The 72089-nt window shown below is 40.6% G+C and overlaps 1 protein-coding gene across 1 annotated transcript; it reads right to left on the bottom strand.

Moving 5' to 3' along the window:
• Positions 1-10536: 10536 nt before the first annotated feature.
• Positions 10537-31305, bottom strand: ccnd2a (cyclin D2, a). The gene is made up of 5 exons (XM_053505639.1): positions 30887-31305; positions 29251-29466; positions 25851-26010; positions 20073-20221; positions 10537-14616 (listed from the first exon to the last, which is right to left on the bottom strand). Exons 1-5 carry the CDS (start codon positions 31076-31078, stop codon positions 14440-14442), a joined length of 894 nt encoding a protein of 297 aa, XP_053361614.1. The 5' UTR covers positions 31079-31305; the 3' UTR covers positions 10537-14439.
• Between the last annotated feature and the right edge of the window lie 40784 nt (positions 31306-72089).

Genomic DNA, 72089 nt, shown 5'->3' on the forward strand with positions numbered 1-72089 from the left:
ACTTAGGTGGTAGGACGGAAAAGAGTCTAGATGCACATTTTCCTTGATTTCTGAGAGATGGTGGGCCCAGCCAAACACTGTTGGAGGATTGGAGAGAACGTATTGCGATGCAAGGTGTGATTAGAGCAGAGATGTATGTGGGTGCTGGGCCGTTTTTGGCTTTGTAGGCGAGCATCACTATGAATTGGAAGCAGAGGAGTGGGGTGGTGTGGGAGAACTTGGGAAGGTTGAAAACGAGACATTCAGCTGCGTCCTGGATCATCTGCAGAGGACGAATGGTGGACAGAGGCAGACCTGCCAGGGGTCCAGTCTTGAAGTAACAAGGGACTGAAGAAGCACCTGGGTAACCTGTGAAGAAAGAAATGGACAAATTCGTCTGATGTTGTAAAGAAGAAATTACCAGGAGCAAGTTAGGTTAGCAATGTGTGGAGAAATTGACAGTTTGGAGTAATCCAGATTTAACCCAAGACTGTGGGCAGTTGCTGAAGGAGCCACGGTCTTGACTGATGGATGAGTCGCCAGGGAAGAACAGCAGATTAATGGCTGGATTAATAGCTTGGAACTTTTTTCCTCCAGTCTGAAAACGTCATAAACCTAGAATGCAGTTGGCGTGAGAATTAGAACAGGTATAACACAGAGTACAGGTTCTCTGTTTTTCCATTGAGAGTAGATATAGTGCTTGCTTGTCTCTGGAAAAAAAAGAGAGGAAAATTTGCTTTATTTAAAGCCCCATTAACCAGTAACAACAAAGGCTGTGCATCATTAGCTTTATGACTTCCTTCATGCACTCAGTGTCAGGAGCCGTGGCTCTGCTTTTCCTTCTGTTCACGATGAACCAGCTTTTACCACTGCCACACTTCATTATATTCATTTATATCATCTGGTAAATTAATTACACGCAAGTCTTCACTTTACTTGGCCTCAGGCCTGAAATGATCTCAGCGGTTTACAAACAAACGCTTAACGCCAGACAGCTCATCTCTTGCATGACAACCTTTTGAAGTCACTATGAATTGGCACATTCCTGTGCATGAGCAGGCTGAGAACTCCCGAGCCACGTTTGACCCAGAGGCACAGCGCGGGGAAAGTGAAATGGCACAATGCCAGATGCACATAGGCAACATGGCAAAGGAAAAAACATCTTCTAAACGCCATCCTCTGGATCTGGATCTTCACTCAAGAGTATGATTGAGTTGTAGTGGTTAGCACTCCGCTTTGCACCTCCATGGTTTTGGGTTTGATTCCCGGTCAGGCTCGATTCCCCTCTCTCTGTGTGCATGGGCTTTGCATGTTCTCCCTGTGCTTGGTGGGTTCCCTCCGGGTACTTCGGTTTCCTTTCACAGTCCGAAGACATGATGATTAGGCTAATTGGTGTTCCCAAATTGTTGTGCCCTGCGGTGGATTGGCACCCTGTCCAAGGTGTACCCTGTCTTTTGCCCCAAGTCTCCTGGGATAGGCTCAGGCCCCCTGAATACAGTTCCCCTTCTACCACTCACAACATGATATTTTGCATTTAATCACAATTGCGTTTAATTTTATAGAATGCCTGGAAAACAAGTCCAATTTTTATTTCAACTCTTTGTTTTTCTTTATATTTCACATTACGCAATGTCTGAGAGACAGGTTCCTGTTATCACGTGTCACAGAACTTACAAACAGTCATTAGCTCACTCGTTTTCCCTCCAGTAGCCAATACGATAAACAGAATGTACTAGGAAATTGGGAAGCCTTCCATCCTGAATACTTTCCAATGCCTGAAAATAAACAAAATGATCGATCCATTTCAGAACCATTGTCCAAGTATATCTGTAAGTAGAACATTAATGAATAGGAACACAGTACAAACCAATCAGATTTCTAAATTCAAAAGCACTGTGATAAAATAAATACCGCTAGTGAACACCGTTGCCAAGAAGGGATGTACAGGTACTTGGTGTTAAGGTAAGTGGTACTGTACATGTCAAAGTAACGTCAGTATAAATGCCAGGATCCAAGTTTTCCCAGCAGAACATTGCCCAGAGCATAACGCAAATTGCCTTCGTCTACCTTCTTGATGGAAGAAATGCACACACACCCGGCTGTCCACATGATGTAAATGAAAACATGATCAAGCCATCTTCTTATATCGGCCACTGATCTCCTTTAGTTCGGATGTCACACGCCCATTGTAGGTGCTTTCGTTGGCGCACACGGGTCAGCTTGGGCACCCTGACCGATCTGCAGCTACACGGCCATGCTTTACAGTTTGTGTTCCAATACCTTTCCATTACAGCCAGCATTCACTTTTTTTCAGCAATTCGTGCTACAGTAGCTCTTCTGTGGGTTCAGCCCAGAGAGGCTCCACACACACATCAATGAACCTTGTGTGCCCATGACCCTGAAGCTAGTTTACTGGTTTTCCATCCACGGAACATTTTAAGTAGGTGGTAACCACTGCATACAGGGGACATGCTCTGACCCGGCCGTCTAGCACTTGTCCAAGTCACTCGGTTCTGTTCGGTTTCTCATTTTTTGCCCCTACTTCAATACAACATCTTTGAGAAGTAACTGTTTACTTGCTGTCTAATGTCAATATTAGGCAGCAATATTATATATAAATATATTATATAAATATCATTATATAATGCACATTTCAAATAATCAGGAAAAACTGAAACATAACAGTTTATTATTATTATTTTTTATCTTAAATGATTAACTGAGATTAGACAATCCCGGCCGTGGAGTAAAACCTTCAACACAAGGACTTCCTGTTGTGATAAGATATTTCATTCATTTTTTCAAAGCTACATTACGCTGTTCACTAAGAAAACCTATTTGCGATGTATATATGTGAGCTAACAAGACAAAACGAAAGGATCCATCCTGAGGAAAAAACGGAAGCGTGTACTGTGGGATTTTCTGACCTTCTGCTTATTAGTGTTGTTATTGTTATGTAGGTGATATTGTTATTACAGTATTATTTTTGTAATAAACAATAATTATTTTGTTATATTTCTTCGCTATTGTTCCTTTTATTGAACTGAACCTTAGTTTATTTTAAACAACTATACAAACATGACTAAGCAAATAAAAATTAAAATGGGTCACACAGGAAAAGAAATAGCATTCACATGATAACATGGTTTTAACATTATTCTCAGTTGTTTCTATGAACAAATAATAATAATAATGATAATAACAATAATAAATATAGTTGCAAGCAACAATGATTTTTGAGCATGTTAAGATCCCCCAAAGGCCCGGATGCTGGGGAAAAAAGATGACTTAGAGGGGCTCTTCACACGCAATAGGGCTGATGTCATAGTGCTTTGGCCCAAATAATAATCATAATAATATAAATAAGCTCGTTTTGATAGTTCTGCATTTTTTATCCTACCTGACATATCCGAAAACACAAATACACAGTTGACCTGTGTTGCTGGCACGGATCTGTCACACTTGAATTTTTAAGGGGTTAAGAGATCAGGCTGTCACAATGTCTAGGTTGCTGCATGTATTATTATTCTTATGATGATTTCGACAGCCTGAGATGTAAATCTTCACTTGGGTCCTGAGACTTTGTCCTTTTGATGTGGGCATCAAACTGAATATTTAGAGTTACTTATTCACCATATTGTTTATTTGAAGAGAAGATTTTAGACTGAGGAAACCTTGGAGGAAGCGGCGATGATCTTTATACCTCAAGGGCACAACGATAGCAGACGAAGGAAGGGGGTAGTGGGGACAGGGGACGGGGGACGGGGGGGCAGACGGTTGTGGCTGCTTCGGGACACAGCAAACTTTCAGCGCAGATATATTTAAGTTGATGCTGGTTGATAAAGATTTTAAGAATATGACTTCTTATTAGCTGACAAATGATAATTTATTAGGTACTCATGCATTACTCCTTATATTCCAAACCAATTCTCATTCAACTTGTTTACCAGCCATCGATGGAAAAGGGTCACCATATTGGCTACTCAGTGTATTAATAACCCTGTGACACATTAGAGGACATACGGTACAATCCCAGCAGCCAGGTCTGTCACCATAAGTCTTGATATCTAGTTAAACAGCACCCCCTGCCTGTTGTAAGTCTGTCCTGCAACCAACAGCTCACCTGCTTGGCATGCTTTATATCACTGGCATCATCTGTAAAGTGAGCATCTTGCAGGTTCATACTTCATTAGGTATACCTGCTCAACTGAGTGATTAATGCAATTTTCCAACCAGCCAATCACATGGCAGCAGCTCTAGGCATTTGGGCAATTAGACCTGGTCAAGATGATCTGGTGAAGTTCAAACCGAGCATCAGAATGGGGCTTGTTGACACATTAAACTTGGAGGCAGATGTGCTACAGCAGCAGAAGACAATTGGCTACAATTGGCATCAGCTCACCAAAAAATCAGACAACACAAGCTTAAATAATTCTTCTGACTATGTAAAGCTGCTTTGCGGCAATGAAAATTGCTAAAAGCGCTATACAAATAAAATTGAATTGAATTGAATTGAACAAGCCTAATCTGATAGGCCTCGATTTCATTGCGACATTTGGATGGTTCGGTCATAATTTGGGTTAAACAGCATGAAAGCCTGGATCCATCCTGCCTTGCATCAATGTTTCAGGCTGCTGCTGGTGGTGTTAGGGTGTGGAGGAGATTTTCTTGGCACACTTCGGGCCATTAAGTACCAATTGAGCATCAGTTAAATGCCACAGCCTACCTGAGTATTGTTGCTGACCATGTCAATCTCCTTATGACCACAAGATACCACAAAGTTAAAAAGTGGCTTTACTTGTTTTTTTTTCTTTTTTTCTAAGTTATATTCATAAATACTGTAACAATAAGACATACAGTGACAATACTTATCAATGCATGTTTAATTTTTGAGAAAGCAAGCTTTAGATATTAATCCTGCCCTGAGGAACATCTGGCCCAGGCCATGTCCAAGTTTTACTCTTTAATTTCTATTAAATTATAATTCTGGATTTTAAGATTCCTAGCTATTTTCCCCTCAGACTGAGAAAAATAAGAAATCTCTTTGGAAATTTCAGTTCTGTGCATGCTTAAAGATCTAAAGGTCGAGTCTAATCTAAAAAGAAAGAAACAAATAATAGTCACTATAATAACTGTATCAAGGTTTAGTGTAAACATTTTCCCCTAGGGTTAGGATTAGGGTTAGGGCTAACTATGGGCTGTCTTGCATGTCTCTGTATGCTGAAGGACCTGTGGAAACAAATATCCAGGGATTAGATTAAACCCAGATAACAGTCACTAATTACACTTTTCCAAACCAAAAAAAGAAGAACATTTGGTTTTCCTTTTCAGGAATCTCCACCACCCTTTAAAGCTTTAAACGTCACTAAACTCTGACTAACTGGACTCGCCAGTAAATAAATGCTTAGTGGTAGGAAACTGGATACAGTTTTAGCAACTCACATATCTACATGCATATTCAAAACGTATATATTTAACTACTGAAATTGTTTTAATCAAAAGAAATTGTTTAAAAACTGAGAAAAATCTGGTTACTTGGTTACCTTCCGAGTAACATATCTGTGTTAGAAATTTTTTATCTTTTGGTCTTAATTAATATTTAGATTTTCTGTAATACTGAATTTTGGGATTTCATTAGCTGTAAGACATAATCATTAAAATGCAAAGATATAAATACCTGCAAAATATCATCATATCTGTGTGTAATAAATCTATATTATATAGTATGTAATTCACTTTTTTAAAAATAATTACTGAAATAAATCAATATCATTTTCGATGACATTTTAATTGATCAAGAAGCACCTATATATACTGCGATGGATCGGCACCCTGTGCAGGGTGTACCCTAGGGCTCCTGGGATAGGCTCCAGGCCCCCCGCAGGCCTGAATACAGAATAAAGCAGTATAGACGATGAGTGAGTGAGTGAGTGTGTAAGATAACCCTCTGAAAAACACCAATACCAAGTCTAGATTGCTGTCCTAAGCCTAGTGCTGGAATATACACTTTATTTCATCATCTAGGAGTGATAACACTTTAATTCAGATATTTTCTCATTTTTTCTCAAAAATATTTTTTTTCAACATATCCAGGAAGCAGATATGGAGGTGGCAGAGCGATTTGCTTTTGGGAGTGACAAGAAAGGACAGGATAAGGACTGAGTACACTAGAGGGACAGTGCGGGTAGGACGGTTTGGGGACCAAGTTAGAGAGTCCAGATGGTTTGGAGATGTGCCGAGGAGGGATGAGGGGTATATCGGGAGGAGAATGTTAGAGATGGAGCTGCCAGGCAGGAGGAGAAGAGAAAGGATCAAGATGAGGTTCATGGTTGTGGTGAGGTTAGAAAGACTAAGCAACATGTGGTAGACAGAGTTAGATGGACACAAATGGTCTGCTGTATCGACCCCTAACAGGAGCAGCCAAAAGAAGATGAAAAAGAAATGTGCAGAATGGGGTTAAAGTTAGGAGCAGGACAAACCCACCATGCCCTGGTCCTGAATATAAAAAGCCTTTAAACATAATTTTATATTATTCATGTTTTTAAACTTCAGTTCAACTATTTACAGTGTCTCACTAACCTGCATAAGAAATACAGAACAGTTTACTGATATTCATTCTGTATTTGTTTAATGTGAGCTACGGAGAGACTTTTTAACATTTTGCTGACCCTAAAATCCTCCATGTGCCAGGATATAAAAAAGCATCCTTCACTATGTCTTGTATCTTACAAACATCATCATTATTATTATTATTATTATTATTTTTTAAAAGAGAGCTTAACAACGCATGGACCACCATAACTTAAAATGTGTTGTACCAGTTGTGTCCTTTGGGAGCGCTCATGGTTTCTTCTCATCGCCTCATTGAACAAAGAAATAAATTTAACAAAGCAGAATTAAATTATTGATTTCAGTATTATTATGTATTTTATATATTATTAGTATTATTGTGTTATTTTTAAAAGCCCAAAAACTTTATCGATTAATGCAGGTAGTACCAGTGAACACTTTACTTTCCTAAAATATCAAGGAACACAGCGGGAACATGGTAAAAATGTCTATTTATCAACATCATATAATTTCCTATCCATGTCCCTGTTCTAGTTTTCAAGCTTTTCAACATCAATCATGCGGTGCTCACCAGGTCTGAAGGGACCAAACTGAGTCATTACCATGTCCGAACAGTTCGCTCCGCACTCTTACCAGGCGCTTATCACATTGTCATTGTGTTGGCGGGTCAGTATAAAAATTGTGACACATGCTTTTCATCACAGAAAGGAATTGGATCCAGTATTTATACTACATTCTCTGAAGATGACTCGGTCTTCTACAAGGTGGCATGGATGTACCATGGTCATAGCCCAAGTCTAAAGAGGGCGTTTCGAGAACTTCATCAATGTAGCAACACATCCCAGTGACGACTCGTTCAGCCGCGCCATTTCACCACACTTTACAATTTCTACAGGAACTGTATCTAGTTCCTTTTATTATTATGTAACTAAACATACATGGTTGTTAATGCTTCAAATAATAAAGAAAAACATAGATTGTGTTAAATAGGGAAAAGGTTTTTGGGTTGTTGTTTTTTTTTTTCTTTCGCCAAGACATTTCAAAATGAAACATTTTAGAGCTGTAATCACTAAACGGTTTTGTCTCAGCAATTCAGAAGTAATAAACATGTATAAGGAAATTCAAACTAAAAAGTACCTAACTGTACCTAAATATGATGATTTAGTGTTTAGCATCACCTCCTTGAACCTCCGGGGTCGCTGCTGGACACATTCCTTCACCCAGATCCTCTTTACGTTAACCCTCCATGCTCACTTGAATCTTTGGGTTTTTTTATTCCTCAGCTAACCTTAACACACGTCTCAATGCTATCCTCTTCACCTCCTCGCATCTTTCTTCAGAACAGCAACAGAAGCAGAATCTGTCTCACCAGCCTGCTTAAAATCACATGACATGCAATTAACAATTACCTGGATTCAGTTGTCAAGCCTGATGGCACTTTTCGACACTCCCAGGACAATCAGAGACCCAGTGTCATCGTAGCTTTCTCTGTTTCTGTCTTGATATCCAACAAAAGGAGAATGCAGATGTTTGTCCCCACCCTCAGTAAATCTACAAAGGTAGCGCTGAAGAATACTGAATTTCTTACCCAGAACTGTATCATACCGTATTACTAAAAACTTCATTTTAGGTTTTTAACTGAAACCTGCTTAGAACTTAGCAGCAATGGACCAGTTCTTATTAAGTGCACGTGATTTCCGGGTATAAGCAAGGGTGCTGGTACTGAATGTTGTTGTTGGTTTAAGAGCTGTGCGATTTAATCTGTTTCGTTGGTCAGTGTGTGATGCAGAATCCATTCAGATAAAATGATTTAGGTAAACTTGGAATTGTTATTGTGTTAAAACTGCAGAACAGATTTGCTGGAGTTTATGAGCAGTTTGCGCAATGTCGCCACCTCCTGGTCTGGATTGTGAAGATATGAAGAAGCGGTGTTTAACCAATCAAGACAAGTTAGACAGATATTATTAGATTATTTAAGAAGTTTGCACTACTTCCAAATCTGTTTCAGACAAATCAGATAATGAACTGTAAAGTGAGTGCAGGAAAGCGGAGTGCAAGGACAAAACATATACTTATTTATACGTATTTATTATGAAATCTTTGAAATAAATAAAGGTAGAAAAACAGTCATTCTTTACCAGGAATATCAATATTTCTTGACTTTTGTTCGCTGCTGTTGAGAATCTGACAAAATCCCCAAGATGGTCAGCCCCAGACTTCCAACATTCGAAGCTATCAGTGCTAAAACCCTGGAGGATCTACAAACGATGGATGGATGGATGGATGGATGGATGGATAGATAGATAGATAGATAGATAGATAGATAGATAGATAGATAGATAGATAGATAGAATGTTGAATACTCTTGTGGTTTATATGATTGGAAGAAGTTGTTGAACTTGGGAGAAAATGTCACCATACATTTTGTATTTGTCACTATACTAAAAATGATTTCAATTAGTTTAAGGTTAATTGAAGTGATGTGGAAAGAGTGCCACACTTGGAGCACCCACTCAATAGGAACCCTAACATCCACAGTGGGGAAATTTCTTTGTTACAGCAGCAAAGAAAAAAGTGTGGAAATAAAAAATAGGGACAGTACAGTATATAAATGTAAGAGAAAAAGAAAAAAAACATTACCATAGTGGCACTTTGAAACAAATTGCACAAAGGTAATATTGCACAGTTTAAAATGTTGTTATTGCACACTTGCTATTGCACACAAATTTAGAATACTGTATTCTAACTGTATTGTAATGTATGCTTTCATTGTAATTGATATTATTATATTTACGATATTGTAGCTATTGTAAATTTTAGACATTATATAACAGTATAAAACAGTTTGAACTAAGGAGACTGGTGCACAAAACTGGGAGAATAAAACTAATTGATAAAAACTCCATAAGATCCTATTTCCTTTGACTATTATTTCTAACAATCCACACTAGAAAAGATCTGATATATGAAGTGATCATTACAAAGCTACCCGCGGCTTCCATTCTGATTCATGCATATGTCCATTTTATCTGTCTGGTCTCTCTGTATAACTTGTGTTTGATGCCAACTGATCAAAGGGCACCACACATACACATTACACAAGGACCAATTAAGCAACGTAAATTCCTGAAGAGGCAGGAGGGAGGAAACACATTCTGACGGAGGTGGTGGAGAATTTTGCTTATGTGTTAAGTCTTTATTTTATAAGTAAATTAGTTTTTTTTCGATTTCTTAAAAATTTAAACTGCTATACAACTATAATTCTGATATACCCACGCAACATATTTCTACACTTTTATATTCTTACATTTATATACCTCAGAGTTTAATTTCTTTCTATTACAGTCTGTAAATTCTGCAGTTCTTCTATTTTATATGCAATTCTATTTTAATTAAATTTTTCATAAATTCTTTTGTAAATATTTAAAATCACAGCCTTTTTTGAATAAATTTAAATTATTTGTTACTAATTTACTTTTATTAAAAATTAAACTATCCAATTTTTAATAAAGTAAATACATAAATTTATATACAAAGATATCAATCTCGCTTTATCTCAGCCCTTAGACCCTTAGTTGAAGCATTGGTGAGATTTATTCCCCCCTCCGTCCACTATGGTTGGTTAAGGTCCAGGTGGGAGCCTTAAGCTGTTCATTTTAATTGAATTCAATATTTGTAACTTTTGTAAATATTTAAAATCCCAGCCTTTTTAAATTATTATTATTATTATTATTTTAATTTACTTTTATTACAAATTGAACTTTTTATTTAATTGTACTCTCTGGTGTCTTATTTTACCATAATGAAATGTTTTCTTTTAGGCTATTTTTTATTTTATTTTATTGAAACTAAAACCGTATACAGTATGATTGTATATGTGACAAAAAAATCTTTCAATTATTACACATATTAAATTATCTATATAAATTAATTTTCACAATTTTTTTTTTTTTTTAAAGAACAGTATTGGACAGATATGGCACTAGACTCGTTGAAGCAGATATTTATTGGAGATAGGTTGTGCAACAGACATTATTGAGGTACATGACAAGGTCATAGTGGAGGGAGGAGACAGAATCCATGTGAATCTTACAAATTAACATTCATATGATTAATCTGTAACACAGAGACAGTTACGTGGTGGTGGTGGTGGTGAGGGCTGTCCTATCGGCAGGGTGTTACAGTTCATACTACACCAGTTGATGAAAATACCTTCTACACACCTGAAAAATGTTTTATTAAGGCCAAGTCAAAGTGCAACTCAATAACACGAGAAAGTCCATCAATATACTGTATATGCCACTTTGTGTTAGGACATTTCCTGTGTGTTAAGATGTGTTTGGAGAGCGTTTCCAAAAAAAAAAAAAAAAGGTATACACAAATTTATATACACAGATATCAATCTCGCTTTATCTCAGCCCTTAGACCCTTAGTTGGTGAGATTTGTTTCCCCCCTCCGTCCACTATGGTTGGTTGAAGTCCAGGTGGGAGCCTTAAGCTGTTCATGCTTCAATTAATGAAGACTATTAAAAAGTCCCCCCTATCAGAATCTCCACCGTACGCGGTCTTTCAGCGGCTCCCGGAAAAACTGTGGTGAGTTATGAGGTACTGAGAGACTTGTTTTCTTTTGTCCAGTAAACCTGAGGTATAGACATACCATACTTACAGACTGTGAGAGGAAATGGTAACAGAGCTGGAAAACAAAGATTGAGAGAGAAAAAAAAAGAACAAAAGAAAGAAAGGAATCATGCTTTCAGAGTATACTGTACAAAGAGCATTTCCAGTCGAATACTCGTTACATTTCTTGATCTTCTATTTACCATCTACTTCTGCATTCTCAAAGTATTCTGTAAGCAGTAAAATAATTATAATACAATTGTTTATAAAATAGCAGCACACTCAAGTGACATCACAACTATGTTATTTTTGTGTATAAGATGGAACAAAAATCATAGCTTTTTAGCAGCGGAGAAAAAAAAACAAAAAAAAAAAACAAATACAAAACAAATAAACAAAAAAAACAACAACAATATCTCGATAAAAAATATTGACACTTGATTGATGTCTTCACAACCACGTCTACCTCCCTCTTCACTTTGGAAAAGTACAGTATCAAACCGTAAGAAGCAATATTTCGGTCCATATCCAAGCTCAAACCCACTCAAAACAAAAACAAAAAAAAAAAAAACAATAACAACAACCTAGAATTCATTTTCAGCGCACTGGGGTGAGTGATGAAACACAACAGAATTAATTGCTTGATAATCTGCTGTTTGAATAAATGAATGAAGGAGTGGGAGAAACCTGAACCACCGAACCCAATTGCCTTTAGGAAACATGCTATCCATTTAAAATAAAACATGAAAAAGAAAATAATTTAAAAAATGAAGTTCTCCTTTACCCACAGAAAAAGCATCGATTACGCTTATCGAAACAAAAAACTAAACCGCCCCTAACCGCGCACGCCCTCTGTTCAACGCAAGCTAAGCGACTTGTGCACAAGTGTTCGCGTCGTGCTGCTGACGCGCGCTGCCCGGATCGCAGCCGGAATCTCACATCGGCCGGTTCGTAAAAGATAGTGGACGCTGTTAGCTACTTGACTTCAGCGGTCTGATCGAGGCACAGCGGTACAGCGCGACACTCCCTAGAGTAAGGAATTAAGGCACCATATGAAAAAAAGGCATTTTTTTCTCCGATACAGCAGCTTCACCAGTTCACTTTGTATAAATTAAAGGAAAGCCCCGGAGAGGGCAAGTTACCGATGGGTTTATTTTACAACTGTATAAAAAAAAAAAACCAATTAACATTTCAATCAACAGCAAACAAAATTTCAAGTAAAGAAGAGAGAGGCCTTGGGGATGGGGTGTCGGGACGGGACATGCCTTTTCCTTAATTTGAGAATTTGGACACGTTAATATGGAATGTTGGAATTGTTTAAACATTGGTCTAACAATAACTTCTTTTTCTTTTTCGACAGGGTTAAACACGGCATGTAAGCAATGGCCAGAATGTTCTCTGTGACTTAAGGGAAGTACGTGCTCAAAGTGCTTAAGGAACTAAAGACAAATCGATTAAGCTTCCCTGTGTATTACGTTCCCCACCAATTAGCCGGCAGTGTCAATCAAACTGGTTTAGATACTGGTCTGTAATCCAAAAAAAAAATTTAAAAAATAGAACGACACACTTACTTAACAGTCAAAACAAGCAAAATAATATCAAAGAAATTAAATTATCACGTGATCTCCGGAACCACATCCGATCCTCTCCTTTGGCCTCCTCTCCTGTATGCCAATGGATGTCCATCTCAGCAGCAGCATACATCTCTCCTTAGACTCATACAGCTTAATTACCGCCGCGCTCCTCGTCGCGCACGAATCTCACGTCACACTTTCATGTGCACGCGTTTCATGTGTCTAGACTCCGCGCTCTCCTCGTGAAGTTCCGTTCTAGCACCTCTTTAACCAACGCTCAGATTAGCCCTCCGACTGGTAACGTCGCCAAGGCTGAACCGACGTGTGAAAAAGCAAAACCCAACCGTAAAAACGATACCTTCTCTATCACACCCTTCTTTCTTTTTTTTTTTTTCGTCTAGAACAAAAACCGTAAGAACGTCTTAAAGAAGGTAGTCTTCTGTCTCCCCCCCCCCTGTGTCTCGCCTCCTCGCGATCCCGTGCACTGAACCGGGATCAAGCTCTTTGTCCCAGGCCGGAAAATAAAAGCGCATGAATAGAAGGCTGTGATACAGGTAGCCCGTGACCCTTCAAAGCAAAAACAAAAGCACTGTAGACTTCTGAATTCTCTGTCCCCCTGTCTTGTCCTCTGACTGTGTGGTGTCTTGAACCACGCTAAGCGCACACACACACATCTGACTTCATGTCTCTCTCTTTCTGAAATCCACAAACGCACATGTAGATGTACGCACATTCAGAAAAACATATGCATACACACACACACACACAAGCAGCCTGACAAAAGCTTATTGACGTCTCTATGCTTTGAGAATCGAGAGACAATAAGTTGCTGATTGAATAATAATAATCATAATAATAATAATAATAGACTGATCTCAAGACACGGCCCTTGCCTGGGCGAACTATTATGACATTCGCATTATGAAATATTCAACTCGCTCATTTCGTTCGACGCGAGCAATTCTAAACCGTTCTCAACATCCGTGCCATAAATGCTTTTTTTTTTTTTTTGGCTAACTGATTTAACCAAATTTTACCCAGAGGACCTTTTTTGTCAAAACAGAAATCAATCACATTCTTGCTGTAAGGCTCTTTTTTTTTTTTTTTTCTTTTTCCAACCAAACTTGTTCCACCAAACATTCCTGGGCCTTCTCTCTCCATCCTCACCACACAGCCAAACGGGGACTCCACTAACCAGTTTCATGACACCCCTGTGTGTTATTCACGCTCGGGCCTTTCCGAATGTGAACCGAAACACAACAAAACAGGAAAAAAAAACAAAGCCCCATTTGTGTACCTTTACAAGCCAGTCTTATAAACTTAAGTTTTTTTTTTCTTTCGAACAACAACAACAAAAAAAAAAACTGAATATAACTGAATATTCATTTAAACAGAATATATTTTTTTTAAGTTTATACAATGAAAAATAGTTTGCAAAATACTATCGGCTTCCCTTCTATGAATCTGAGGCACCATAGAATTTTTTGCATCTGTATCAATCCATTTAAAAAATACCTATTTTGTATCTAAAATATCTTTGATTTCTTTTGAAATGTATTTTTTTTTCTTCCTTTGAAAATAGAATAAAAACCTACAAAGACTAGCAAGCACTTTTTGATGGGCTGTTTTTTTTTTTTGTCATTTTTGTTTTTTTGTAGTTTTTTTTTTTTCTTTCGATCCAAGCGCCGCTCCTGCGAGCTCACAAGTTGATGTCTCGTACATCGGTCGGGGTGCTGGACTGGTCCTGGTCGTCCAAGGCTTTGTTGCGTGGGTTGTTCTGGTCCTGCTGCTGCTGCTTGTGCTGCTGCCGGCGTCCCTCCCTTAGGCTGTTCATCAGAACGCGCTCGATCTGCTCCTGGCACGCCTTCAACAGGTCCTGCGATCGCAGCAACAGACAGATTATGGGTTAACAGACCAACACATTAAAAAAAAAAAAAAAAAAAGAAAGAAAGCATAAGGAGACTACAGAATAGGATGTGCTTGTTTTTATGTCCTGTTACAGCATGGAAAATTCACCATAATTTTGCACACAAAGCATTTTTGGTATACAAGCAAAGGTGGAAGGTAACCGAGTACATTTACTTAATTACTGTAATTTAGTACATATTTCACAAATCTATACTTTACTGTGGTTTTACTAGAAGATACTTTTTCACTTTTCTCAAAAGAATCTCAAATATATGTACTTTTACTTAACATTTCTGCATGGCGTTGCGTTTGCTATTGACAATGGCGAGTAGCATTGAAAGTGTGAATGTCGCCACCTGCTGACTATGATGTGTAATTGCAGGACTTGCTATTCATTCTAACGGCTGCTTTACAATCGGGGAGCAGAAAAAGAGAAAGAAAGAGAGAGAGAGAGAAAGGAGTTTTACTGTGAAAAAAGCTACTGTGAGCTAATACAAGCGCTCTGCATTTGATACTTGAATAAATCTGAAGGTGAATATGTGAACGCCGGCTAAGTTGCGCGTACGTCCGGAAGCCGTTTAAAACCTGGTCATGTCAGTGGAAACCTAAGCTAAGTAAGTTCCCTTTTTTTCTTTTTTTTTTTTTTGCATTTTGTGCAAGATTTAGTAAAGGTATAACACCATAGGTCCCAAAAATGTTAGCAAGGACGGTAGCAAGAAGAAAACAAAGCCGCTTTCAGGTTCATTTTTAAAGCAGCTGGTGATGAGAGGAATGATGAATTAAGGTTAAGTAAGGTTAAATGTCTATTTCTATAATTTTTTTATTCATTTACATGTCTTTTCAAAATGTTTTGTTTTTCTATGCAAAAATATGATTACAGTTTTATAAACTGATCATATTGGTAATATTTTAGATAGCAGCGGTTTTGAATCAGTGACGATGCTAGATGTTCTGCCGAACCAAAAAAGGTTATAAAGTGTACCGTTTAAAGTGATCTCTATAAGCATTAAGAACGTTACAAGCTATAAGCAGTACAAAATGAACCCCAACTACGCCGGTGCACCCAGACGGAGAGCCGTACACGTGCACCCACTCAACACACTGACATACCAACAGCACCGGTTGCCACAACAACAGTGAAAACAAAGGCATGTACGCAAAGCTATGTTAATTGCATCCATGTCCTTTGGAAAGACACTGCGTCTTTTCTTCTTTTCTTTCTTTAACGAGAGCCCGAGGGGGTCCCCATCGAGCCCACCTTGCAGCTTCAAAGAGCAAAGGCGCAGCTACACATTCACAAGGCCCGTAGAGAGGAAAAACGTTGCACACGACTCTGAAGATGCGCGAGATACGCTCACACATGCTACAAAAAAATTATACTTTTTTTTAAAAGGGAAAAATTCACACTTATATTGAAAAAAATTAAATAAAATCTACAAAATGTCTAGGAGCTCAATAAAACTGAATTACAACTAAACCCTAATGGCATTTTCCTAAAGATGAAAACCAGCACCCTCTACTGGCCACAAAAGAAACTGCACTGGCGTTCACAGCCCTGTTCTGCTTCTCTGTGGGTCTGAGGCACACCAGGCGTCTGTGGGAGTTCTTGTGTGAGAAGCCCCGCGGGCAGGGCCTGTGGAGAATGTCTTGGTTGTAAAGAGACTGCATTCTTTTGACACTGACTGTTAATTAAAAACTGATGGACTGAAAGGTGTAAGGTGTGTATGGACTGAAACAGTGTAAGCTACGACTCCCTGACAAGGTAAGCGCGTACTCGTAGATGTACACAGGATTTTACATGCAAAGCACATTTAACTAAGCATCATCATCATCATCATCCTGATTTAATAAGACAGATCAAAACGCAACTATATGCTATTGTAACCTTTTTTTCTTAGCGATACCAACATTAGCGATGGGAAAAAACTAGCTGTCAGAAGGTGAACGTGTCAGATTTATTTATTTATTTATTTATTTGAATTTTCTTTGGGAGAGGGGAGTTTTTGTGTGCATCACTCCGAAGGAAAACAACCTCCGTCTTCCTGATGAGGTCTCTCCGGCGTCCCGCTGTCACACACTGCTATTCGTCATAAGAAATAAATTCCACTGAGAAAATTAACTAAAGCATTAAACATGCAAAGGAGCTGCCTGCATCTAACCGCAAAAATGCCAGGCCCGAATTCTTGAAAGAAATTCCCCTCTGTGCCGCTGCTCTTTATAGAGACACGGGCGAACCTCGGCCAAGTCCCACAGGCTAAATTCAAGCAACGTATAATGATTTCAGTCTGACTACTGGTAGGGCTGCGTCTAAGTAGATGTAGCGTCCTCTAGAGAGCCCTGGTCTACAGCGTAGGCGCTGAGGTGGATCCTGGCGTTGGCAGTTTGGACGCCTGTGGAGGTTTTTAGGGGATCTGGGGCTTGTTTTAGATTTTTTTATTTTATTGTATTGTATCTCGGTTTATTCTTTAGAATAAAAGTATTTAGAATAAATCACAATCCAAATGTATTGCAAATGCAACACGAAAAGTCCTAACCAGATGAAACCTATTAAAGAATTTGTTTTTACTTTACTTAATATTTACACACGTTCTCTCTTCTCGCTTTATTCTTTTTTTGGAGTGTGGAATTCTTCCTCTGACACATTTTTAACAAGCCAGTTCCACATTAAAGGAGCTCCTGGGAGGCCAGCGTTTCAGCCCGAGCATGGCTCCCGCGTACTCAGGAAACGTTCTACCTTAATGGTGTCCAAGCACTAGTGAAACACTGGCATTAAAGTGCATCAGTGTGGCAGGGGATTATATAGAGAAATGAAGCGAGGTCTCACTCTCATAACGTTGTTCTTTTACTCCGCTATGGATAACATGAAGTACCGGGATAGCTTAAGAGAATGGTGCCTGTTTTTAGGGAATAACGAAAAGTTTGCTGGGTTCAAAACAGGGCCAGCGGAGGATTGGGAAATGAAGGGGATTAATATGTTGTCCCAGACATTTGGTGCAACAGGTCAAGGGTCCTAACACATGATTGTACGCAATGAAAATATCTTAAAAATGAGCAGTTATTCCCCCCCTCCCCCCCTCAAAAAAAAAAAAAAAAAAACTTTTACTCACATTAGCATCATTTACCATTATGATTTCAAGCAGATGTGTGTTTCACGACTTGCCAAACTTCAACTTGACTGACATTTCACCTACTTTTACAGTTGTGTATTTTGAAGGGCTGCGAGGAAAAAAACACTCTCAGTGCTACAGAGGAGAAATGCAAACGAACGTCCTGATATAAAAGTTCCCCACTGACCCCTTCTTGTCTATGCCAAGTTTCAGAACAGGCGAAGGAGCCGAGTGTGGGGGGCCATGCCCCTGACCCAAGCCGAACAGGAAACGCCACTAATTCATATCTGAATTGCGAACTCTAATTCAATTCCAGTGGAATCAACATTACCGGTCAGATGAAAAACTCCCAGTGAGTCTCTGGAGGAACACAACAAGCCCAAAAGCACCATTTACAGTATACATTAGCTGTAATAACAACATTTTACTGTAAACACCAAATGCCAGCTGGATTATTCAAAGCTTTAACTTCTTTCCGAGAGCCCATAAGTTCGCACGAGTCGCCAAAGCCAAAATTTTCATCCATCCTGGTTTGGCCTGCCGCAGTGGAGCCCACTGCTGTACACATCGTACCAGATGTGTTTCTGGTCGGCACACAGACACAAACACCACAGTTGCGACTAGACGAGGCTAGCTGGCCGTGTTACGTGTCTGGTGAAAGCCACAGGCGTTGGATACCGCAAGACGCCGGACATGTAGGGTCGTAGAGCTGTTCAGCATCCACAGCCTCGTGCTTATCCTCCTCACCAAACATCACTCTGCAGACCATTTAACAACATCAGGTCCTGAAGGAAATGTCGGGCAAAAACGCTAAAGTGAGGCCAAAAAGCGAAAAGCATTATTGCTCAGACGTTTAAATGGAGTGGAATCTGCTATCACATGTGGGAACTTGTCCCCCGTCAGGGGTCTTCATGCTGACTGAACGACCATAAAGGAAAAGGAAGACAGCAGACACCCTACAGGTTGTATCCGCGATGGTGATGCCTCCAAACACCAGCAGATCCTGACGCCTTTCTCCCCCACGCCGGCATGTTTTCCTAAGGCATGGCTTGTTGGCATCTGGGGATGTGAAGACTTGATGATGGTCTGGGCAGGTCGTTTCTGCTGGCTGAGACCTCACACTCTTCATACACTGCGAACGTTCAACTGCTCAGGAGGACTGTTTGTTTTTCCTCCGCTGTGGTGAGTGTCTTGACACACCGGCGCGGGAGCCATTTGCCAACCAGTGGTGAACTTTGTGGAGGAAGGCTGACCCCTTCAGGTCGCACTGGAAGTACACATCTGGGTGGTGATCAACTCTCTGCCCTTTTCTTTAGCTCACTACTTGAAACCCCATTTCCTACGCTACTCCTGTCTCCTGAAAAAACGGATATCATTTAGCTTTATTCTTTATAGGCCAATAGAAGTGTGAGGCTTGATTAGACATTTGCATAAAGCCACATAAGCCCCAGCACTGCACCCCGGCTCTCTGGAGTCTTTCCTCAGAGTCTCTCGGTTGGGGTCAATCCCATTTCACTTCCAGTAATTCAGTGCCTGAATGTCAGATTGAATTGAAGTTGGAGGCGAGCCCATTAAGGAGAAAAGCGGAATCTTCTCGTTCAGAGTCACGGTCAAAAACTTACCCCCCCACACACACACACATACTCCACAGTACCGCATTGATGTTTTTCAGAGATGGTGCCCGCAAACAAAAGAGGGACCTTCTCATCTTAGAGCTCTCGGTTTTAAATAACGCCTCTGTTACAGGCATTGCGATCACCCTTCCCAAACGCCTCGCTCCCTGCTTTGAAGCAGGCTACCACCCTGACAAAAGCCAGCCCACCCCTGTACCCCCTCCCTACCTGTTGTCTGAGTTTGGACCGTATCATGTCTCAGCGCATGGAACAACCTTAGAAACACAAAACAAACCTGATGCCCTTATTTCAATGTACGTTCAACTATACTTACAGAGCCTTACACACATATACACACAAACACACGTTGCACGTGACCTCTTAGGGGCGAATAAGGGAGTGCCAGAGGCAGAAAGGATTAGGGGACAGCCGTGAAAAACAGAAGAGAAAACCGTTTGATGCTTTGCCAATGGCTTAATTTTCACCCAACACAAATATGTCGCTCTGGGTGATCATGGATTAGATTTTTTTTTCTGCTTCTCACTAACATGTCCTTAAAGTCTTTTTAACTTCATGGTATAGATTTGCTACATATCCCATTAAATGAGGCAAATCGCCCGCCTTGCAAGCACAGCCTTGTAGATTTTGTTGTTTGATCACCGCTTTCTCCGAACACACGCTCAGTTAAAAGCTGTAATACTCACCACTTCTGTGTTTGTGATCTTAGCGAGCAGTTCTGTAAGGTTGTCCCCCCACAGTGCATGGTTCGTGTTGTTGAGCTGCAGTCCACAGATTGCTGCTCCCACGCTTCCTGTGGCAATCATGGATGGGGGATATATGGCGAAGTCGAATTCTGTGAAGGTGTTAAAAAAAAATATAAACAAACACGGGAGCGTTAGACCTTTATAATGGTACTTATTATGGTAAACTATAGTACGTTTATATTTACGCCATTTGGCAGACACCCTTATCCAGAGCTTAAGTTTTTAATCTCATTGCGGGCTCATCTCTGAGCGACTGAGGGTTAATAGCCATGGCCGAGGGTTCAACGGTCGCACCTCAGCATACGAATCCGTAAGCGAGTTCTTACGACGGAAATTCGTTTTTCAAAACGCATTTTTCCATAGGAAATAATGTAAATGCGGATAATCCGCTCCAGCCCACAAAAACTATTACCAATATTGAAGTAAAATATAATATAAATAAACATTAGACCTCACTTAACCCTAATTTATGATTCCTCTTGGCACCAGCTGCTTTAAAAACAAATTTGAAAGTGGCTCCTTGCTACCACTCTTGCTAACATTCTTGGGACCCATAGTGCGGTGTCTTTGTGTCTCTGGGGTATACATGCAACGTAGGTCAGAGTTCGGTTCAGTCGCTCGTATGCCGGGCCAATGTCTTGCAAAATTTCACTTCTTAAGGCAGAAATTCGTGAGTTCCTATACCGAGGGACCACTGTATAACTGCGAAGGTGGATAATGTTTCATTTGGACTTAAGCAACCTCTTCCCCCTGCGCTCTAGCTTTCCCATCCGCCAATCCAGGGTTTTTTTTTCAGCTTCTAAATAAGTAAATGGTTTACTTCCTTAAAGAGACATTTAAAAGAGCCCCAGAGCCCTTAGAAAGGACGAAATAAAGAGCTAACACTGCTCTGCAAATGCTCTCAGCTGTAGATCCTTCTGTAGATCCACATGTGGTTAAAGGCGTGCGCGACAGAGATCAATACCCTTGTTAGCTCCCTCGCGGCCATACACAAAGCAAATAAGTGAGCCCGTTGTGAGCGATAAGCGAGAGAGAACGAGAGAGGACGAAATGTAAAACGAGTCCCCGCTCTCCTTAATTGATTTATGTCAGTCCGTCTTTTCTACCACTCTCTTTTCTCTGGTCCTACTCTTTTATCCTCCGTTTTAATTAGTCAGCCCTCATGCTTTACCAGACTCCGTGGCACACATGCTTAACATTTGTTGCTACAACACAGCCAAGGAGTTTACTTGGGGTTTGTTTGTTTTGTAAGGCTTCTATCTTCAAGCGTATTAAACGAGTTAAGTTTGATACGCCAACGAAACGTTGACTCGCTGCCCACCGTGTTGTCACCTCATCCCGTCCCACTGAGAGACGCAAGTGGGAATTCGGCCCTCTCTTCAAAATGACAGCCGGCACAAAGGTTGGATGGTGAGAAGAAGAGGTGAGGTTGGGTGGGAGGGGAAGGGGTGACAGATTTGAGCCACTAGAATTGACTGGAGAAGTGTGTATGTGTGTGTGTGGAGGGGGGATGGATGGATTGGTGCATTCCTCTAAACGTCATTCTTTAGTCTGTTTCCAGACCCTCATGAAGTTTTGGCAGGAGAAAAGACCCTACCCCCCCTCTCTCCTGCTGCCATTCCTCTGATGCTGGGCCACCACTGGGCTCGTAGAGTGGACTCCAGCAGCCATCGCATTACTGTGTTACCGTATTCAAAGCAAACCCCAATATGGCCCTGATGGTGATTTTTTTTGTTTTTTTCTTCTTCTCGCAATTCTTTTTCGGAGAATTCAATGAGGTGAGGCCTTTGATGGCTGATGAACTATCCCTTTATTGCCTTTTTAACATTCAGAACCAGACACTGGTCTTGTGGATCTTGTGTATTGACTAATAAATGCGCTTGTCTTTCTGAGAGCAGAGAGTGATTTTCAGCTCCAGCCAAGAAGGAAATATGAATTACATTACATCACTTTCTTTGGGTCTTGTTCCTCCTTTCGCAAAAAAGGGACGAGAAGAAAAAAAAGAAAAGAAAAAAAAAAGACGACTATATACAGTATGCGTGGTTGCAAAATTATGTGAAAGGTGATGCGCAATTTTAGCAACAAAACAGGCTTGCTGAGGAACGAAGAGCACTCCTTGGTTCATCTGGAACGAGGACGGATAAAGAATGATCACAACCTTTTACACATGTATGGCTATGCATTTTGGAGAAAAAGAAATAAAAACACTGTACGTAGCAATGACGCTTGCTATGGCTGGCTCTTTGTAAGCTCTGACTGGCTCGCTCTGCCAGGCTCCTTCAATGAGCCATTTTCATGCCCTGCCCACACACACTGGATCCAGTATCATACCAGCACAGCCAACTCCTGGGTGGGTGCTCTGCACTGCATATGCATTTAAATTGTAAATTAATTAAACACCCAGGAAAGTTGAGAAACAGCCAGGGAGCGTCAATTTTTTTTTAAAGGGCAATAAATCATCTGCCAGGATTACATTCGACTGCATACCTTATTAGCCGTTCCGTTTACAGAAAGTCCTGTGAGCAGCCAGGCTGCCCTGATTGATAAAGGTCAAATGTAAACAGTTTTTTTTGGGGGGGATTTGGCATCACGGTTCCTTTACCCACCGCAGTGGAATGGAATAAGCCACTTATGTGTGTAGGTGAAGGAGGCAGTAACAGACAGTAAATTCTTGGACCCTTGTGGGTTTGTAAAATGTGGTAGGCGCTAAAGCTGCTACTGTATGTCCGTCTCTTAAGATTCACTGACGGACCTTTAACGTGAACGATTCTTCAACGTTTGCCCTTCAAAGCCCGGCTTTTTGAGACGCTACCGCCATCTGTATCAGTTAACGTGCATGCCTACTGCAAAGCCTGCCCCGACGTCCGCGGAAGAGTTTAAAACACCACCATCGATACGATTTGGACAGATCTCAAAACCGTCCTCCGGTTGTTTGCATCTTGGGCAACGTCTGCGCTTTTATCGGCAGCCAAGACACCGTAACTCAAACAAAATGAAAACAGGGTTCCTCCTCGACTGTCGAAATCCTGTAATAACTTGCTTCAGTCTTGCACCATTGCTGAGATGCTTGAGCAACAGTACACAGGCAAGGGAGGCAGCAGGGCCTCTTAAAACAGGAATGACAGAGTCGTCAGAATCACGTTTTAACCATGATGACCTTTCCCCATACATACAGCACACACACACACGAACAATCCAAGACAGTGCTACTTACTACACCAGCCACTATTTATTAAGTCCTAGGGGACATCTCAGATAAGACAAGACGAGTACACGGATTAGGCAAAGAAAAGAGAATCTGTAACCACAAAACCACCAGGTTACAGACTCTCCTCTACGGTTAAACCAATGCCAGCGAGGATGGAGCATTCGGAATTCTCTCGTCTTAGTACAACAGTTAGCATTAAAGCCGTTACTCAGGCAGGATACTGTGGTTTCTACGGGCATCAGAAATTCATTAAATATGTGAGAACTTGTATGACGCAGAGAAAAAAGGAAATTCTTAAGCGAAGACTCGGTTTGTAGCCCCTCCTGCTGTATGGATGCAGGGAATTATTCAGAGGAAGAAGACTCATCGGGAGACATGACTAACCGGTCAACGAGCATCTTCGTACTTTCATTCATTTTCCCAAACAGACTGACCGACTGTAGTTCAAATGACTAATCGGTGGAGAGTGAGATTCATGATGTCTTCTTTGCTCACGTCCTCAGGAGATCCGAACGGGGTAGAAATGTTAAGGAGTCATCCATATACCTTGTTCTTGTTCCCAACCATATCTCTCACTTACTTATTCTCTGTACCGCTTATCCTGGGGAGGCACGAGATGGGAAACAGCTTAGACAGGAAGCCAATCCATCGCAGGGCAACATCAATTAGCATGTTTTTAAACTATGGGAGGTCTAAACCGAGGACCCAGAGGGAAGCTATCAAGCACATGGAGAACAAGCAAACTCCATACACAAAGCCGGAGCGGGAATTGAACCCTTGACCCTGGAGGTGCGAGGTCACAGTGCTAACCGCTACGCCAACTCGAAATTGCTGTGTATTTCTGGCCCATACTAACCGAATGTCCCACAACTGGAAAATTTATACATATTCTAACATGAAACTGCGCAAACCTTTATGCGTCTGTTTTTCCAACTTTCCTCATCTTGTGGGATCTTGGTACCAAAGCACACACCTACAGCACCATCGAATAACTAGCGCATCGCCCAGACCGAGCTAATCGCCCGAGTCTGAGTGTCTGTGCTGTGACGCGCCGGCACTTAAATTAAAAGCACCCGAGGCTTCCTGCTTGGCATGTGCAATGACAGGTCGACGTTATTCTAGAATTAAAGTGTGATTCATAGAAATGGTTTGATTTTATTTTATTTTAATGATACTTAATATGAGGCTTGTTGAAATTTTCAACATGCTTGTTCTTGTTATTATAAATAGTAAGGTACGATTTATGTGTAGGTGTGTGTTTGTAATATAAATAGGCTGAATCTTCTTAAACGAAGATTAAGATCAAAAGCGTATTCGTGTGCTCCACATGTATTGGACAATTACAGATGTGCATAACTGGGAAATCGAATTAAAATCGACATTGACATCTTAAGTGTCTCTGGGGGGGGGGAAAACAGTGAGATGTTGATGGATGACGACGGCAATGTGTTTAATAGGGTTCAAGCCAGTTCCCATAGATATCATCGATGCCTCCTGTCAAAGTCGTTTCACAACATACCTACGATATCTATTGCACAATGCGCAAAACGGGATCCCACATCAAACGTGCCATGTTTAAAGAGCTGTCATGTCGCCCTGATGGGGTGGGGGGGGGGGGGCTTTTCTCCTGTCAAGAAGAGCAACACCAGGGAGGGACGTGGGAGCTCAGGAGAAATACGAGTACATCCCATTACCTCTTGTGGCAGCGCGAGCGGGAGAACCAGCCTCACAAAGACTCCTGAACATGGGAAAGCACTCATGCCCCGGAGCAGCTAGGAGGCGTGAGAAGCTGGGGATGAGATATGAAAACATGACATGCTTCGCTGTTTAGGATCCGCAGGGACAATGCTCTCCCACTAATGCTCTCTCTCACTCTCCGTCTCTTCTCTGTTTGATCTTTGCCAAGAACAGACACTCTCGGTCGTCGCTTCGTCCAGCGTACGGAAACGGCTTGAACCCGATCCTTCGGTCCTTTGAAATGCCATTCGCTTTAATAGGTTTTGCATGTGCATATTTCCACGTGAGGGTGTTTCGCAATGCCACGCCTGCCACAGTGGCATGAATTCGGGTATGCATCATCATAGCTACTGTTCCAATGAAATGCCACTTCAGGTTTCGGAGATTAGCGGATAAGCGTATTTTTCAACACTCATCAACGTGTCGGCGCAGGCGTTCAGCAACTTATCGCTCTTCCTTACAACATAAACAAATACAAAACATTTGCCAAATGCCACATCATTGCCCATTGGTTTTAAAGATCGATTTTACACTTATTTTACTTGTCACATCTGGAGAACCTTGAAATTAAAGCACAAACTACCTAAGGAATGAAATTGAAAGAAAAAAAATGCTATGATTTATGGGTGCACATACTCAAAAGACATAGAACATGTCGAAACAGAGAAAAAAATGCTGACCAATGGAGATCGACTTTAATAACTAGGAACGGTATGAACTGTTGAACTATGCAACCTGTCGGAGTCTAGCGAGCGGCGCTCCGAGGCCTTTACCTGTAGCGCACAGGGCGATGAAGGTCTGTGCGTGCTTGCGGATCAGGTCCAGCTTATCCTCAGGCAGGGGCAGCCTCTTCAAGATGTGTTCAATAAAATCATTAGGAGTCACAGCAGCCAGGTTCCACTTCAATTTCCCAAGAACCACCAGCTCCCATTCCTGAAAGGACACAAAGACGCAGCGGATAGGAACACTCGTCACTTAAGGAACACAAACGGGAGAGACAGGGATAGAAAGAGAGGGAGAGAGATGGTTTTAGAAACTGACGTACCGTTTTAAGTAAAAATTAGTTAAGCAGAACGCATGTCATAACAGTGTCATGCGGATTATCGGGCATCCAGTTAAAGTATCTCTGGTATTTAGAATTGAATTGATGAAATGTTCGTTGGCCCGAGGGACCATGGATATGTCAAAGTTGGATCATATTTCATTTTTTGCTATTTTCTTTTCCACACTGAGTGAATGTGAACAACCTTTAATATTATTCCCAGATAGGGCACAGGGGACAGAACCATCCTTTAAAAATTTGTCTAAAATTTGTCTATAAAAAAAAAAAAAACTCAGATAAATATGACATTAGTCATTCTATGGCTTCTTAAAAAAAAAAAAAAAAAAGTTTGAGTGTTTACATAAAGACAGAGAAGCATTGTGTTGTACTGTTGCTTGAGCTTTCTAGCAAAGAAAACAATCTCCTGGTTGATCCTCTTCATGTTTTCCCCAATCATGGCTTGCGATTAGAGCTACATTACTGACCTGGGCTAATCATAAATCTCTTCATCTCTATAAGAAAACACTAAGACACCAGCAACCTCGCAGTGTCTGTTCAGCATCAGGTACTACTGAAATCTGCCCTCCGTTTTCTTCCTAATTGTGGATGAGTGCAAATAATTAATAAAAAAAACTAACAAAAAAAAAAAGACTCGGATCCTTAGACCGAACTACTAAACTGAAATTTATTGCATTTATTGCTACACATAATTTTACTTCTTTTCACGGTTTTTATTAGACGGCGTACGTGTAAACTCCATTCCTGCCTTCAGGAAACAAGAACAAATTAAGTCAGAACTTCAGGGCGATAACTGTCAGAAAAGATCAATTTTGCATCAACAGACTTAAGCAAATGGCAAACAGGTGCTACCACTAATGCATCATGAAATAAGATCTTATTATCCCTCCCGAGACTGCCTCTCTGAGATAATGGCGACGGTGCCATTTCTTTCCTCGGCAATGAAACCTGAAAGTGAGTTTCTTGTCTAAAGTAGGAAGAGAGTAAATGACTAACCGAGTTGAAAACTACGTTTTCAGGAACAGCCTTCGTGACTGTGCGCTTATTCCGACGGAGATGGTTTTCTCCATCAGTGAACCACATGCACTTAGTCATGAGGAGGCTCACTGTGTTAGCCATTTAATCCCCTGACCTCAAAGCACCGATGACGTTTCTGTGCAGTTGACCAAAAAAAAAATAAAAAAAACTGCCCTCCCGACTACACCTCTGTAACAGAACTGTCGCTGGCTTGTGAACGAGCGATGCATGATTTCCTTTCCGCCTCTGCATACTTGGTTGACTTACCCACAAATATAAACAGATCAGATCTTTAATGGGTGACAACCAGCTAGAAAGTGTTTACAAAGTGAACACTATGGAAGGGTGCTCAATATGTCTTAACTGCTTGAGCAAAAGAAATATCAGCTGTCTATGCACTGATCCATTTTAGTGCATGATATCTACACGTCTGCAGCTGGTCATGCTGTGGTTTTGATGAGCTCAGGACTCCTGATATAAAAGGAAGAAACTGATGACATACAGCACAAGATGGGGAAGACCTAAACTGTGAGTGTGGGTGTCACTCTGAAGGGGAAGAGGGGAGAGAGAGAGAAAAAAATAAAAAACCTTAGGCTGCCTTGAAGCCTTTAATTCTCTGACCAAATCAGAATAAACAATAATATTGTAATAAAAATAAATTGAGAATGTTATTCATGTGGCATTGCAATGTAATATGCATGGTAAATGCACTTACCGACCTGTAAGATAAAATCGACATGCAACTTCAACAAAATATAATGTATAATGAATAATTATATGTGCAACTAAAACTTCTTATGCTACTGTACTGAGGCAAAACAGAGCACTGACTAGTTATGTTTGCAACACACTTTAGATACCCACTTCCTTTTTTTTGGGGGGGCTGCTACCACAAACAAGATTTAATTTACAGGACGTTTGTACAAATCAGCAGAGACAAAAACTTAAAGGTGATATTTGTAGAACTGATCCCCAGTCTCCTCCATCTTTGTAGTGCACTCCAGGAAAAAGGAAAAAAGAAAAAGAAGAAAGAAAAAGGGGAAAAAGGGGGGGCCTTATTTCTATAATTGTTTTGCTGACAGCAGCATAATTGTGTTATCCTTGAGAAGAATCAACACAGTTCTGTCGAATTTCCACCGCAAAGAAAGAAACTGATAAGTCTGTGGTGAGAACCGCGCGTGCACACACGCATCTTCAACATTTCGAGTTCCCATTCCCGGCCTGGACTTCTGATGACACAGCGAACACACTTGAAAGTCTTCCAGCAGAAACAGAAAGACGCTGTCTTGTTTGGATCTTAGATGCTTTTTTTTTTTTTTTTCCTTTTACCACACTGTGGGAGAATGGCACATCGCTCTGGAATGTTTCTGGAATTATGAAATTTGGATTTAGCCGGCTTGTGTTGCTCAAGTTGCCATAGTTGCTCTCGAATGCTTGGCTTCTCCTGAAAGGTTGTTGACTTGTACAGACATATATATATATATATATATATATATACATACAGCAGAAACTGGATTCGATGGGATTCTAGTGATAACTATTTACACAATGAAGTTAAATCCGTGAAGTGATGGTGATGAAGCAAAAGTGCAGAATCCATATGCATCTTGTCCGATCGAACAAATGTTATGGGCAATCTTCATCTCTCTTTTCCTCGCTCTCAACCGGAACAGTAAATAACACACACACACCAATTCTCATCTTGACATAGTGATCGTGTGGAGTCACATATTTGCCACTAGATGGAGATGGAGATCTGTGGGTGGCTGTGGTGCGACTGCATCTGCCCTTCCATTACCACAATCAAACTTTAGAGCATCTAAGCACTCACCAGCCAGACTCCAGACTCTGCAAAACTCCTTTCAAGTGCAAGTCTTTCTTGTGACAATCTCAGATTTAAATAAATATATCTGATATAATGACAAATTTCATTATTTTGTTTTGAATGATGAAAAGGATGCACAAAAACAGTACTTTATTTTATTTATATATATATATATATATATATATATATATATAATCATGAAAAAAAACACTGAAATGTTTTATGGTACAATACATTTTAATTAGCTACTAAGGCTTGTACTTGTGCTTACCAGGAGTTCTTGTGGTCGAATGGAGTTATCAGTGTAGATACAAAGCTTTTCTGCAGTTAAAGGACGCGTCTCTTTCAGTTTGGACGCCAGAAACATGCAGACCGCGCCGAGCAGCTGCAGGTTACACTTTCTGGTCGGCACAACCGCTAAAAATCTGTCCAAGTAGTTCATAGACAGTGGGAAAACTTCCTCCTCGCACTTTTGTTCCTCGCAGACCTGCAAAAAGGCAGGAGAGCGACGGGGGTATGAACACTCCAAACACGTGGTGCACAGATCATCTTGCTCAATTCAAAGACAATCTGATAACAAACTAAACAAGTGTTTGATCTAAAAGAAATAATAATAAACTAATAGATAAATTAAAAAAAATGCTTTTTATCTGTTCCTTCTTAGGTAGAAAGAATTCAAACATTAAAAACTGTAGAACTGTTTGTCTGCAACGTTGTGGCCTTGCAGGGTAAGAAAATGATCAAACATGTAGGTTTTTTTAAAGACGAGAAATGGTTTTCTAATATCTGTGTCAAACAGAACTGAATTCCTTCGGTCCATTCAGTAAGAAATGAATTCAAGTCACAATCAGCCGAGCCAAAAAAACAGCCATGCAGCACAGTAGGCTACAGAACAGCCTTCGCTTTTTTTAATTCGTCATATTTTCATAAAATATAAAAAAATATAAATAAATTGTCTACCGTGTAAATTTATACATAGAAATGATCGACAGTCTATTTTACATCATTCCCGACAATTGTCAAACATTTTCATAGATGTTTTTTGGGATAAAAACGCGATTTTGTAAGAGGAGTGTCAGACGGCGCCTGAGCAGAGTGTCGCCATCGCGGCGGAATATTCTTTTCAAAAATTTCTATAAATTATCCAGAACGCTTCATGTTAACATTCAATACATGAAAATAAAGCTCAACTCCTTGGCTAACGTTCCCGACAAAAACCAGTGTAATTTACCAAACATTTCGGTTATAACCGAACTTAATTCCTGTGCTACACGCATTCTGATCAGTGCTCGGGTTTTAGGGAGCAGCACTGGGCCCTCGCCCTTCCGCGAACACATATTTGGAAAGATTTTTAGAAAACATTCACGACATAATTCGCACGATTTTGTCTCCGAAACGTGCACTTTAAACATTCGTCTGTCTGTTTGGCAACATTTAATCGCGTTTTGCACCGTTTCGGGACATTTAAGACCAAAATGACAAGCAGACCGTATCTGGAAAAAACCAACATGGCGTTGTAGATTGTAAGCAACCAGGGGGAAAGCACTGAACTGCATACGTGTGCATGGAAATATTTATCGCAAAAATAAATAAATAAAAAGCATTATGAAGCAGGACACTCTTCTTTTCCCTCTTCTTCTGCATAAAGCAGGAGTTTTATTAAGGATGTATTAAAGAGGTTTTTTATCCTTCTTTTAAGCATGTCGTGCTCTCCAAAAATCTACGACACAACCGTGAACCCGGTCCAAAAAAACCCGACTCTTAAAATAAACGCCCTTGTCCTTTCGGAAACGTTCGACCAGCTTGTGTTGGGTTCCTTGCACCTACAGGTTCAACGTGAACCCGGTGATTTTTCAGGAAATACTCAGAAGTTCACACACATACTGTATGTATACACACACACAAACCTCCAGCATCCAGGTGGCCACCATCCTGCGCATGAAAGGCTGGATGTCCTTCTGTACGCATTTAAAATACGAGCATTGAGGCAGAAACCTCTCCTCGATGGTCAGAAGGCTCTGCAGCACCCTGTCATCGCCGAGAAGGTTGGGGTCGGGACGGGCTCGCACGGTGTCCGCTTCCAGACAATACAGCTCCATTGCTCTCTGTGCGCACTGTGCTTACCCTTAAAACACCAGAAAACTGGAGGCGCAAAAGGAGACTGCGTCGAATGGCATGTAAAGCGAGTGTCAGGGGCTATATCCTGTGCTTATGTCCAGCTTCTCTTGGAGAACTTTCAAGCTTTTTTTCCTCCCCTGGTGGCTGATCTGCTCTGCACTGCTGCTCTACTGCTCTGCTCCTGTCTGCTGCCAGGGTTGCCAGATTGTGACAGCCCAGAAGAAATTTAAAGCCCTCCCACAATTTAGTGACCCAGCCCCAACTGCTGTTCTGCCAAAAAGACTCTCTCAAACCATTAAAACATATTAATTTAAGATTATTCAAGGTAATTCTTTGCAACCTAAATATGTTTTACAAAAAAAGATATACTGTAAACGTTGCATCTTTAGTGCTCAAGACTGTCTGCTCACACACGCAGTGCTCAATAACCACTCCAATTAGGATGGAACTCCACAAAAATGACAGTGTTATTATTTTTTCAGAAGTGTTGACAAATATCTAGTTAATAAATACATTTTAAAAAATTAAAAATAAATGAAAGCAAGATGGACAGCAAAAGTTAAGAGCTAAATGCTATCTAGGAAGAAGTCTTTAAATAGAAGCCCATTGAAATGACTCGGTTGAAAAAAAAAAAAATTTTAATGTTTTTTTTTTTGCTCCTAAATCTGCATTGTTTCTTAACGTCTATTTAAAGCTGTCTTTCTTCTTCCTCTCTCTCTCTCTTTTAAATAAAGAATGCTGCTTATGGTCTTGTGGTAAGATAGCTTTCTAGGAAATGCATGCATGAGGCTTGTTACTTCAGATAAGTGTGATTGCCACTGCAGTCCGACGTTTTGGGTTTTCGCACTGACAAAATGTATGAAACTCCATGGAATGGCGATAAGCATGAACAAATATAGTAAATACAACACAACTCTAAACAGCATAAAGGCGTTACCAGACAATAGAATGAAACCAGCGGCACATTTACATTACTTAACATGGAAATAAGAAGACCCCACCCCACCCCCCAAAAGTGTTAACACCCATAGTTACTGTATTTAACACTGTGCTGCTAAATACACTCCTGCTGTGTTAGACTATTTTATTTTGTCTTATCTATCTATCTATCTATCTATCTATCTATCTATCTATCTATCTTATAAAATCTAATTAAACAATGCAGATCCTAATTACATTTTCTAAGTGTGCTTACTGAATTGACACAAGAGTTTAAAAAATCTTCCACTAACACATAACATAACTTTAAACACTTTTTTTTTTGGACAGGAAGAAAAGTGTTAGCACCAAACTCTGAGGGTTAGAGGTGCAACACGAATTTCTCTTTAAAAGCTTTTTTTTTTTTTTTAGCCCCTCTCGCTTCCTTGTCTTTTCAGAATTTAACCAGCCAATAGGATCCGAGGTTCGTGTTACCGGGCAGACTTTTCAGCTCAGCTTCCTCAAACAGGAACCAAATCAGGAACCAGATGGTGATGATGATGATGATGATGAAGATGATGACGACGACGATGATGATGAAGGTGGTGAAGGTAGTGATGATGACGATGATGATGATAATAAAGTATTTTTTTTTTTTAAATAAAACTAACTAAACTGCAACCCTCTCAACAATAGTGCTAAAAAGAAATAATAATAATAATAATAATAATAATAATAATAATAATAAATGTCCACGAGTAAGCAACCGAAGTGAACTGATGGTTATAAAGTTGCTTAAAAGGAAAACTTATCTCATAAACTATTTCATAATACAACAAACATGCATTAAAAATCTATTTCAGTAATTACTTAACTTTACTTCATTATCGCCACATTAATTACTACAATAGTTATGAGTACACAATTAAATACATACAGGCTAAATACCTAATACTGTAATAGAAATGACATTTCCTTAACCTCCATAATAGTAATAATAATAATAATAATAATAATAATAATAATACAGAAGTACACTAATGATAGTTTGCCTGTGCTTTATATTCTTATATGAGCAATGTGAGAAAATACAGATGACACAGTTCTCTCTCTCTCTCTCTCTCTCTCTCCGTCTCACACATACATACACACACATGCGCACACACACTCACTGAGAGAGAAGCCCTTATGATAGCCTATTTAAGTTCATAACCATTTAAGAAAAACATCTACACAGTTTGATTTTTTTTCTTTAAGTTATAGATAATAAATAAAGTATTATAAGTCATACAGCAGTGTGTTCTATGTTGGATATTGCGCAATAACCGGCTCGCTCTGTAAGTCGGGTTTTCCCCTCCTTAAACATCTTGTGTATAAGGATAAGTTGTAATGCTCACTGTTCTTAACATTTAAGTCCAGGATGCTTTATTGAGTTTCTGGATCGACTCGGATGGAACATTGGACTCATAGTGTTGTGATTATAAGCAGGTCAGAGCAAGTCGCATCTTCTGATAGGACAGTGAAAATGTTCATTCGGGTTTTTTTTATTTATGTATAACAGAAGACTGGACTATTGGATGACTATTAGAGAAATAAAATATACTTTTTTAATTATAAATGCGATATAATATTAATAAAAAAAAATAACTAGAGAAGAAATCAAAACTTCCCGACGTAAAAACACTAAAAAAAAAAAGAAAAAAAAAGAAAAGAAAGAAAGAAACCCTGAACATCCCTCGGTCTGAGTCTTATCCTAATCAATACCATGTAAAGGAAAAAAAACCCTCCAGGTTGCTATGGTTACCATAAAAGGAGAACGGGGCGAGACGGAAGAGCAGCGCGTGCTGATGGTGCAAAGCCAAAACTGCCGGGGATTCCCCCCCATCCCCCCCCCCGCACACCAGTGACGTCACATACATTTTATCGGCTCAACATAAAGTCGCACCGAACTCACAACATGAAGATTCTTCTTCCGAAGTGTTCTCTTTATAATTAACGCAACGCTAAACGAAATGAAAGAAAAGGTCTTCCTCAGGTCCTCAGCCTCTCTGTCCACAAACTCCTGCTGGGGTTCTGAACAACGTGTTTCACACACTTAGACTTCAGATTTATTAATACTATAATAATTAGGATTTTTTTAAAATAAAATTATTATACATACGTGTGTATATATGTAATGATTACATTTTATTTGTTTTTGTAACTATGTTTAAGACCTTCAGCATGATCATGCCCAGACATCTGGTTAAAGTTTTTTTTTTTTTTTAACAATAATTCAAAGATATTATTTTTTATTAGTAAGTTATGGCAGCTTACAGAAGTGGTCTTTCCACTGAAATTCAACCGAGACAATTATTTTCTGTTATAAATAGAGATAAAAAATTACAAACAAGAGAACACCTGCACACAAATGACTTAACATCAGTTGCAGAAGAGTTGTGTGGTGCTTAAACACAGGAGGTAAAATATGAAATCAAAAAGCATAATCAGGATGTCTTTGTGGTAATTGAACAAAAATACAGCTGGATCAAACCAAAAAGTTGAAACATTTTATTTGCACCAATTTGTACATTCTACACCAATTTTCTATCATTTAGTGTATTTTTTAAATCCTTTTTTCTGACTGTAAAAAACCAAAGTAAAATAATAATAACAATAATAATAATAATAATTATATATATATATATATATATATATACACACACACACACTGTTAAATTTTTTTTAAATGCATCATTTCAAAACCATATCATTTGTTTTGTATTAGAGTCACAATATGTTTGAAGAATAAAATTAAGCAAATAAAGCAAAGACAAATAAATACAAAATATTTAGTTTTTTTTAAACCAATTGTATCCGCCTCCCCCCTCTAAAAAAAGGAACAGCATTCATAATCATAACACACCAAATAAATAATCCTAAAACTAACAATCCTTTAAAAAGCCAAAGACAAATTTTCTCATGATTTTTTCCAGTTTATTTATTTTTTTTTTTTGTGGTTGAGTAGTCACAGATGTTCCCAAAGAACAAAACAAGAGCTAGAACTTAGCCATCCATTACCAAACAAAAGTGTGTGATATGCTTAATTAATTATTCTCCGCAGTTTTGTCACTGAATCTCAGGTGTACAGCCGTTACAGACACACTGGCGGAGTTCTCCCAGGAGCGTTTTCTCAAAGTGAGGTGAAAGCTGCTCTATTCAGGTACATCAACATCCACCTTGCTTACTCTCATAGACATGTAATGTGTGTATGTGTATGTGTGAGTGTGATATACGTAATAATAATATATTTACTAGACAATGTTGCTTGTTAATGATTTCACCTTTGTTTACTTTACATTTTAAGTTAATCTACATATCCAAATCTTATTATTCGTTAACTACATGCAGTAAACATAGAAACTATGATAACAACAATGCCTTATGATAAATATTTTTTTATGAGAGTGCAGAAATCTGGACAAACCTCCGCTTCTTGGATTTTAAAAGGTAACTGGAATGTAATTAAAACAAGAGCGATTGCAAATAAATATATAAATAAATGTAAAAAAAAAAACAGAATTACAAAAAAATAAAATACAAAAGAAAGTATTAAACATTAATTTAAAAGCATTAAACATTAATTTCTTTTAATTCAATACTGCAAGTTGTTGACAAGAAATCCTGATTTATTCTGTAAAAATTTTATTCCCTTGAAAGTTTTAAATTGAATGACTTGTGTGACATAAATTCTAATCAATTGCTCAAATTCAAATAAATACTTTTGTACAACTTTTACTACTACTACTACTAACAACACTAATAATAATAATAATAATAATAACAATAATAATAATAAATACCACTTGTACTGTACTCTCAAAACCTCTATACATTAATTACATAATAACCAAATAATAAAAGCCAATAAATTATAATCTGACATAATCTGCTTCTAAGGACCTGTGTTATCATTGTCACTAACACCACTGACATCATCTTAATTTCAGACCAAACATGCTAGAGATGTACAGGAGGTGATGTACAGACGAACAGGGAACACAAGCAAGCAGTGACAAAGCTGATGATCCTAAAAGCATGCCACACCACTGAAATGTGAAGGAAAACCTCCCTTATTTTACCCACGATGCCCAAAAACCATGGGGATACGCCACATCTTTTCAAGGCATTAATTTGTTAAACCGCAGACATCAGTGACGTCGACGCACTTGTGGCGACGGCGTGTCGAAGCACTCTGTCATGATGATCTGTTGCAGTTTTTATCATCATATGGTCATAGTCTGTGAAGCATTTCATGCATGTGAAGGGGATACCTAGTACGAGTCTGCAGTTTTTCTTTTTTCCCACCAGAACAGTTCATTTTTCCCATGTTCATATCTCTAGCCCTTGAATGTGTCATTCATACAACAGCTGCTGGCTGATACAACACTATCCTAAGCATCCGTTTCGTTTTATCCTTCTTCCCTCCTGTGTCACAAGGGAACAAAAGCATTGTTGGTAGGGAACCCAGGAGGAGAATGCAAGGAGTTCTCCGGGGGAGGTTGTGAGGTTGTGTCCCTCAGGACACATCAGCATGAAAGACCTGCCGCACTCCCTGGCATGGATCTTTCTTGTGCCACACACACACATACACAGATAAAGAGAAAGAGAGAGAGAAAGGGGCAAAAAAAAAAAAATCCTGAAGACTTCCACCTGTGCAGAAGTGCAGGAGAAGAGCAGACGAGATCAAACATGCTCCGAACCCCAACACTGATTATTTACACCCCCCCACACACACACACTTTTTTTTTTTTTTTGGTCTAGGTCACTTTATCCTGATGACACCTAAATAGCTTTTCAAAGTTCTGGTAAAAGTCATAACAGCATCTGTGTCAGTTGAAATGCAGCTGCCCTGTTAGTGCAGAAACAGGAAAACAACAACAAAAAAAAAGGAACATTTAGGGGGATCTGAGCCTGACTGAGTACACTCTATTATTTTTCTTAATGTGGATTCAACCATAACCGACAGTTTAATCTCTCTTGTAGCAACACCAAGTGTCTTAGTTATGAGTTTAACAACAATTTGATGAGAATAATTGACAGGAATTAAGGTGACGATGATTATGGTGGTGAAGCTCCTCATATTTGCAGAGGTTTTTATTTTGTTTTTCAATAGATATCACTATACATCACATAAATAATTTAATAATAATAACAACAACAACAACAACAACAATAATAATAATAATAATTTAATTTATACAGCCTTTCCCATAAGTCTTGCATCATAAAAGAAGAGGGAAAAAAAATCCAAAACAAAAGCTTTTATTTACAGAAAATCCACCATTTTTCCTAATTTTCCCATAACTCAATAATAAAAAATATCATATAGGCATTTCTTATTCACCTAAACACAATTTACAGTACTTAAAGTTCAAAGATGAGCAAGTTTTATGTCCAGTATCTCTTCTTCAGCCAACAACAAAATACAATTACAGTATAGCCGTGTTATACTGTACACCCAGAGCAAAAAAAACCCTAATTAATATCGACATGAGCAACAGGACACTTTTCAATTGACCCTGGTTTAAACACAACATGCTCCAGAGGATGCGTTCTGAAATTTTGTAGGAACTTCTTTTACTAAGCAGATCGTTTAGCTTAAATGATGGCATCGGTGGAATTAGTGGGACTCTTCGCACCCGCAACTCAGAAAGACCTGGGGTTCCCTTCCCAGGAAATTCCTCAAACCGAGCCACTTGGGGTTGTGAAGAAGAAGAAGTCCGGAAAAAATTAAGGGGTTTGCATCAGGAAGGGCTACAAACCTTAATTTCGCCAAATCAAATGAGCAGATCACGAATGACCCGGATGAACAGGAGCAAGAACAACAACAACATATATATATATATATATATATATATATATATATGTAAAATCTTCAACTCATTTTTATTTGAAATTATTTTATATCTTTTAACAATTGTCCTTGTTGCAAAGCAGCTTTACACAATCAAAAGACAATGATGGAAATGTGTATGAATCAGAATGATCAGATCGTCCCTGATGAACGAGCCGAGGGCGACGGTGCTGAGGGGAAAACTCCCTGAGATGGCAATAGGAAGAAACCTTGAGAGGCACCGGACTCAACAGGGAACCCATCCTGATCTGGGTGATAACGGACAGCAGGGATTGATCTGCAGTCATACTGTGTGTTAGGAGGCTGGAAGTTCAGTATAACAGGAGATGTGTTTAAGTTAATACGGAGTCCAGCTCGTTATTGGAGGCTCAGGTAAATAAGAATTTCATATTCTTATTTCTCTAATTAAATATTCTCTTTTTATTTTATGATAGTTAATCTAGAGAAATATTACCAGTAAAGGATAAAGTCCTGCAGTGATCCGAGCACGCACTTATTTTACACAGTTCGCTCTTTGAGTTAAATGTTACTTAGAACATTTTTAACCTAGTTGTGTGGGTTTTCGGGAATATAAAAAAAACTTTAAGAAGAAGAAGGAGACAATCATCAGATGTAATAAATATTAAATCCACATTAAAAAGGCATCAGAGTTTATCCACTGATCCACCTGACATTATAACCGTAGACAACCAAAAACATGATCATTCTCTCATTCTTAATCCCTCACTCATTCTTTATAGTGTTCATGTAGCTGGAGGCTTGGCGTATGCCCTGCACTAGGCGGGGTACACCCTGGACAGGGTGCCAATCACAGGGCACAAACATGCAAACGTTTACACCGAGAACGAATCCAAACGTCTCTAAAATCCGGCGGAGTAATCTTATATTTGATCCATAATAATCTCATAACAAGAAATATTAAATATTTGCCAATATAAAAGATATTTTCGCTTCATAAGATTTTTTGCTGTGTAGTTTTAAGTTGGGGTTGAATGTTAGAGACAGAGGAAGGGCAGATAGGAAGAAAACTGAACTACACGCACTGTGTTATATGAAGCGAACATTATATATACAATATACCATATGATTGATGGCCCAGACGCAGTATTATTATGAATGGTTTTTCCTCTGCTGGTGTTTTGATGATGATGATGATGATGATGAACGGTGTCTAACACAGCTCCAAAATCTTCCATAGACTTCAACTAAGTCAAATGTGGACCAAATACCATATTGAATATTCGTCATTATTAAACCATTCAGTGAGCACTTATTCACTATTAATGGGAGGGGGCGTGGTCTAGTCCAGAATGACCACGCCCCCTTACCAGGATAGAACGTTTTTATCAGAGAATAATGGTAACGAGTGAGAAGAACTTTGGATTAATTTGCAGTGATGCTCATTCTTACAGGACAATCTGACCCAAAGTATGAGTGTAAGATTAATAAATAAATGCCCCCCCCCCCCCCCCCCCCCCCAACCCCACCAAAGCTTTTCAAAGTCACTGCTTTACTCCTTTACTTTACTTGGTCACAGTCTGGAGTGAATGATTAGCAGCACTAGTACAGTTAAGATGCAGAACTTCTCTATAAACCCAAATATCATTTCAACTTCAGTGCAAATACATCTACTGCGAATTCAGCGTGCTAATAGTGTATCTTACTTCAGCCCTCACCACTACCTCTCTTTGTGTAGATTAGGAATCCCACATTTACACCTGCTAAACACCGAACAAACGTTTTTCGCCTCTGTTGGTTAGCTCCTTGACTGACTCCTTGAGCTCCTTACCCGTTGGTTTGGAGCCTGCGGGGAACCAGACGGAGCAGATGGGCCTTTTGTCAGAGATGAGCGAATGAGATTACCGTAAGAATTTGGGCTTTCTCACGTTCTACATGCGTCAGGTGCTCCCTATATCTTAGTTTTTTTGTTTTTTTTTTCAAAAATAGATTTTAAACAATGGACCAAAAAAAGATCTAATACAACTAATTTAACTACTGAAATTATCTTCAGGTGCTGCATCCTTCCTGAACTTTCACAAACAGAAGGCGTCGTAACTGCCGAAACATCTCGAGGCATTCTAGCCTTGTCAAATATAGCTCGCAGTGTGACCTGAAAATGCAGAAAAGGGACATAAAAGATTTAAGATTAACATGCTTATGAATGCCTACATGAATGTTAGGACTGTTCATGAAATAATTTAACATAAACATAATACTGCACATTGCTGCCATAATTTAATTAAAAAAAAAGAAAAAAAAAGACATAGATAACTGTTGAAGTGTGTATAAATAGTTTTTTGGCCCCTCTGTATTCACATTTTGCACATAACGCCAGTACGTCTGTCCGCCATTGTTCCACCCACTTCCAGACGGAGAAATGGACTTTACTTACTTCGATGGCCAAAACTCACATTCAAAACAGGTCACAGAAGCACTTTCAGCTAAGAAAACACATCTGATAACGTTATGTCATCTTAAACAACACCAAGTCTCCTTAGTATCATTTCTAAGTCGTTCTGAATCGCCTCTGAACCGTCCGTGTTTTTGTTTCGTTACGCAATACAAAATTTTGCCTTAAGAACTCGCTTCCGGAACGGAGTCAATCCGTACGCCGAGGTACCGCTGTGCAGGAATATAGTCAACCATATCTAATAATTTTTAAAACAAGATTACAACAAACAAAATATTAGACTATTGAGCTTATTTTTTAACCAAATGTTCCCAGATATCAGCTTGTTTTCAGGAATTTATTTCTTGAAAGATTCAAAATGATCTGCCAGTAGAACAAGACATTTTTTTTACTTGCTTAATAAGAGGTTATTTATTTGCAGTGTAAGATTCAACCCAAGAACAGTTAGTTAGCTATTAATTAGAAAGCTTGAAATGTCAGTGTTATTTAACGTTACCTGTACGTCACTTTAGGAAGCGTAAAGAACAGCAGAAGCACTGAATGAGCTAATGCTAACACTATCGCTAGGTATTGTCTGCAAATCCAGGAGAAATCATGTATTTGTACAGCATCAGAGGTAATTAGGTTGAGATAACCAATCAAACATCCTAAAATTAATATCTTTATTATGTTCTTCATCCATTTCCACACGCTTGTTTCTCTTTTGAATAAGTTATGAAGTCCACCAAGACATACTGCGTTTAAAAATAATCAGAAGATCAGAAGCAAACAATCACTGGGGTACACTTTTATGTGTCAAAAACAGCAGGTAATTCTGTAGGTCATCAAATGATCACCGGATAACCTATCCGTAATTTAACATCGAACATAATGAAAAATCCACAGTAGTTTAATGTCGGTTAACAGGTCTTCTGCCGTCCGCTGTTGTGACTGACGTCGTGTTTGCAAAAGATCAATATGATACGGTTGTGATAAAGCATAATTATTTAAATTTGATGAAACCTGGGCAGTGGTAAAGTGCTCATCCTATCATCTGGAGATCGCAAGTTCGATTCCCGGGTGATGCCGTAGCCTCTCGCAGCCGGGGGCCTAGAGAGAGCTGATTGGCTGAGCTAATCATGGGCGTCTGTGACGCAAGATCAATTCACGGAAGGAGCAGATAGCGCTATCCTCTGGGTGTTACGCCGCTCCCAACGGTGCGTGACCGAGCAGTTCGAGGGGGGCTGGCCTGACGGGGGGCATCGGCGCTCCCTGGCTGGTAGTAGTAGCCTTAATGTGGGAGCCCCCTAGTGATGGGGGGGAATTAATAAGAAATCTGGGGTAAAAAAATATTTCTACTCCATTGGCAGTTTTTTAAGCATTAATATCTATATATAAATAATATTTTTCTCACAACAAAATAGAAAATTCAAAATATTTAAACACTTACTGTTTAAGAACCATCTCGTATTTGACAATAATGTCTGATGAATTTGCCCATATTAGATAAGATATCTAAATGTTCCCCTTGATATCTTTTTTTTTCCCAGCATGCATTTCTTACTTGCTGTAAAAAAACTTGTAAAGCCCCCAAGTCAGGCCTCCTAACTAAAACCTGAGTATCACAATTCAACTCCTCTGCTTCGTCCCGGTTCCACCGGCACGCACGAATTCACAGGGCAAGTACCACGCTCGGGTCAGGCTACGATAATCTGATCCTTTCGGGCCGTCTCATGTGTCGGGGCGTAATTTACGATGTGTATCTTTCAAGTTGTTCCCCCGGCCTCCTTCTGGAGCCCTCTCCGAGCTGTGCTGTGGGGGTCTGGAACATGTGTTGTGCGCTATCTGGCTCACAAAGGTAAAAAGGAAGCTTAACATCCTGGGAAAAATCTCAAACAGTGTGAAATTACCTAGATCCGAAGATTCCTGGCGCATACCAGCTCAATGAACCCATAACAGTGCTGTGGGGCAGGCAGACGGCCCACTGCGGAACAGCTGGGACAGATAGACGAGACGAGGGAGAGGCAGGGTTGGGAAAAGGAGGAGGTGAAGAAAAAAAGTCAATAAATAAATAAAAGAACATTTTTGATTTTCCTAAACAAGAGGATTCACAACGGTGCATGGATTAGAACATGAGCAGAACTCATATATCAAGGCATTGAAAGCTTCTCTAGCAGAAGAAAGAATAAGTTGAAGAAGAAGAAGTTTGATCAAAGTATGACGTGAATCGGGATTGAGCATTGCTCGTGCTCAGGACTCTCCTGTGACTTTGTTTGGGTTTATTTAGGGAGGTGGAGGCCATCTTGGCTGGAATGCGGTTGTTATGAGCATAAATTCAGCGGAATCTCTCAGCAGTCGGTGTAATTGCTGCTTTTCTTCTCAGACACAACACCGAGGAGGAAATGTCACATGGCGTAAGAAGAGAGCGGCGACGAGAGCTTGTGCGCCTTCTCCGATTTACGACGGAGGTCGCGCGGATCGCCGCAGAGACATCGTCCACTTTTTTTTTTTTTTTACCCGCAAACCCCATTATCAATTACCAGACTCGGCTTCGGTAACTCTGCACAAGCGAGACCCGGTACAGGACGTCTCCTTCTATAGCTCGAGCACTTGACATGAAGAGTGAAGCGATGCATTCTCCCAGTATCCTGGCCTAAAAATAGTCAGCTGTTAAGACGTTCAGGACGGAGAAAGGAGCCTAAAACATCGAACCTACTCCATTTTCCCCTACACGAACAACAAAAACTCTTACTGTAACATAGTGCTAAAAGCTAAAAAGTACAAAAGCAGAGATAGTTATAAAATTGATTGCTAGTTAAATAAAGGCAGAGAATGTTTCTTGCAGTTGCCATGCAACTCGACAAAACATATCAGAGCTCTGAGTCATTTCATTCGCAACAGATTATTCAGTTACGTCCAAGACGCATAGCGCTGCCGTAATTTACACTTTATTCCTTTTGAACCCTGATCGCGCTCACGTCCCGCTTGTCGGTAATCAGCGTTTAAATCTGTACGGACGTGGGGCAACGGATAGGACTCGCGCATGAGACAGAAAGAGAGAAAGTGCACTGCGTTTCAGCATCGTTTCAAAGGCAGCTTGTGTAACTAAAAGCACCTGCGCTCTCAATGCCATTTTGTAACGAGTTATCTGCCACAACTTGACCTCAGCATACTTACGATGCCTTAGCATGAGAAAATGAGAAAATGAGAACGCTGTTTCAGTTCTGACACAATGTGTGAAAACGTTTGCATGAAACTTTTGGTGTTAACGTTCAGGGATAGTACAAACTGAACGGTATCAGTCAATATGTCAGCACACACACACACTCTCACATGTGCGCGCACACACACACACACACACACGCACCTTTATCAGAGCCTGAGAGATTCTATTGTGGCCTAGAACGTTTTTGTTGGTTTTGGTTCCCAGCCAAGCTCTTGTAGATATTTATCAAAAGATACCTACATTCACAGGGATTCAGTTCCGTATTTCATTAACCTCCTTTTTTTTATGAGATCATTCTGTACAGGTTGTCTCACGGGCATGCCAGGAGCCTATATGAAAGGCAGCAGGAGTGTAGGAAGGACTTTACACCTGTGGTGGCCTGGTGGGACACATGGGTCATTACAGCTAGAAAGTTCAAGCTGAGGGCGGAGACTGAAATTGATACTTTGGGTTGGGTTGCTATTTGGTTTTTGCTTAAAAAAGGGGGGGGGGGGCACAGAAAGCTAAAAACATGCTCATGAAATTGTTAAAAACCTGGGATAGGCAAAGCGATGGAAAACCTAGCAAAAAATGATTCATATAACTCCATCCTTCCACCCTGGATGATGGTCGACTGCAACGACCCATGACTTCGGTCTCTGCTGTAAGAGGAACATACACTGCTGAGTAGTGATGGGAAGTTTTGGAATCAGGTTCTTACACCAGAAGCCTTTTTCTGTCGCAACGCTACTCCTTCTGCCACTGAATCTCAGTGGCTGGGTGTACAGTACATCAGAGCAGTTGGGGATAAGGTCCTTGCTCAAGGACTTAACAGCATTAGCTTGGTGACACCGAGCTTCAAACCCACAACCCTCTGATAAGTGGCCCAAAGCCCCACCTTTATAACTAAAGCTTGATAATATGACACAGGTACTTAAACAGGGATGCTGGTTAGGGTAAAACAAGACACTGGTGTGAGTGATTAACGCATTAGCTGAATTAACATGCTGGGGCTGATGGGTAATGTAGCCTAGCTGCTCTTTGGTGCTACTGTAACAGAGCCCACCATCCTTTAATACAAGGCGCTTGAGGCATGAAACACTTTCAAGAGAATGCCCTGGACTGTTATGCAAAATGCCAGTGGAAGATGCAAGGACCTGCACTCGGTAGAGGTCTCCTCTACTGTATATCACTAACGCAGAGCTGGAGCGAGATCCAAGGCAGACCATGTAAAGAAATAAATCAACAGCTATTGCAAAGCTAGAAGGGGGAATGAAGTCGAAGGTGGAGCTAGAGGAGAGAACAATATCCACCAAGATGGATGGAGCCCATCCTAGGAGACTTTGGGCACAAGTTGGGGCGGGCTGAATAGGCTGCCAATCTATCGCATGGCACTCAATACAGGCAATTTGGGAACGCCAATTAGCCTACTCTACATGACTCGGGACTGTGGGTTTCCTCACGAGGGGCGACCATAGAAACTCCATGCACACGGTTCCCCTCTTACACGGTTCCTTAAGTATACTGAAAATGATTGAAAATGAACAACCACATTCATATAAACTTTTACGCTTATTTACACTCGCTGGGCCGCCATACACTACAACGCATGTCACACTGTTATACACTACAATGCATGCCCTGAGACTATCAGGTACCCGGTACCCACAAAGCACGGGGGAAGCATGAAAACTACACACATACACATTGCCAAAGCCACGTCGCATCTTCAGGTTTGGGGGTTCAAATCTTACCTTCTGATCTGTGTGTGTGTGTGTGTACCCTGTACTACCTGGTACCCGATAGTCTCAAGTCATGCATTGTAGTGTATGATTGTGTGTGTGTGTGTGTGTGTGTGTGCTCATGCCCAGCAATGCGCTGGCATCCCATCCAAGTTCCCTGGAATAAGTAGTACAGATAATGGACGGATGGAATATTTTCAGAGCTGTTAATATAGAAATTAAATCCAAGCCTCATGATTCAAGAATTCAACCACGCTGGGAAATTAAACTGTGACACATAACTCTTTTAAGCCTTTTGAGCATTTGTTGTGCCCAGTGGTAAAATCAGTCAAATTGAGCAGCTACGTTCTGTAACAAACCAGATTCTAGTTAGTAATTGGATTATGGACCAGTAGAATCAAATGTTTAAATGCACATTATTGCCATTTTTTGGAGTTTTTCTTGAAGTTTAAAATGCTAAAATTTTGCTTATGCAAAAAAAAAAAAAAAAAAAAAAAGAGAGACTAGCTTTAGGATCTACGTACATGTATAAGAAGATGTAAGAGTGGCCCGAGGTGCGAGTTGCCCTTCGTGCCTGAAAGCCAAAAAGGAGTCTAGAGACAACCCGAGTTGTCATTTCCTGTTGCAGGAACTCTGGCTGAGCTGACCTTTTCGGGTGATTAAAAAGTGGCTTTGTTTATAATGATGGGAACGTCTGCGAATATTAATATATGGAATTCCGTTTTTGACACGGTCACAGTCACATGAAGAACAACTGACTTCTTGGCTCTGTGAGAGCGCCTGTGCACCCGAGACCATGTGCCTCTGAGATAATAAAGTTCAAACCTCAACATGCACTGGACAAAACCATCTGGATTTCTGGCTGAGCAACACTTCTAGCGACACACTGCCTTTTCTTGATAAGGAACCAGCCATAATCTGGCTAACTAACTAAGGCATGCTCTGATTCATGTTTTTTTTTTTTTTTTGGTTTTGTTTCTAAGTGCACTCTATTTGTGGAAGGAATGAGATCAGCGGGATGCCAGCTGAAGCCTCGGTCGTGCCGGAGGATGTCCGGAGGTTGTTCGGGGTCAGAGCGTTGAGTCCTTTTTAAGGTGAAGTAAAAGTGCTGCAGCAGGAAGGACGAGCGCAGGAATTCGCACGCCAGAAGAGATGGAGAGATGAATGAAAGCAGACGAGATGGTGGTGGGTTTCTTGTCTTTGGCGTGAGGGGGAAGAGAGCCATTCCTGACATTCTGTTAGCTCAGAAAGTCTACTGAAGTCTTTCACCTTTCAATCAGTCCATTTTAATCGGGTTAGCTCATAGATATGCAAATTCCGATTTTTTTAAAAACATGCAACACATGTTTCCTAAAATACAGAGAAAACCTTAGTGTTAGGAAAAGAAAGAAAGAGAGAAAATAATAATAATAATAAAAAAAAAAAAAAAAACAAGACATCGACATGCTGTGTCATGCAGCAGCTATAAAAAGAGATTCAGGCCTTTTTTTTTTTTTTTTTGAATCAGTCTGAGAAGGAGGACTATTTTTAGGTGCCGTATTAGGCAGGGGAAGTGTAAACAGTGGCCCATGCCCGGAGGCAGGCGTGTGGATGACAAACAGCCAGCAGATTCTCTGACATATTCAGCCTCAGCGAAGACTCTGGGGGTCAATCTAAAGGAATGTGGCCATAGGCATTGAGCTAAACCACCGGCATTGTTTCGTCTGAGCCTCGCTCCCCCCCCCCCCCGCCCCCCCGCCCCCATCTCTCCATCCCCCTCTGTAGCTCTATCTCTCTCTCCATCCATCGGGTTTTCCTCTGAAGGTAATCTCTGTAGTGACCCTGTGATTCTGAGCTCTGTGCTCCAAGTCTTTCAGTCCGGGGAGGGAACGCTAAGATCTCATTCATTCAGTCATTCATTCATTCAGGAAAAGAGCTTTCGCGGGGATTTCAGATCGTACTGAACTCTGTCCCCCTAAACCCCCCGCCCCTTGCACACACAACCACCTACCACACACCCGCTCACACTCACCAACACACCAGGTTCACCGAAGCTTGACTTCCACTCTCTTGAGCTTCCCAGCATGTCAAGGGTCAGAACCCAGACCTCCTCACTGATGGATCAAACCCCCTTCTCTGCAGCCTCCTTCCATCCATTTACCTCTTGTTCTCTCGCTCTTTACAACTTCTTTAGAGACTCTCTCTCTCATATACATACACAGAAAGAAAGAACGGACTTGCGAAAATTCCTAATGAACTAGGAACCAGACCAAATGAACCAATAAAAAAAAAAAACTTTTCCTTTCACGTGTGATTATGTGCATGACTTGAGATCACGTGGTGAAAAGAAATAAATAAATAATGAAGGTGCATTTCATAATGTTGTGTCGTGACGCTGCACATGCGAATTCATGTAAAAAGTGACATCACGTGAGTGTTGCATCAATTACCATATGCACAATACGTGAAAAAGTCACACGACAAGTAAGAAATCGTGAGAAATAACTCGCGATTATGAGTGTGTTATTTTTGCTTAAATTAAACGAATCATAAAAAAAACCACACAAAAACTCGAGTCGCTCGCACTACACGTAGAAAAATAATGTGAAAAATAAGCCGTGAGAAAATCTCATCATAAATCAAACCACATGCACGACATATAAACAGTTTATGAACCGTAATGAGACGCGTTGAAAAATCCAAGCGTAAACGTCATCTATCCAAAAATAAATTCCTGCGCTCCGATCCAGACGTCCACTGCTCCACGATGAGATTTGTGCGCTGTACCGTATGAAACAAATGGGATAAAACTTGGAGCTTGTCATTATTTTATTTCTCGAAATTAAAATGTCAAACGTCAAAAGGCAAAACACCAACCGCATCCTCCGAATGAGTCACTGGACTCGACATGACATGACATGCATGATATGTGTTTGACAAATTTGAGGTTAGGAAATTTATAACCACAGCCATAACATTAAACAAGTCAGTCTGAGAAATTGCATACAAACTAATCAAACAAAAAAAAAAAAACTTTATTAAACATCATATGTGCACCCGCTCAGCAATTTGACATGACCTAAATCTAATCCAGGAACATAAACACTCTTTAGGTTAAGGAAAATCTCTGTAATATCTGGGCGAGTATTTAAGTTTAACCCAGTGGGGATGCATGGCGGAGGGGAAAACACATTGGGGCATGCAGTCCATCCAACCTGCCAAACCTTAATTATGCCCAATTACACTGTTAACACAAGCCGGCTGCTGTTGTAAGGTCTCTGGGTGTTAGGCCAAGCATTTCCTGCTCCGGGAATGCCTACCATCGCAGGAACTACGAGGGGGATTCAAAAATGTTTCGTATTCCGGTTATGGAAAAATGATTCGTATTCCGCACCGTCTCATCAACGGTTTCCATTCAAGGCTACTGAACCAAATGGATGTGATTTTTCGAAAGATGAGCAGCGTGCAGCGATTCGTGATTAATAAATAAATAAATTGCAGTCCGACGGTGAACCTGGTGCCGAAACAACTCACGGAAGGGCATAAACAGAAATCTGCTAATTAAATTTGGAATTTCAATACGCTAAGAAAGGTGAAAGCTTCTTGGAGAGAATCATTACTGATGAAGAAAAGCTGATTTATCACTACAAGCCCGAGAGTAAACGGCTCAATCGCCGACCGAGAACAAGTTTTAAAGCTTTAAAATTCATCAACTCTTACAGTTTTCTGTGATTCTCAAGAACCAGAAGTATTGGAACATCATGAAAAAGGGTCAACAATCAACAGCGCTCGTTACAGTTAGTCGCTTATTAAACAGCTGACGACTAAACTTCGGATTAAACACAGATGACCGTTATCCAAGAGCGACGTGATCACTCATGACGATGCACAACACGCACTTCTGACCACGCCGTCGACTTTCACCTGTTTGGTTCCCTGAAAGCAGGACGAAAACTCACTTCTGATGAAGAAGTGACGACGGTGGTGCATTCGCGGCTCGCAGCTCAGCGTGAAAGATACATTTTTAATAAGGTAGTTCGGAAGCTTGTTGACAGATGGACAAAGTGAGAAGCAAGGAGATTACGTAGAAAAATTATGTATTTGTTTTGTTAATTAAAATAGATGCTACAGACAGAGTGCGGATAATTTTTGACTCCACCTCTCATCAATCTCAGCCTGAGGTTTCTGCAGCCTCTTGTTGCCTGATGAATTTGGACTCATACTTCCACTTTACTTGTCGGAGGTATCTCTCCTTTTCTCTTGACACACTATTCATTCAGACCCTCGTTGAGTTAACGAGCTGCATGTTGGATGTATAGGGACTCTAAGCACCATTCTTTTATTATTATTAAAAAAATATATTTTTCTCGATTTTCTCCCTAATTTAGTCGTGGCCAATTCCTCCCCGTCACTAGGGGGCTCCCACATTAAGGCTACTACCGCGTGCACGAGCTCACGGGCGCCCCTAATTGGCTGTAATGTGGGAGCGCAAGTATCTCTCATCCCGCCCCCCTGAGAGAGCTCGGCCAATCAGCTCTCTCTAGACCTCAGGCTGCGAGAGGTCACAGCATCACCCGGGGATCGAACCAGCGCTCCCCGGATGATAGGCCGAGCACTTTACCACTGTGCCACTAGGAGGCCCTCTAAGTACCATTCTGCCTTACAAGGGAATTGCAAAATATGGAAATTCTCTATATATATATGGTTCGGCTCGTTTTTTTCAGCTCTGGAGACATGCCGGAATGGCAAAACATCATTTCTAGCGCCAATTCAAAATCACGCCTACAATACCTTAAACCAACCCGTTTGTTTTCATGCGAGCTGTCTGCTTTTCTATTCCCTCCATTGTTCTCCTGGAAAGTCGTTGATCTGCTAACCTACTAATCTTTAAGTAGGTGGAAAGAGTACACTTCCCAGCTTCTGTTTTCCTTACTCTCCGCACACGCTCTTGCCGAAACAGGGGTTACAGAAGGCTGAGAGAACCTGAAGAAATAGTGGACCAACAGGTTTGCTTTCCACACCCCATGAGAAAATAAATACTCTCTAATGACTGCTTATTAAAACATGAAATATGACCAAGACGGAAAGTGCGCATTCCGCAGGAAATCCATAACAAGCAAAAACATGTTCTTTCATCTGAAGTGACATTTCAGAGACACGGGAAGAGGTGAACTACATATTTGCAGTATAAAGACAAGGCGGTGTATAGCTTGAGCAAATCTAAACATGAGCAGTAATTTGGTAAACACTACACTGAGCGTCAATCAATAAAAAAACAATTAATGATTTTTTTAATGTAATTGACAAAAAACACAGTATCGGCGCTGATTTTATAGATTTTTTAATGTTATTGAAATAATCCAGGAAATGCGTGGCCAAAGACGCTACTTCTGAAGTTCATGCAACATGGAAGCTACTGATCTTACTTTTAGGAGATGATTTCATACGTGCCTCAAAATGGCCATTTTCAGTGTATACTGTGTCACTTTAAACAATAATTATTAAAATGTGTATTGATCAGTATAAAATGTATTGATACTAAAATTTGTGGAACCTTCTAGAAGCATATGTATGACCTGTAAAAATTGATGCTTATACTGGTTTTTGGTAAAAGCTTAAAAAGCAAAAAATAAAATAAAAATCAGTAGTGTCCGTAACCATGACAAATACATGTTGCAATAACTTAACAATTTAAAATTTTAGAATAATACACTTTTTCATATTTATGTCTTTTCATTTGAGATCTTAATTGGCCAAGTTTTATCTGAATGACAGTTAAGACCGTTGAAAGATTTAAATTCAATAAAGTAACTGACACTACAGACATAAAAGGGCATTAAATTGTACGTAACAAATGTGTTTCTTTTTATCTGATAAAAATATAAATGTAGCATATTTACAAGAAAAGGAAGCATGGATCGGGAGATAAGAAGCTTTAAGTATTATGAAAAATGGTGTTATATGATCCTATCGGAAAACTCACTTTTTTGCTAGGTGACGCATTGTTTTAGCTCCGATACCATGTTTTGGCCGAATGCATTCATATTTCTTTAATCCTTTCCCAGTGAAAGCGTTCTTCAGCTGACAAACGGTTCATCTTTCCCTCCAGGATGGCGGATTGAGTGCCACCTGTGCCATACCAACCAGCTGAGCGAACTGAAGAGGTCTGTAAGCGATGTTCTTCTCGGAGCAAGGTGAAAGAAGTATTGGCTCACCTGTTAATGATAACCATACTGTTTTTTATACTGCAGCTGGACTGCATTTCTGAACCACAAGGTATGTGTGTTCATATTCCACAACAGCAGCATTGGGCAGTCGTTCTGGCTTTAATTCAAAGGATAAATTCATATTAATGCACTCTTTCTAAGATGTTAGCATTTCTACACTATCAGCTCGTTCAAAGGGACTTGTATGGATGAGACTCTACAGAAGCCTTTTAAGTTACTTAACTACAAAGAATATACGAGGGTGTTTACAATAAGGGCATTTGGGAACGGAGTCTCAGGTATTAGTGCTTCGTAACATTCAATCAGGTTTAAAATCACCAAGGCATAATGTTCACATGGGTAGTGTTTATACTGTATTAACTTCAACGGGGGGGAAAACTGCTGCTTTAAAGGTCCCATATTTTATTATTTCTAACAAGTTAACACCAAAATGTGTGTGTCAAAATTTGTGTGTGTCATAATGCTCCAGCTGAAATACCCTTCAGATAATTAACATGTGTTTCAAACCACTAACTCCCTCTGTTTCACTACTCCACCAACTATGCTAAACGGAGCTAAGCAACAAGCCATGGGAGGAGGTCTTCTTATATGAGGTCACAATGGGGGGAAATCTAATTGGGTTTGTTTAAACCCTTGGCCAACAACAAAAAAGAAAAATAATGAATTAAAATAAATAAAAAATATCTTTTAATAATATCCATGTGTACACACGCACACACACACACACACACACACTGGACAGATCTCCCTGGAATATCTAAAATGACTGAGGACAATAAATTGTTGTCTCTTAACATACTAAAAATAGTTGTTTGATTTTGGTTTGTAAATAACCATCATATGCAATTAATAAAACACATGACACAGGAAAATCATTCACTTCAGGGCAGTATCTCACCATTTTCCCATAACAGCACACCCTCAAGTGTCCTATTCCTTACTTGTCACATGACTATCAACGAGACTCTTGGTGAAAACCATGCCAAGAAACCTGACGAGGTTTTTAATCCCAGTTCTGGAAGATCCCCAGCCAGCCTATCCCCGTTCTGCTGGTTTCACCTTCCAAACAAACTTCATGTGTATCATCAGTGTTCTCCAGCTGGCTGAGGTGACTTAAATCAAACCTGCGGACAGGGTCTGGATTGGAAAACTCTCCCGTCTAGACAGATCTGCTTCACATTTACCCGTCATTATTAAACTCCTACAGCTCATAATCCACCCCTACAATAATCCACCCAGTCGTTTACTGACTCAGACTCTGCACCGCTCCGTACGGGGCCTAGCAGCGGCGGGGATTGTGTTTCAGCTAGCATTAGCCGTGCCAGAATGACAGGGGTGGAAATTTCAAAGGAAACTAAAAGCAGCAATGCAGAGAACACAAAAAGCAAGGCTAGATTCAAATGCTGAGTAGAGGAATTCAGTTATTATTGGAAAAAAGAAAAAAAAAAAAGAAAAATAGAGGTCATTTATGCGCTCGAGCCAAGTTATGAGGAAACTGCTCTCTTGCCTCAAACAGTTGGGGGGTGGGGTGTTGGGGGATCTGGGCAAGTCCTCCCTCAGCTGTTCTTCCAGGCTTGGCCTTCCATTTATCACTGAGGCATTTCCCGGGAAAGAAAAAAAGAAGAGACTCACAAAAGCAACAATGACCGTTCGAGCTGTCCTGTGGCCTCATCACAACTAAATGCACATCAAAGATGACCTTGTGTGAAGGACCATGGCTGAGCAAGTGGATAAATCAGTAGCCCGGGCACACGGGACAAGCAAGTTTCAGATTTTGTAGTTGCCTGCTTTATGTGTGGACAAGTAGGGACTAAACTGTCTGCACTACACACATCAGTCAAGGTGCATTCTCGCCGACGGTACCGTAGTTTTTATCATCAGGGTAAACGATGGGCCATTTTGCCCATAACGTGGGTTTAGAGCTGAAACATTGATGAATTTTGGTCAAGACTGCACACACTTGTTAATTTCCTATTGTTCCTTCTGATAGAACAGAACTAACTAGCCGGTCATTGTTATTACATTAACGTCAAGGGGTCGCTACAGCGGACCATCCGATCTGCACACGACTCGGCACAGGTTTTTACGTTGGATGCCCATCCTGCAAGCACAATGCTTACTTATACTAACGCAGCTTATACTAGCTAACGACTTTAGCATATATCCACCCCTGCAGAGGGCCACAAAGACATGTAAACTGCCCGACGTCTATGCATGCACATAACTCACGGTATAAATCAGATCAAGAGAAAACATTTACTTTACAACAGTTTGCCTTCGAGCTGTTCCACACGTTCTTCTAATCGCGTCTCTGCCAGGCCAAACCTTATTGACTTTCGAGACCTGCACAGAGCAAGAGAGGAACTAATGAATATAAAAGGTAAAACAAAGTGGGTTTCTGCCATCTATCAGTTTTATGAACAACCTGAGAAGGAAATTGCCTTTTTTGAGGTTGTTTGGCCAGAAAATAATGAGCCAGTGAAAATGATTGTTATAGATGACCCCTTTGCAGCGGTCTCGTATGGACCCAATTCAGCTGAACGGAGCTAGCTTCAAACAATTGGGGATAAATCAAGGTAATGTTATGAGGGGAACTAGGTAAGAGGAGGGAGGGAGAGAACAAGGCAGGGAGGTTGGGGATTCAGGCTAATGACATCCGTTTTCGCTCCAGTGCAAAGGTGCTGGGAATACTTTCCTGAGCCGACCACAGGGGTTACAGAGCGGAGAGCACCGTGGCCGCCTGCAGACAATTATCAGTGACAGGGCTCGGGCCGCTTTCAGCACATGGGATTTGAGGTGTGTGTGCATTTTGTGTGTCGGTGAGGGAGGTGGGGCGCTAGATGTCTCTCAGACAAAACAGCAGATAGTTTCCTGGGGACTTAGCAAGTCCTGCCAGGTGCTTTATACAAAGAGGCATAGATACAGCGTACACAATGAAGTCACAAGGGGTTTGTGTTGCCGACTGTTTGAAGCCAGTGCCAACACCTCGTACCGTGACCTCGGTCTCATCCTTTTTTTTTTCTTTCGTTCTTTCTTTTTTTGATGTTACAAAGTTATAAGGTAACTCCTTGCATCTATCAACAGACAACATTCTTTCACATTAAGCACGCAACATTTTTTTTATTTTTTATCACAGATGCACCATTGTACCATTAAAAGTAAGTTGCATTTGGGCTCCTTTGATGCAAGCAACAAAATGATAATTTATTGTTATTACTTTAACAGGTCTGTGATGAAAGCGGAGGGAGGGAAATGATGGGAAAAAATGCAGGAATGCATATCTTTAAAAAGATGTCAGTTTGTCCCAAGGCATTGTCAGGGTTTCTTAAATTGTTTGGGAACAGGTCAATCTATACACGGTGAATGGCTTGAGATAAGACTGGAATGTGCTTCAGGTGTCAGGCATTACAACGAAACAGGTGTGTTCGATTTACAGCGTTTAAAGGAAAACTTCACAGGTATTTGGGAAATAGATGTATATGTGTATAATATACACACAAAGATGTCATTCAATCAACTTTAGCTTCGATTACAACACACAACATGGTGGGTGTGTAAATGATACCCACATGCTCCCAGAACCACTTTTTTACAATTTGGGTCCTGGAATATGACCGAGCCATCACAGAAGTAAATTACATCCATAGATGTGATACCCTAGACCTGAACAACTGAAGCAACCCCAGATCATAACACTGTCTCCAGAGGCATGTACAGATACACTATGCATGATGGGAGCATCGCTTCATGTGCTTCCCTTCTTACCTTGACACGCCCATCACTTCGGAATAGACTCAATCTGGACTCATCAGACCACATGACCTTTTTCTTGCTCCAAAGTCCAGTCTTTATGCTCCGTAATAAAGTGAAGCCTTTTTTCTGATGAGTCTCACCAACAAGTGGACACACAGCCGTTTAGTCCCGATACTGTGAGTTCTCATCACATTGTATGTGTTTGTGGAAATGCTTTAGCTTTCATTTTTAGACACAGCGCTGTTTTTTTACCGTTGAGTCTTTTACGATGCAACTTCACCAAGCATTTAAGTGATCTCCATTCATGATTTTTTTTCCCCGACCCGAAGTTATCACTTCCCGTTTTGATGATATCCGTTTAAAAAAAAATCTCCGTTGTTGATTTCTGTGCTTAATGCTGCCCAATAATTCGATCCTACTAAAATAGCGATCGTTTATTTGTCAAGGCAGTGTGTGTGTGTGTACATACTGTATACTGTACAAACAGACAATGATGCAGATATTACTAACACAATATGCATGCACTTAAGCACTGGTTTAGAGTAAAAGAACAACAATATATTTTGTTCAGAATATATTATAATGTCCAGTTGATCACACGCTACAACCTTAGCCTGAAACACATCTGAAGCTGACTAGCTGCTACACAATGCGTGACAGCGCAGCATGATCTACCGCGGTTCGGAAAATGTGACAAAAGTTGTAGCAGCCGCTGACGAGCATGAACCAGAGGCATTAAGCCCCATGAGCGCAGGGTTTTAGGGCCATCTGTGACTCCATATATCTTGTGCTTATGCAAAGACAGAGGCCCTTTGCCCTGGGACAGGAAGCTCAGGCTGCACACGGCCCATCTCTCACAACAGCCCGAGTTATGTAGCGTCCCCGTCATCTGCCGAGCCTCAACAGCTGGACTGACAATTGCTGAACAGCGGAGACAGCGGTGGGGAGCTCTTTGGAAGCAAGGACATCACATCGCCATGAGTTAACGTAGCACGCTAGGCCAAAGGCGTTAGCACTGCGACTGGTTAAAAGTGTCTAACTCTCATGTGCTAACATTTTAATTCGGTTTATAGATCACTTCCTGTTTGATCAACGATGAGTCCTTAAACCTAAAACCTAAAAACATGGCTGTTGTTTTTTGTTTCTCGAAAGCAGAGCGGAATCGCAAGCCGAGGGAAGGGGATAAGGGAAAAGAAGGAGCGGATGAGGAGAGGAGGGCGCTCGATACAAAGGAGAAGCCTGGGTTACGTCATGAGCGGCAGACGACATAGGTTGGATTTTTAACAGATGAGATCACATCCTTTTTTGCCTGAGAGGCTGAGAGTATCATCCTCGGTCGGACAGCTGAGCACACTCAGCACTAACACGCACATGCTTCCTATGCTTACTGCATGTAAAAACATCCACTGACACACACACACACACACACAAACACACATCTTCATACAGTTCTAAGCGGTGGCTGAAATAATACATGAAGCCATTTTCACATGCAAAATTGTACCGTAACATACGCATTATGATCCCAGTTAACACGTAAATGTTTATAGTCACAGTTTTATCGTTTCTTTTTATTTAATGTCTATGAACATCTCCATACGATACAGATAATTTATTCATTTAGTGCAGTATTCTTATGACAGCACTGTCATGCACATTATTATACACACACCCTTCGAAATTATTATGAGCAAATTCATATGGAATAACAACTTGTACGTTGCGTGTTTAGCACATAACCCCTTCAGATCGTCCAAAACACAATTCCAGTCAGTGGTTCCCTGATTTGATTGACAACTTGTGACGATTCAGCGATGATTATATATACACTACTAGCTGTCAAACGTTTGGACACGCCTCCCAATTCCATGGTTGTTCCTGATTTTTATTTCTTTCTACACTGTAAAACAATACTGAAGGCGTTTATCCGAAATAAATAATAATCTCCTTTGAACAGTTAACATTGAGATGTTTATCTGCTCCTTCTGCTCTGTACAGCTTTATAACGGCTCTAATCTGAGGTGCTGGTTGTTGATTGGTGATTTCTGCAGCTGGTAACTCTAAATGAACGTCTCCTCTGCAGCAGAGGTAGATATTTGCTCTTGCTTTCCTGGAAAGGTGGTTCATTGTTTTGCAAATACACTTAATCACCTTATGCCATGTATGTTATTTCACCAGTATTGTTCTAGACTGTGGAAAAATAAACCCAAACTTGTGTCCAAACCCTTGACGCTTACTGTAAGCAAGCAACGATCTGCCCTATTCAAGCCTGTACTCTTAAAAGGTGACCAAGTGTAAAATGAATGTATTTTTTTAAGAAAAATAATAATAATAACAATATGGTTGTTGAAACAAAGTGAAGTTGTAGCTTTGTATTTTACTGACAATTGCTTTATTGCTTACTGACAACAGTGTTGAGTTAAATACAAATAATCAACAGTAATATAATATGAAAATGGTTTAGCGCAGTGATTCCCAACCATGTTCCTGGATGACCCGTCACCCTGCACACATTTGAGTGTTTTCCCAGCTCCACCACACACTCTTATATTCAAAAGAGGCTGATACTTAAATCTGGTGTGCTGGAAGCAGAGAAAACCCTAAAACGTACAGGGCAGAGGGTCCTCCAGTGCCAGCTTTGGGACCACTTGTGTAATAAGTTCAACACAAGTGTTTGCGTCAGATCTCAAGCATCCCTGGTTCTTTCCTGAGCTCAGGTTATAGCCTGAGTGGAGTGTGTGAATGAGAGCATCCTGGGTGTATGAAAGCTCTCACCCAGTGTTCCCGGGACAGATTAGAGTTCTTCGGACCCTGACCAAGAAAAAACAAATAATTACATAAACACACATCTGGTCAATGTTCATTATCTGTTTCGGAGTTTTCACTGCTGATGGTGACCAATAAAATGCCTTTAAAGTCAGAGATAGAAAAAGGAAAAAATAAAAACAAGAATAGTGCTCCTGCATGTCTTCAGCAAGGTTGCCCCTCTTGTTGCCCCACAACATTCTTCTTTTTCTCCCACTCTGGGGGGCTCTTAGACTCCCTCGGCTGAGGAGGGAGCTTTCAGGGTACCCTGATGGATGCTAATGGGAAACTCTTTCAGATCGTTTTACAGGCCTGAGCTTTGATCCGCCACTGGCCTCACTATACAGAGACTGGGCACCCCCCACCCTCACCACCCTCTGACCCCAATCACCAACACCTGGAACAAAAGCGAGCAAGTCTCTGCTGAAGGGAATTGAATAAAATATAGGGGTAGCATGCAGGAGAAAGTCAGGGGGAAAAAAGTGAAAGCCAAAGAGACGGGGGGTGTGTGGGGGGGGGTGATCTAAGAATCTTAGTTCTGGCAAATAAAGGCTTGTATAAGCTAAAAGGAGAGAGAGAGGGAGAGGTTATTTGCTGGAGGGGAAGTGGCAGATGTGTCTGCACAGTTGAGAATTTAGAAGGGAAGAACTGAGAAGGCCAGCTGAAGCAACCGCTGTCAGTAGCAGGCAGCAGCCATTCTCTTGAATTGTGTTCGAGAGCGGGACAGCTGGAGGCAGCTGATTGGCCGAGAAGCCACGAAGCACAGACTTCCTGTGTCCAGCTGCTGTGTCCATGGCCCTGAATGACAAGAGCTTAAATTGATGGTTATGCTGGCGATTCAGAGAAGCGTTTGCGTGTCTTGCTAATACAGCTGGCTGCTCTAAAAAAGAAAAGGAAAAAAAAAAAGCCATTTCTTTCAGTTTCTCTCGTTATCTTGGTGGGGTTTTTTTTCTTTGGTTTTTTTTTTTTTATCATCTCCCGTAGCCCTTCGCCTGTATAAGGTATGCAGTTTGAGACAGGCTAGCTCTCTAGCCCAAGCCTTCCTTTCTCTAGAGAGCAAGAAGGAAGCGGACGTCTTGCAGCCAAGACAAAAGTGCACAGAACAGCACTTCAAAGTCACGTGCAAATCGCACTACTTTAATTTGCACACAGGTAATGCACAGCCAGGCTGAGCAGCGTGTTCATATTACTGAAATCCTTCATGTGAATTGAAAGAGAGAAAAAAAGAAAGTAAGTCTAGGCCCTGGAGAAACACTGAAAAGAAGCCTTGTGCTGCATCTCCCCAGCTCTGGCCCTAATTCACTTTATTAGCCTGAGTGCTTTATTAGATTCCACACAGGAGGAAAACAGAATGGCAGAAACATATGTTCCTGAAATAATAATAATAATAATAATAAAAAAGAATAATTAAAAAAAAGAATATTTCCATGCCTAATTGAAAGCAATGCAGATTAAACGATTAAAGTCAAAGTTTACATGAATGAGCTCAATCATCCCTTCCCACCTCACTTTCTCTCCCTCTCTCTCGATTACTGCTTTCCTCCTCTTATAACTCCCACTTCTGGTCCAAGTTCATGATGTCATGCTCAGGGTTCTCAGAAGAAGGAAGGATAAGGGGAGATGTTTTGGCAGCTCTTTTGTAGCCGTGGGTGGAAGACCCCACCTCACGACACATCCGCCTCCGTGGCTTTACTGCAACCAGTGCCAGGAAGCTGCAGCAGTGGACGAGCGGACAGGGAAAAAAGCTACAGAATCATCATCACTGGAGCACATCAGAGCTCTGAAAAAACAAACAGTACAGGCCGGTGAGTAGCTGCTGGACGCTCGGCCAAGCTCAGTGTGATGGGAACGAAAAGAGCCGCCATTCAGGCAGCGGACAGAGCGAGCCAGTGTTTTACAGCCTCGTCCAGGTCCTGTTTTATCAGTCTGAGGTAACTTGACAGACTGCAGTCTTAGCCCACCTACAAGCGTGGCCTTAGATGACTAAAAGTTCATAACTTAATCAAGCCACCGTGCATAGCTGCGAAGAACAGATCGAGTAATTGCTAGTAACCAGAATGAGAACACGGGCTTAAGTGGAAACTACACTGAGTCATCTTTGAACGCATACAAAAAGAAAAGAAAAAAAACCCGAGCAGTTTGGCTTCTCCATTATGGGCTTTTAGAGCAAAAGAAATACACCCACACAAACATGAAGCATAACAAGCTCTGTGGGTCAGTCGACAGCCTCGAAAACCTCCTCTGAAACGTGAGGTGAAGGATGACAGTTAAACAGCTGGGCCTAGCACTTGCTCTTCCATTCGAGTCCATCAGAGCAAGAACTGCCAAACCATAAAGTCAGTTGTGTATATAAGAGCTTCCTCGCTTCCTCTAGGGTATGCCTCGTTGAGAAAGAGACAGAGAGGCCCATCACTTGCTTTGTCGTTTACTCAGGATATTTAGTGGTCTTGCTTCACTTCTGAGGAGCAGAGTGCGAAAAGGCTGGAAACAAAGGCGTTTCCTGTTTGACGAGAAGAACATCCAACAATCACGATGATGACTCCAGCAGAAGCGGCGGCAGCAGAAGGACTCAGTCTTCAGCCTGGCTCGAGGCCCAGAAGCCCAGATGTGTGTCATCAGCTGGCTGAGGATGCATCTGAAGGTAATCTTTCTGGAGGGGAACAGGGCCGGGAACACCCCGCTCCCTGAAGCTCACAGCCCTGATCATCCCATGAAGCCTTTATCCTTACAGTCGTACTTACTGTATAAGAAGCGGCATCATGGAGCGGTCTGGACGCGAAATGGGCGATAACAGCTGCGATCTTTCTTCATCAACAGTCTACCTTGTTTGATCCCAAAGCAAATAATGAAATGCATGGGTTTCACAAGCTTTGGAAGAACTTCCAAGAGAAACGTCGAACATTACTGAAGGTTGCACAAATACACAAATAAAGAAACTAGTGTGAGAACTTTGTATTGTTTTTATAGACCCTCACCCCTTTTAAGTGAATAGAATAGAAATAGTTATCTTACTATGTGTAAGCAGCATATCTTGACCTTACTGATTTGCCAGAATGACTATGAGTGTTAAATATTAGAATCAGGAGCTGATAAATGAATGTGAGTCAGGATTAGCTTTAAATGCAAACCTCAAGAGCTAAAATCTTTTAAACACGAACACGATGATCACAAAGTCGCTACCTGCTGTCCATCGTGCAAGAAAATTCAACGCACTATACTGAAAAAAAGAAAACACTCTGATATTAGCATCCATAAATGGCCTCTCAATTATATCTCTATGGTTTTCTGTCTAATATAATAATGCCATGGTTATTACATATAGAAGCTGCTGCTTCTGTTTTGCTTTGCACTTGGACCTGCATCTAAAAATACCCACTGAGGTAATAAGAAAGCCTCTAGACTATTTACATTGTGAAAAGCCAGGCCAGCGAAGGGGACTTTGCTAAGAGAAGGAGAGATTTCACAAAAGACACCCACATAGAGGAAAGAAAAAAGGTCCCGAAATAGCGACTGAGTCAGAGACAGAGACAGAGACATACAGCGTCTGAGAGGTATAGGGAGTGTGGACAGAAAAACGGTAAACGTAGACAGAGCGAGAGGGAAAGAGAGCTGTCAGGGCTTTGATGCCATCCCTGTAGACTCTTATCTGGGAGATGACTCGCGATGATGGTCCCTCATTCCAGCCTAATAACCAGAGGCAGGCTGATAACGAGCAGGATGCCCGCAACTCCCAGCAAGTGGCTTTATGAATGATTGGGATCGCAGTATACACACGTGGACGGATAAAACACAAACTTCTCCTTTGGCCTAGTTCCTCCCCCTCGCACAGAGTGACTGGGTTCAGCCAGGGTAAGGTATGACGTGTGTTTACTCGCATGCACGCTGTATATCTTCAGCAATTACACAATTCATACTATTGACTCGATTCTGGATCCTGTCAAGTTTCCTACTATAGGAAACTTGAGACCAAGCTATCCGGAGTCTTGGATCGGTAGTATTCTCGACTGTGGGAAAGTGGATCGTGCTGACTTGCTTTAAGGTCAAACATTGAAAGATAAGACATAAATACTGCCGTAATACTGGACTTTCTGCAGTCTAAACACCAAAGAGAGCGAGAGAGAGAGGGAGAGGGAATAAGACAGAGCAGGACACTGTATATATTAAAACCTACCTCTTATCGCAGTCTGCAAACTATCTTAACAGATTTCCCTTAAAGCTGGAAACAATTTGCAAGGTCTTGGGTGAGTAGAGTAATAGTGTAATGCAGGCCTGATTAAGGCACTCAGGGCCAAAACAGAGAGCCTAGACACTTCACTGGCCAGTCATGTCATAATCATATCACTTTAGGTTATATAGCAAAGTATAGTACACATTTATAAACGCTTTTCATGAGCACGGGCCAAGTTACAGTGTGGTTAAGCTGATGGATACGGAGACGTGCTTGCTCGGTTTAAATCACAGCATTAAATTCCCGCCACTGCATTTTCTAAACAACCTCCCCTCCTCCGTTACTTCATAACAAGAAAACAGGAGGAATGGTTTGGGTCTTATCAGCAGGAAATAGCGTTTGAAGAAATTGCACTCCTGGGCCAAAGCATAAAAGCGGCGGCGGGGCCGCAGTGCTTGTTAGGCCGGTCCCCCGACGCACAGCTTGCCCTTGATCGTAAGCCGACCAGTGGGCAGGAACGCAGGAAGGTCAGCCACGGTGGGCCAGTGGCACTGGGTGGGCTGCCCGCCTGAGACTCTCTAAGGGACATTCACCTTCATCACGCTGGTATGTCGGAATGTACAGTAGGATGCTGGCTACTCGGCAGAGTTATGGCCGCCCTTCCCAATGGAGTTCATCTCATTTCAGGGAGATATGGAATAGAGTCGGGGGCCAAAAGGAATGCAGCAAGATCCTCTCGGCGTCCTTTCATCTCTACCCTCGTGTACTCGCTCTTGTCCAAGCAAGAAGGTCAGCAAAGTCTCTTCAGAAGGCCGCACCGAATCCTTTTTCTTACCATCCTGCTTTACAACGTCTATGCCTACAAGCATGCAAAGGAACAGGAGGATCTCTGACTTTTGACAAGTGTTACCCAGAACCTGAATTCACAGCAGGTTAAAGTCTGGATCCTTATGATTCGGGGCTTAATTTGTGTGTCCACTCCCCAAGTCAAGGCCGTGGGCCACAAAGCCACTGGATTGTGCTCAATTTGAGACAGAGGTCAGGTACAAGTCAGTCACAAGTGAAGAGGGCGAGCTTCAGAGGAAGAGGGCAAGCTTATCACGAGCCCTATTAATAATACAGATGCCCCAGGGATAGACTGTAGAAAAGAGCCACTAAAAAGGAAGTTAATGATTCTTTCCACTGGGAAGGGAAAGTTCCCTTCTGCATGCATTTTCTTTTCATTTGGTAAACAGTATATTAATAACTGTACAATTAATATCTACTTGAGCCTACCCTCTCGGCTGCTATTTACGAACCTGAGTAGGACGCATTGCAATGCGGAATTCCACAGTTAATGCCACGCAGCTTCCTTCTTAGGGAATTTGCCACCAAAGCAATGTTTGGCATCCTAATTGTAGCAATAGAGCTCCCTGAGATGTTACAGTGAACTCAGAAATCACTCATGCTGTCACAATTTACTTTCTACAGCACCTGAAGATTTGCAATGTTCTTTCAAACCTCCTACAATATGTCAAGACGGACGTGTTTTGCTGGTCATGAACCATATAAAAGGCAATAGAATGTCATGTCATGTCGGCTCTATTACTAATACTATTACTGACCAGGATCCGCTGGTTTGTTAACCTTCTTATGAACATCTTACTTATAACCAGTTTAATCAAGATGAGCAATTTCGTGTAGTCTATCTCAGGACAACTAGCGGAAAATAAGCACTTAGTGAAAAAGTGATTTAAACAAATATAACGTGTTGGTGGAAATAGTGTTCTATCACCCTCCGTAGTGCGCTACATGTCAATTCAAAATGAAGCCACCTGGACTAGTTAACCAGTGCTTCGTTGAGCGGGAATCTGAAGGTGGAGGAGGTGGAGGAGGTGGAGGTTGTAGCAGGACAGTATCGGTTCTTAGGAGAACCGCCGAAATTTGTCATTAAGCTGCACTAAGGCAACAGTGACGTCTGTCGTTAGAAACGGCACACATGTGCACATCAATTCATCTTTAATCGTGCCATCTGGGTTAAAATACGTTACAAATTTGCTTAAATTGCTCATTAATTTAAAACTATGGACATGAGTTTAGCAAAAAAAAACAAAAAAATACATGCTTGGGGTTTTGCTCTGTAACCGGGTGGGGGGGTTTGAGGTTTCTGGGGACAGAGCAGCATCGTGCTGTACCAAACCCCTAACAAACTTGATGTTTTCCATATGATTTTCTAAGATTCAGAAAACCTGTTTGCGTTCCTGGACTGCACGCTGTTAAATCTAAATGACAATGCTTATAACAACACACTCTTTTATAATGTACTGATCAAGATGGATCCTGTTTGGAAAAGCTCTTCTAGAGAATAATACATTTTTAAAGATCACTGGACCAAATTGCAGAACTGCAGGATGAAACTGCGAAAGCCCGTTCAGACCAGATCCTCCTATTTCAATTTGTAAGAATTGTAAGAATCTGGGTGAAGAATGAACAGTAGGGAGACAACAACTTTTCAATACATAAAATTCAAGTCAAAAGTTTGGACACAACTCTATTGTTGTTCCTGATTTTTTCTTTTTTCTACACTGTAAGGCGTTTATCCAAAATATACAATAATCTTCTTTAGAACAGTTGATATTGAGATGTATCTGCTACTTCTGCTCTGCAAAGCTTCATAACGGCTCTAATCTGAGGTGCTGGTGACTCTAAATGAATTTCTCTTCTGCAGCAGTCTTCATGAGAGCAAGCTTCATCATGGTGCTTTATGGGTTTTGTAAATGTAAGTGACAAACTGTTCTTGCTAAGAACTATTCCAGAACAGCTGAGCTTGGTGTCTCAGAACTGACTGTTGTTGTTAACTAAGTACCTAATGCCATATGTGTCATTTTATAGACTTCTCGAAATCTCCAGTACTGTTCTAGAACTGTTAGCAGCTCTGATGCATCGTCAGATACAGTGGTACCTCGGCATAGAAATCTGTTCCGGCAAAATTACATTTTGTGAAACGCATTTTCCCATAGGAAATAATGCAAATGCAGATAATCCGTTCCAGCCTTTAAAGAATAAGACCAATATTACCAATTACCAAATTTTGCATATTAAAACACTCAAAACATTTAGAAAAGACATGTAAATGAAGTAAAATTTTAAATAAATAGATGATTTATGATTTTATGATTCCTCTTGGCACCGGCTGCTTTAAAAATGAAATTAAAAGTGGCTCTGTTTTCTTCTTGCTACTGTGATTGCTTCTTGCACAAAATGCAAAGAAACCCACATAAAAAATACGTAAACCTGCTTCGCTCAGCTTTTCGCCGATGGGAACAAGTTTTTAACAACTCCAGGATGTACATGCAACTTATGCACATGCGCAACGTAAAAGCACACAGGCGCTCGGTGCAGCTCGGTCCGGTCGCTCGTATGTCGAAAACGCTTTGCATGCCGAGGGAAATTTCTTGCAATATTTTTGTTTTTAGCAGACCGGTGATCAACCTTTCTACAGTAACATCTGCTGGAGGAAGACCTTTATCTGTACTGTATCTGTAGGACACCCTATATTTAGTCCCAAAATTTGCCTGTACTAATAAGGAAACAATTTGATTACCGTTAGGGCAGATCAGTGGTACAGCGGGTATCGCTGCAGCCTCATATGCTCTGGCATCCCTGGTGCAATCATGAGCGCGGGATACTAGTACATGGATAGGCCATGCTACACTGCCCCAGGTGTGTGCATGGCGTCCTGGTGGAATTACCTCGGATGATCTCGTATAAACTCGGTCAGAGACCCAAAAAGACAAAGATGCATCCACACACATCAAAGCACCCATACAGCTGTATGATCTCTGATGCAAATGCATAACGGCATGACTTGCTTCAAAACATTCGAGGTCTGATTGCAGCACTCTTCCTCCTCTGAGTGATGGCTGTTGTGATCTGGTGCAGCAGCGCTGCAAACACACAGATGTTTCCCTTTTGTTTTTTTAGCTGCTAAACAAAGCTAAGCATGGAACCCATATTGTGAAATATTATAAGTAATTTGGATTTTCTCGAAAGGGACAAGTAGTCCAGTCATCTGCACATGGTGCAAATCTGAGTTTGGATATAGGTGAGGCCTTTAAAGTGTTTGCTTTAAACAGATAACCGTGTCCATAAAACACAGACTCATAAACTCTGTGCAAACCGGACCCAAGATGGTTGCAAGAGTTTAGCAGGAAAGGAAGTGATAAAAAAAAAAAAAAAAAAAACTTTTATCACCTGAGCTCATCCTTTGGTTTAGGATCTACAGCAGGAGACAGGATATGGTAAGACCTATAAAGAATGTTAAATAGTTATGGGAAATCATTTATATCAATGAACAAGGTACAGTACAGAGGTGTTAATGTGACCTTGTTGCACTTAATGTAAAACTGAAAAGTGAAGACCAATTGCGAAGCCATTTTTCGATGCCATGATACCAAAGCCATGATGGTGATTCATAGCTAAGTGACTAAATGGAAAGACAAATTCCTACCTTTATTTAATCAGAAATCTTATGCATTAAACTTGACAATCAAACAACCTGTTTTTCCATCTTTGTAGAAACAATAAACTCTTTTAATATCTAAACTCTAAATATGTCTGTGATTTTTATTTAGACCCAAGTGGAATTTTTCTAACACAAGAACTAAAAAAAAAAAACCAACTCCTGTGCCACCTTCGTCTCATCGCTCACTTTCACTGTGACTTGCAGAACTGATGGAAAAGGAAGTGCAACTTCACGACCTTTAAAACCTAAGTAGAACCTCAGCACAAACTCTCACACACACTTCACACAAGCTTGCGCAGTAAAGAATGACTTGCGCAGGAGTCGGATTCCATCATCGATGCATGAGATGGGGAGAGCGTGCAGCTCGGATGTGGCAGACAGCTGCAGAGGCTCAGCTCGAGAAAGAGAAACCGAATCTGAGCACCAGCGCGCTTGGTCACGGTGGAAGTGCTGAGTCATCCTTGAAAGAGAAATGCGCAGACTTACATTAAGAATACAGACGGTATGCTTTCTGTCACACAGTCATACTGCAAGGTCATCTCAGCCAGCTGAATAATTCGGGACGTCTGATGAGGCGAAAGCCGCTGGAGCGTCACCGAGCCCGAACATTCTAGCAGCAAACAAACGCTGACACTTTTAAAATGCGTAGTATTGATGTCTGCATGTACCAATAACGCTCAAGTGAATCGAACTTCAAAACAATACGAGTTGAAGCAACATTATCTATAGTTGAGTAACGGATATAAATCAGGGACCGCACCGGTGATTCATAGTCTGTCGATCGAATTCTATTAGATTGTTTTAGACATTGCCGTTTCCGATTTGATTTGATTCGATTCAGTTTAACAGCACTAATGTTCATTTTTCTCATTCTTCTCAAGCATCTATATTCCTTACAGGATTTGAAATATTAAATGAATACTACAAAAGTCAAACAAATTATAAATAACTAGCTGAAGTAAGAAGAGAGTTTGTAGAAATAGTTAAAAGGTTAAAGCTAAAAACAATCTGATCAACTTTAATGTAATCAGTGATATAATTACAGTGGAACCTCGGATTACGAGCATAATTCGTTCCGGAAGTGGGCTCGTATTCCAAAACACTCGTAAACCAAATGTAATTTTCCCATAAGAAATAATGGAAACTTAAATTATTCGTTCTACAGCCCAAAAAAATAAATACAAAATATTAAGTAAAAATAAAACAAATTAACCTGCACGTTACCTTTCGAAAAAGTTACAAATAAATCTCGGCAGATAAGCGTTTCCCTTTGTGCATGCAGGCGCTGTGTATGTGTGTGCGTGTGTGTGTGTGTGAGGCTAGAGTAAGTGGAGACTGTTGCTTTCAGCCCCTCCTGTCTCCCTTTCCTCATCTTACACATTAAAACTTTCTTCTCTCGTTTAAACACACTTACACACACATTAACGGAAAGACTGTTGTTCTGTTAAAAATTATTAAAGTCTACTACTCAATCAGGATGGGCCGAAGAGCATCACGTGTTTCCTGCGAACCATGTGACTCCAGCCGACCACATCCGGAGGACATCGCTATCCGCTACTTCCGCTTGCGTGAACTCACAGGCATCCATGATTGGCTGTTGGGCCATGATTAATGACAGAGCGCTAAGTGCCTCCTATTCAACCCTGCTGAAAGAGCTCAGCCAATCAGCTCTCTCTCTAAGCCCCTGCTGTGAGAAGCTACAGCATCACCTGGCAATCAAACTTGCGATCTCCAGACGAGCACTTGGAATTAAAAAACACTTATATACGTATTTATATATATTTCTTATAATAAAATTTGTCCAACCTGTGTTGTTGATTGTTTAAACATCATCTTTTTTTTTTACAAAACAACGCTAATCTTCTGCTATACTCTCCAGTCCAGTAGGTGGCGATATTCCACTAACCAACCCATAAACTCTGAGGAAGAAAAAAGTGTGTATTTTCTGCAAATGTTGCAAGTGCACGATTTAAGACCATTTAACGTTCGTAAAACTTTTAAAAAGCGTGAATCAATTCTGGATGTAAATTTTTTTTTAAATCAAATCAAACAACTGAATTGAGCAAAACAACTGATTAAATTGGTATTAAATCTGTAAAATGTCACCCTCCCGCCGAAATGTAACAGGTAACTTTGAAAGAGCTTTGAAAAATTGGTAAGGTGAGAAAAACTCTAAGAAGTGAGTAGACAGGAAGTCTGTTCTAAATCATATTCGCAGACCTCATTGGCACGGTCTTTTATTACAGTCCACAAAAACTCTAGCTTATAGCTCTGATTTTATTCTGTTGGCTTCCAGACAAAATGTCAACTTCCAGACTCTGAAAAAAAACTTCTGTTCGAGATTAGCTAAAAGTCAGCAGGTTAAATTATTACACAGGGTTACGGACGTCCCCGTTCAGAACTTACAATGAATTACTGTCAGGCGAGAGAAGTATAGTGTCCAATGGAGAAGTACAGAAATAAAAATGTGGTTTCACCATGAATGGAACTAAAGATAGAATGGAGGGAAATCTCATATGTGAGCATTTACAGGAATCCAGCTGTAATCTGGTCGCTCAGGAAGAGACTGGGGTATCAGTTGTGATTGTCACATGGTTAAGAGAGAAAATGAAGAAGTTTCACCAAAATGCATTCAATCACTATTAAATCAGTGATAAGCAATAACTAGAGCTTAACTGTAAAACAAATACACACCCTGTTTCTATAAAGGTTTAAATACGGGGTGTTTTCAAACCTTTATACAAGCTGGGTGTGTTTATACGGGGTGTTTTTGTACCGTACCGTTTTTAAGAAGCGTGGTTGATGATGTGTTTTACTGTATTTAATGTTTGTTGTCTTGTAGGAGCGAATCTCAGTGCTGACATGATGGTTATGATTTGTGAGTCGGTGTGGGAAAACCCATCAAAGGTCATTGCAACAAAAAAAAAATTACATGCATAAAATAAAAAAACCTCAACCAGAGAGCACTGGATCGGTTCCTGGGTGATGCTGACCGGCTAAGAAAAAGGTGCAAAGGTCTGTGTGCATGGATGTTTCCAACGGATCGGAGGACCGAATTCTCCAGATTCACATAGTTTTGTAAAATTTCACATTTCAGTTCATGTCAAAAGAAGAAAAATTCAGCATATAAAAAGTTTTCACTACCAGCTACACACATTATATAAGTTCCCAAGAAGTTAAATAATCTGTATATAATTTAATTTATTATTTAAAAACTAATAGAATTTAAATATAAAAATCTCAAGATCTCCATTCAAACCAACATAAGGAATCACTGAATGAAACAGCTTCTTTTTTTTTTCTCATAATGAATTGTGCACTACAGCTTCTTCATTATATGTACATACACACTGCACACATTTACATGATCTGACCACAAAGCAAGTCACAAAGCTGACATTCACTGCTAGAGATGTTAATGGGAAAATCGAATGAGTCACCACTGACGAAAAAAAAAGCATTCCCGGGGCAAAGTGGCCTCATGCATACACACCGTTATAATGCTGATGGTGCTTTTTTAGTGCAACACCTCCTGCTATACTGTTAAATGAAACCAAAAAGCATGCAGATAAACTATATGTGACCTGTGTGTGTGTGTGGGGAAGAACGAAAAAATTGAGAATGGCAGAAAATACAATAGAATCAAGGAAACCACACAAAACAGTACAGCTAAGGTTTATTTCATAAAAGGAAAAAACAATTACAGATCGACAAAATCAAAATGAAAAAGTTTGCATTTTGAAAAATAATAGTTAAAAAAGAAAGAAAGAAAGAAAGAAACACACACCAATATTTCCATCAGGCTTTTGCACCAATTGTCCAAAGGCTTTACTAACTGCTGTGGAACATCGAGGTAATCATTTCCGCTTTTTTTTAATCAAATCCTCATCCTGTTTAATATGAACGGACATCTTCCTAAAGCAAAGACGTGGCTTCCTCAGTACCCTTTGTATTTTCTAAGTCCCTTTCCCCCTAATAAGCCACGGAAACATCACAGGTAGGTCCGAGATCATGACAGGTCTCTTTCCACTGTGCGCCCGAATCTCAGCCGACATCTCGGCAGACGTGTTTTGGCCAAAATTCATAGCGTGAACGCAATAACAGTACGCAGTGCAGCTCCTTTTTAAAGCTTTTAAAGAGTTTCTCTGAAATCAAGGACTTTTCAACGCAAGTCAACATCTGGGACAAAGCTGTCCTCTGCCACAAATCAAACAGGCGTGGTTTCCCTCCATCACCTCCTACCTGTGTGGAACCGTGCCCGAGATCTGCCAGCTGCTCGGCACCTCCTGCAACGACACAAAACAGGAACCGTTTTTAGATGCTTTAATCATATCACAATATGCAAACAGAGACCGTGGATTTGCTCCAGTTTTCAGCTACCCTATGGCCCCTTTGTGGTTTTGGCTATAATGTAAAGCTGTGAAGTCCAATGGAGCATTTATTGGAAGTATTTCTCTTTCTCGCTCTCTCTTTCCCTCTTTTTTGCTTTTTTTTTGTGGAAAATACATCTTAGTCTAAATTTGGTGGAATTCCCCTCACGGTGGGCAGCCTGCGTTTCCACAGGAGAGAAATTCTATGTTTTAAGACCTGGATGCTTTTTTTTGTGTCCCATTTGGTCCTGTGTAAGCTTGGAAACTGTGGAAATAGAAAAAAAAATCTGGGAAATTTATAAGTACTGGATTGTACAATGAACAAAACCTTTTCAGAGACAGGAGCGTGTGGAAAGAGTTTGACCGAGGGTTAACGCACTGGGGGGTGATTATATTAGCCTCTTATTAAGTAAATGTTAATGAGTTAAAAAAAAAAAAAAAAAACAGTGGAAATAGCAATATGTTTTCCAGATACACCTGATTTTAATACAAACTAAATGTTTTGATCTTTAATAAAAGCTCGTTGTCGGACATGAACACCTGAACAGTGGCGTAATTTTCAGGCTTTCACGCCATATTTCAATTCTGAACGCAATAATTTGGTATTTGATCCATAATTCGGTTATTAAAAAATGATTATTCATGAGCCAATCTGACATTTCTGACGATACCACTGAATCAGCTATGATACAATTCCGAAGCTAATGGGTCAATATATGAAGATAAAGCTGAATCTGCAAGAATATGGTGCTGTGATATGATATGAATGGTTGTTCTTGAGCTGCTCCCGTCTAGTCTAGGGGTCGCCACAGCGGACAATCCGATCCGCACACAACTTGGCACAACTAAATGCCCTCCCTGACACAACCCTACCATTTGATCTGGGCTTAAGACCGACACTAAATCCAGTGGCAAGGATTTGGGTATTGGGTGGGAATTGTAGGTAGCAAGTTGGATCAGAGCCACTCCAAAGCAGAAGGTCTTATGGAGTATTTCTGGTTTTCAGTGGCCAAGTATAAGCAACCAGTAATCCGGC

This window comes from Clarias gariepinus, chromosome 10 (assembly GCF_024256425.1).
Source record: "Clarias gariepinus isolate MV-2021 ecotype Netherlands chromosome 10, CGAR_prim_01v2, whole genome shotgun sequence".
Taxonomy (NCBI): Eukaryota; Metazoa; Chordata; class Actinopteri; order Siluriformes; family Clariidae; genus Clarias; species Clarias gariepinus.

Excerpts from the sequence above, each read along its gene's own strand:
- ccnd2a (XM_053505639.1), bottom strand. The coding sequence starts at position 31,078 with ATGGAGCTGTATTGTCTGGAAGCGGACACCGTGCGAGCCCGTCCCGAC. Across the intron at positions 26,011-29,250 it reads TTCGACCACAAGAACTCCTG|GAATGGGAGCTGGTGGTTCT; the intron begins GTAAGCACAAGT and ends GTGTCCTTTCAG. Across the intron at positions 20,222-25,850 it reads CATCGCCCTGTGCGCTACAG|AATTCGACTTCGCCATATAT; the intron begins GTAAAGGCCTCG and ends ACACCTTCACAG.